Genomic DNA, 72,089 nt, shown 5'->3' with positions numbered 1-72,089 from the left:
AAATCAGAAATGAAAAGGGAGACATAACTACAGATTCAGAGGAAATTCAAAAGATCATCATATCTTACTATAAAAGCCTATATTCAACAAAACTTGAAATTCTGCAGGAAATGGACAATTTCCTAGACAGTTACCAGGTACCGAAGTTAAATTAGGAACAGATAAACCAGTTAAACAACCCCATAACTCCTATGGAAATAGAAGCAGTCATTAAAAGTTTCCCAACCAAAAAGAGTCCAGGTCCTGACAGGTTTAGTGCAGAATTCTATCAGACCTCATAGAAGACCTCATACCAATACTATCCAAACTATTCCACAAAATTGAAACAGATGGAGCACTACTGAATTCCTTTTATGAAGCCACAATTACTCTTATACCTAAACCACACAAACACCCAACAAAGAACGAGAACTTCAGACCAATTTCCCTTATGTATATTGATGCAAAAATACTCAATAAAATTATGGCCAACCGAATCCAAGAGCACATCAAAACAATCATCCATCATGATCAAGTAGGCTTCATCCCAGGCATGCAGGGATGGTTTAATATACGGAAAACCATCAACGTGATCCATTATATAAACAAACTGAAAGAACAAAACCACATGATCATTTCATTAGTTGCTGAGAAAGCATTTGACAATATTCAACACCCCTTCATGATAAAAGTCCTGGAAAGAATAGGAATTCAAGGCCCATACCTAAACATAGTAAAAGCCATATACAGCAAACCAGTTGCTAACATTAAACTAAATGGAGAGAAACTTGAAGCAATCCCAGTAAAATCAGGGACTAGCCAAAGCTGCCCACTCTCTCCCTACTTATTCAATATAGTCCTTGAAGTTCTAGCCAGAGCAATCAGACAACAAAAGGAGGTCAAGTGGATACAGATCGGAAAAGAAGAAGTCAAAATATCAATATTTGCAGATGATACGATAGTATATTTAAGTGATCCCAAAAGTTCCACCAGAGAACTACTGAAGGTGATAAACACCTTCAGCAAAGTGGCTGGGTATAAAATTAACTCAAATAAATCAGTAGCCTTCCTCTACACAAAAGAGAAACAAGCCGAGAAAGAATTTAGGGAAACGACACCCTTCATAATAGACCCAAATAATATAAAGTACCTCGGTGTGACTTTAACCAAGCAAGTAAAAGATTTGTACAATAGGAACTTCAAGACTCTGAAGAAAGAAATTGAAGATGACCTCAGAAGATGGAAAGATCTCCCATGCTCATGGATTGCCTGGATTAATATAGTAAAAATGGCCATTTTACCAAAAGCGATCTACAGATTCAATGCAATCCCCATCAAAATACCAATCCAATTCTTCAAAGAGTTAGACAGAAAAATTTGCAAATTCATCTGGAATAACAAAAAACCCAGGATAGCTAAAAGTATTCTCAACAATAAAAGGACTTCAGGGGGAATCACTATCCCTGAACTCAGCAGTATTACAGAGCAATAGTGAGAAAAAATTGCATGGTATTGGTAAAGAGACAGACAGATAGACCAATGGAACAGAATTGAAGACCCAGAAATGAACCCACACACCTATGGGCACTTGATTTTTGACAAAGGAGCCAAACCCATCAAATGGAAAAAAGATAGCATTTTCAGCAAATGGTGCTGGTTCAACTGGAGGTCAACGTGTAGAAGAACGCAGATCGATCCATGCTTATCACCCTGTACAAAGCTTAAGTCCAAGTGGATCAAGGACCTCCACATCAAACCAGATACACTCAAACTAAAGAAGAAAAATTAGGGAAGCATCTCGAACACATGGGCACTGGAAAAAGTTCCTGAACAAAACACCAATGGCTTATGCTCTAAGATCAAGAATCGACAAATGGGATCTCATAAAACTGCAAAGCTTCTGTAAGGCAAAGGACACTGTGGTTAGGATAAAACGGCAACCAACAGATTGGGAAAAGATCTTTCCCAATCCTACAACAGATAAAGGCCTTATATGCAAAATATACAAAGAACTCAAGAAGTTAGACCGTAGGGAAACAAATAACCCTATTAAAAAATGGGGTTCAGAGCTAAACAAAGAATTCACAGCTAAGGAATGCCGAATGGCTGAGAAACACCTAAAGAATTGTTCAATATCTTTAGTCATAAGGGAAATGCAAATCAAAACAACCCTGAGATATCACCTCACACCAGTGAGAATGGCTAAGATCAAAAACTCAGGTGACAGCAGATGCTGGCGAGGATGTCGAGAAAGAGGAACACTCCTCCATTGTTGGTGGGATTGCAGACTGGTACAACCATTCTGGAATGCAGTCTGGAGGTTCCTCAGAAAATTGGACATTGAACTGCCTGAGGATCCAGCTATACCTTCTTGGGCATATACCCAAAAATGCCCCAACATATAAAAAAGACACGTGCTCCACTATGTTCATCGCAGCCTTATTTATAATAACCAGAAGCTGAAAAGAACCCAGATGTCCTTCAACAGAGGAATAGATACAGAAATTGTGGTACATCTACACAATGGAATATTACTCAGCTATCAAAAACAATGACTTTATGAAATTCATAGACTAATGGTTGGAACTGGAAAATATCATCCTGAGGGAGGTAACCCAATCACAGAAAAACACACATGGTATGCACTCATTGATAAGTGGCTATTAGCCCAAATGCTTGAATTACCCTAGATGCCTAGAACAAATGAAACTCAAGACAGATGATCAAAATGTGAATGCTTCACTCCTTCTTTAAAAGGGGAATAAGAATACCCTTGGCAGGGAATAGAGAGGCAAAGATTAAAACAGAGACAGAAGGAACACCCATTCCGAGCCTGCTCCACATGTGGCCCATACATATACAGCCACCCAATTAGACAAGATGGATGAAGGAATGAAGTGCAGGCCATCAGGAGTCGGAAATAGATCGCTCCTGAGAGACACAGCCAGAATACAGCAAACACAGAGGCGAATGCCAGCCGGAAACCACTGAACTGAGAATAGGACCCCCGTTGAAAGAATCAGAGAAAGAGCTGGAAGAGCTTGAAGGGGCTTGAGACCCCTTATGTACAACAATGCCAAGCAACCAGAGCTTCCAGGGACTAAGCCACTACCTAAAGACTATACATGGACTGACCCTGGACTCTGACCTCATAGGTAGCAGTGAATATCCTAGTAAGAGCACCAGTGGAAGGGGAAACCCTGGGTCCTGCTAAGACTGAACCCCCAGTGAACTAGATTGTTGGGGCGGGGCTGCAATGGGGGGAGGGTGGGGAGGGGAACACCCATAAAGAAGGGGAGGGGGGAGGGATCAGGGGGATGTTTGCCCGGAAGCCGGGAAAGGGAACAACACTCGAAATGTATATAAGAAATACTCAAGTTAATAAAAAAAATATAAAATAAAATAAAAGAGAGAGAGAGAGAGATTGTGTATCAGGAGTTGATAAAGGGAGAGAATACTATAAAAAGCATTTGTGACAATGGTAATATGTACACATAGTATATGCTATCATTGCCTGTATAATAATATATGGTAATATATAATGTTATATAACAGCTTGAAGCCTGAGTTCAAAGTCCTATTACCCATATCTAAAGCTTGCCATGTAGTCATACACCTGTAATACCAGCAGTGGGAGAGACACAGGCAAATTCCGGAACACACTGGGTAGTGCAGCCTTTTGAGGAGGTCCCTGATAAATGAGAGATCTCTTACTGAAAACTACAGCGTTAACGTGTTTGAGGCAGACACCCAGTACTGACCTCTGACCTCAATGTGTATGCATAGTTCACAGACCCAATAAAGAATCAACATTGTCATGGAGTAGATTTAACTAAGGTATAGATGTGATTTCTTGTAAACTTATTATGTTTTACCATGTCTTCTCCTTCCAGTGTGTTCAAACACATGATCATTTTATTTATTTATTTTGTTATATTTAATTAAAATGTGTAATAAAAGTTAAAAACACGCAAAAAAATAAGACTGCTATGAACATAGTGGAGCACGTTCTATGTTGGGTCATCTTTTGGGTATATGCCCATCTTTTGGGTATAGCTGGGCCCTCAGGTAGTTCAATGTCCAATTTTCTGAGGAAACTCCAGACTGCATTCCAGAATGGTTGTACCAGTCTGCAATCCCACCAACAATGGAGGAGTTTTCCTCTTTCTCCACATCCTTGCCAGCATCTGCTGTCACCTGAGTTTTTGGTCTTAGCCATTCTCACTGGTGTGAGGTGAAATCTCAGGGTTGTTTTGATTTGCATTTCCCTTTTATGACTAAAGATGTTGAACATTTCTTTAGGTGTTTCTCAGCCATTTGGCATTCCTTAGCTGTGAATTTTTTGTTTAGCTCTGAACCTCATTTTTTAATAGGGTTATTTGTCTCCCTGCAGTCTAACTTCTTGAATTCTTTGTATATTTTGGATATAAGCCCTCTATCAGTTGTAGGATTGGTAAAGGTCTTTTCCCATTCTGTTGGTTGCCATTTTATCCCAACAACAGTGCCCTTTGACTTACAGAAGCTTTGCAGTTTTATGAGACCCCATTTGTTGACTCTTGATCTTAGAGCATAAGCCATTGGTGTTTTGTTCAGGAAATTTTCTCCAGTGTCCATGTGTGGAGATGCTTCCCCACTTTTTCTTCTATTAGTTTGAGTGTATCTGGTTAGACCTTGAGGTCCTTGATCCACTTTGACTTAAGCTTTGTACAGGGTGATAAGCATGGATCGATCTGCATTCTTCTACATGCCGACTTCCAGTTGAACAAGCACCATTTCCTGAGAATGCTATCTTTTCTCCATTGGATGGTTTTGGTTCCTTTATCAAAAATCAAGTGACCATAGGTGTGTGTGTTCATTTCTTGGTCTTCAATTCTATTCCACTGGTCTATCTGTCTGTCTCTGTACCAATATCATGCAGTTTTTATCACTATTGCTGTAATACTGTTTGAGTTGAGGGATACTGATTCTCCCAGAAGTCCTTTTATTGTTGAGAATAGTTTTAGCTGTCCTGGGTCTTTTCTTATTCAGGTTGAATTTACAAATTGTTCTGTCTAACTCTCTGAAGAATTGGATCGGTATTTTGATGGGGATTGCATTGAATCTGGAGATCGCTTTTGGTAAAATGGCCATTTTTACTATATTAATCCTGCCAATCCATTAGCTTGAGAGATCTTTCCATCTTCTGAGGTCTTCTTCAATTTCTTTCTTCAGAGGCTCGAAGTTCTAATCATACAGATCTTTTACTTGCTTGGTTAAAGTCACACCGAGGTATTTTATATTATTTGGGACTATTATGAAGGGTGTCATTTCCCTAATTTCTTTCTTGGCTTGTTTCTCTTTTGTGTAGAAGAAGGCTACAGATTTATTTGAGTTAATTTTATACCCAGCCACTTTGCTGAAGGTGTTTATCAGCTTCAGTAGTTCTCTGGTGGAAGTTTTGGGATGGCTTAAATAAAATACCATATCATCTGCAAAAAGTGATGTTTTGACTTTTTCTTTTCCAATCTGTATCCCCTTGATCTCCTTTTGTTTCTGATTGCTGTGGCTGGAACTTCAAGAAGTATATTGAAAAAGTAGGGAGAGAGTGGGCAGCCTTGTTTAGTCCCTGATTTTAGTGGGATTGCTTCAAGTTTCTCTCCATTTAGTTTAATGTTAGCAACTAGTTTGCTGTATATGGCTTTTACTATGTTTAGGTATGGGCCTTGAATTCCTGTTCTTTCCAGGACTTTTATCATGAAGGGGTGTTGAATTTTGTCAAATGCTTTCTCAGCATCTAATGAAATGATCATGTGGTTTTGTTCTCTCAGTTTGTTTATATAATGGATTACCTTGATGGTTTTTTGTATATTAAACCATCCCTGAATGCCTGGGATGAAGCCTACTTGATCATGGTTGATGATTGTTTTGATGTGACCCTGGATTCGGTTTTCCAGAATTTTATTGAGTATTTTTGCGTCAATATTCATAAGGGAAATTGGTCTGAAGTTCTCTTTCTTTGTTGGGTGTTTGTGTGGTTTAGGTATAAGAGTAATTGTGGCTTTATAGAAGGACTTTGCTAGCTCTCCATCTGTTTCAATTTTGTGGAATTGTTTGGATACTATTGGTATGAGGTCTTCTATGAAGGTCTGATAGAATTCTGCACTGAACCCATCTGGACCTGGACTCTTTTTGGTTGGGAGACCTTTAATGACTGCTTCTATTTCGTTAGGAGTTATGGGGTTGTTTAAATCGTTTATCTGTTCCTGATTTATCTTCTCTACCTGGTTTCTGTCTAGGAAATTGTCCATTTCCTCCAGATTTTCAAGTTCTGTTGAATATAGGCTTTTGTAATAGGATCTGATGATTTTTTGAATTTCCTCTGATTGTGTAGTTATGTCCCCATTTTCATTCTGATTTTGTTAATTTGTACAGACTCTCTGTGTCCCCTCGTTAGTCTGACTAAGTGTTTATCTATCTTGTTGATTTTCTCAAAGAACCAACTTTTAGTTCTGTTTGTTCTTTGTATCATCCTTTTTGTTTCTACTTGGTTGATTTCAGCTCTGAGTTTGATTATTTCCTGACTTCTAATATTCCTGGGAGTATTTGCTTCTTTTTGTTCTAGAGCTTTTAGGTGTGCTGTCGAGCTGCTGATATATGCTCTCTCCTGATTCTTTATGCAGGCACCCAGATCTATGAGTTTTCCTCTTAGGACAGCTTTCATTGTGTCCCATAAGTTTGGGTACGTTGTACCTTCCTTTTTATTAAATTCTAAGAAGTCTTTAATTTCTTTCTTTATTTTTTCCTTGACCAGGTTATCATTGAGTAGAGCATTATTCAACTTCCATTTATATGTGGGCATTCTTCCCTTATTGTTATTGAAGACCAGCTTTAGCCCATGGTGGTCTGACAGGATCCATGGGATTATCTCTATCTTTCTGTATCTGTTGAGGCCTGTTTTATGACCAATTATATGGTCAATTTTGGAGAAAGTACCATGAGGAGCTGAGAAGAAGGTATATCCTTTTGTTTTAGCATAGAAAGTTCTATAAATATTCATTCAGTTCTATAAGTCTATTCAGTTCATGACTTCTCTTAGTCTGTCTATGTCTCTGTTTAATTTCTGTTTCCATGATCTGTCCATTGATGAGAGTGGGGTGTTGAAATCTTCTACTATTATTGTGTGAGGTGCAATGTGTGCTTTGAGCTTTAGTAAGGTTTCTTTTATGTATGTAGGTGCCCTTGTACTTGGAGCATAGATATTTAGGATTTAGAGTTCATCTTGGTGGATTTTTCCTTTGATGAATATGAAATGTTCTTCCTCATCTTTTTTGATGACTTTTGGTTGAAAATCGATTTTATTCGATATTAGAATGGGTACTACAGCTTGCTTCTTCCGACTATTTCCCCTGGAATGTTGTTTTCCAGCCTTTCACTCTGAGGTAGTGTCTGTCTTTTTCTCTGAGGTGTGTTTCCTATAGGCAGCAGGAGGCAGGGTCTTCATTGTGTATCCAGTTTGTTAATCTATGTCTTTTTATTGAGGAGTTGAGACCATTGATGTTGATAGATATTAAGGAATAGTGATTTTTGCTCCATGTTATATTCATATTTGGATATGAGATTATGTTTGTGTGCTTTTCTTTTCTTTGTTTTGTTGCCAGGATGATTAGTTTCTTGCTTTTTCTAGGGTGTAGCTTGCCTCCTTATTTTGGGCTTTTTTTCGGTAATTATTAAAGTGAGTATTTATGCTGCTGAAGACCAGACAGCCTGTGCCACCTTGCAACATCAGGCAATATTAGGACTTTAAGACCATTTTGTGGACACATTTGTAAACAAAGAAGTAAAATTCATTTTATCCAATCTGCATAAAGCTGAGCATTAACTCAGTCCTAGAAATTGTGATCAGGAAAATTGCTAGCCAGAAATATGATTTGGGGTAAGTTTTTTCTTCATATTCTCTCTTTCTGCTGCTGCTTAACTTTTTCTGTCCCTTTTTATAATTATTACTATTGCCATTACTATTATTATTGCACATGCATGCAATGGCACTAGAGTAGAAGTCAAAGGACAATTGTGTGAAGTTTATTTTCCTTCTATCTTATCATGAGTTCTAAGGATCAAACTCAGGTCAACAGGCTTATGCATCAAGCTCTTCACTCCCTGAACCATTGTGCTCGTATTGTTTTCTTTTTAGATAGATGCTTACTGTGTTCTCAAATTTGGTCTTGAGTTCTCAAGCTTTCTGCTTTTTGATTACAAGCATAAACTACTACCACACCAAGGTTTGCAATTTCTTTTTTTTTAAATAGTGACTTAATAAAAATTTAAAATGATGGGCAAAACTAGTGGTCAAAAAAGACCCTTTAGTTATAGGGAATCAGGTCTTAGTTGTGCTCTGCCTCTGAGAAGATACTTTAAGAAGATAAAACCCAATGTTTTGTACACTCTGTTGCATCAACTTTGGGAAAAATTTTCATTTCTGTCTTCTTACAGTTTACTAGTGTGACACTCTGAAATGAAATGAGATGCCTTCTGTAGGAACATAACTAACTATTAGCAGCCATTTGACTTTGGTGATCTCAAATAGTAGATACCATATCAAAAGCTTCCCCATTGTACTATTTATTTACTATTGCTGTAATAAACATGATGACCACAGGCAATCTGGGGAAGAAGGAATTTATGTCTACACAGCTTATGGTCCTCTATGAAGGGAGTTCAGGGCAGTAACTTAAACTGGGAACTTGCAAGAAAAACTGAGGTAATAACTTTGGAGGAATGCTGTTAACCTGCTTGTCCCACAGGACTTGCTCAGCATGCTTTCTTATAAAGCCAGGAACACCTATGCAGGCACTGTTAGCATTTCTGTAGGCTCTGCTCCACAGTAACCTGGCAGTAGCCAGGTATGCCTGACTCAGTATAAAAGGGGTGGTTCCTTACTCTCCTGCTCCCTTGTTCTCTTACTCTCTTCTCTCTCTGTCCCTCTTCTCCCCATTCCTCTCCAAGTGTTCATGGCTGGCATCTACTTCTTTCTCTCTCTGTTTCTCTCTGTCTTTCTCTGCCTCTACTAATCCCCTCAACTCCCCTCCCCATGCTCTAAATAAACTCTTTTCCATACTATATCTGTTGTATGGCTGGTACTTCAGAGGGAAGGGATGCTTCAGCATGGGGCTACAAACTACCTCCCGCACAGACCATACCTCAAACTACTGAACATATTCCTTTTTTCCTTTCTTCCTTTCTTCCTTTCTTCCTTTCTTTCTTTCTTTCTTTCTTTCTTTCTTTCTTTCTTTCTTTCTTTCTTTCTTTCTTCTTATAAAGCACAATAGGCACCCCTCTATGTCAGTCATTAATGAAGAAAATATCCTACAGACTTGCCTTCAGGAAATCTCATGGATACATGCTCTCAATTAAAATTTCTCTTCCTAGATAACTCTGTGTCAAACTGACAAAAATCAGCCCCTATAGCTATGTACTTCAATGCCTAATAGCTATACTGCCCCTGTTTATACTGAGAACATTCATAGAATTTTCTCTGGGGATTATTTAATTGTTACCAGAAAAGGGATTTCTATGTGAGTCCTTATACTAGAGCACCTCATGTCACTCCATAGTTGGAATTCTGGAAACAGACATATTCTCTTAGTTTAAGATTTACCAGAACACCAAAGTATGTACAATTGTAACAACAGACTATTTCCATAGATTTGTCTGTTCCATGTTGAAGTATAGCCACAATCCCATCCCCTGACTCGAAAGGAAACAAGAGTACATGGAAGACTGGATGGTAAAACACAAAGAGCAAGATGGGACAGCAGAAGAAACAGACTCTAGTGCAGTAGCTCTCACTACACTCTGATTCTCATTGATACCATTCCCTTATGAACCTTAAGTGCCCTGCCTGAGTGGACATTCTCTAAGGGTCAAGTTTCTACTGCAAAATATCCAAACTCACAAATTTGGTCTGGAAGGCCTTCCTTCTTATGCAAGTAAAACTTCTACTATTTTAAAAATTATTTATTTTTTATATTATAATGCAATTACTTCATTTCTCCCCTCCCCTTTCCTCCCTCCAAACCCCCCCAGAGACCCCTCTGGCTCTTTCAAATTCATGGCCTTTTTTTTTCATTAATTTTTAAAGATTATCAGTTGTTACAGGAGGTGATTTTTCTGGAGCTTTCTCTCTGCTGTTGCTCAGCTGAGTACTTGTAGAATAGAGCTGAGGAAAAAAGTATATGATGGGGCTGACTGTAGAGGATAGGCACAAACTTGTAAGGAAAGGATATCTAACCCTGCTTCCTATTCCTCCCAAGGCTGGAGTCTGAACTATAAACTTCTTCCTTGTACACAGAAACATTTTTACATGGGAGTGTTGTCCAGCGTTGGGTAAGCTATTGTCTCTAGCCGCGGCCTGGAGCACTTGGTCAGTTTTCTCACGGGATGAGTCTGGAGGAATTTACTTTTATTTTCCCCTCCCACTCTTTTGCCAGATATGAAGAAAATGGCATCAATCTCACATCAGGTGCAGTGATGCCTGCCCACTTCTTTTCCATTTCCTTTTGGAGGGAGCTCAATGAGAAGGGTAAAGCCAGGAGTCAGGGTTCACTGGGAGAATTTTCTTTGCAGGGTTCCAGAATTTTTGCTAAATGTCAGGAGTCTGGATGCTAGTTTCACATCCTGCAAAAGCTCTCTAAAAAATTGTGTCAGCAGAATGGGTATTTCATGTCTAGACAAAGAACTGCCTTTAATATCACCAGCCAACATCCGATCTGTTAACTCTTGTGTAAGCATTTGCTTTCTGAGCCTCAGGCAACTGGGTGTGTGTGGGTTGTAGGGTTAAATAAAAGCTTTAGCTCTAAGATTTAGACTAAGGCCCTCCAGGAGATTCTTTGAAGAGAAGTTACTTTACTATAAGATTAGAAATTGTACTGATAGACATGAAAGTCTCCTGTCATTTTTAAAAATCAGTTAAACGATGGTATCTCTATATTTTATTATATATCCAAGAACATTTTGTAAAGCACTTGTTGGAAGCCAGTGCAAGGCTTCCTGCTGGGCTCTGCTGATACATCTGTGAATCTAATAGCCATGGTCCCTGCCTCAAGGGATTTACACCTTAATAAGGGTGACTGACCACAAACAAGAGTAACAGGATCTTAGTCTCAGTTTCGGCTCTGAGGCACCAAGGAACAAAGCAGTAGGTGTCAAGTTCCTTGGCTTTCGAAATTGATGTGCCAACTGACTAACTCTGCAGACAGGATACCTTAAAACCTGTTTTACCAGTCATAAGCTATTATCTTACCCCAGGGTATTGAAGAGAAGGCTCAGTGTTTGAAGTTTCAAGTTCAGCTAGGAAGGCTTGCTTGAGAAAAGTTGTCATAGTGCTGTGTGGTCCCCACCACTGCATGGAGGGTCTACATGCCTTCTCATTTAATAGAATGTGAAGAGGGCTTTGCATACATTCTGAGAATGTATTGTCCTTTGTTTCATAGAATCTGCATCCAGAGTAGAGGTAAGGATTGGAGAGCTGCTGCACTAGAGCACTGAAAGTGTGTGCTGCTTTCCAAGTGGAATGGGTGATGCTTGACTTTGATGAAAGAACTGACTAGGTCAGCTTGAAAACATACCTCCAGGGAGAAATGTGTGGAAGAGTGAGGTGAATCTGATAAAGAGGTGTGCCTTCAGAATCAGCAGGGATACAGGAAACTTTCCTAGGCTGAGAAGAAGGATCATGGCCCAGAAAAGTAGTTCTAGAAAGATACTTGCTGTAATGGGAGGGGTGTTTCTAAAACTCTAGGAAGACTAGGCCAAGGAGGCTTGGCTGCTATTCAGGTGCAAAGGTACAGACTCCAGATCACAGCCTTATCTTATGAGTAGGACTTATCTTTCTTCTGTGCCTCCCAACACACTCCTACCTCCAAATCCACAGTGGAATGAGAGAAAACTGATAAAGCTGTCTTCCCATTAAGCTCCTAGGCATGAATAAGACCTGAGCACGGAGGGAGAGAAATTGTAGGTTAGCTAGATTTGGAGTATAGATATTAAAACCACCTGAACAAGAAAAATAATTCTTTATAACTTGGAAGTGCCTGGATCAACTGAGGAGGTAGCTCGTGGGGGGCTTAACTAGTGACAGAAGCTACATAGGAAGGCAGCAGAATCAACTTGGTAGAGACAGGAGGAGATAAATTGCTTTCTGTCTGAATCACACTGACCCCTGTTTCTTACTAGGCAGGCATGAACAGAATTCAACAGTAATGCTCTTAAAGGACAGGGAAGCCTCCTTAGACATGCTAACAGCATTAACCTCTCAAGAAATACCATTCAATGAATTAGTAAGAGCCAGCTGTGCTGAGTACTTTCTGAAAGTTGTTTCCCTTCCAGGCAGAAGGAACAGCATTATAAAGCTTATGAGGAGATATATGAATAGCAGTCAATACATATTCAATTGCCGCCTTAGCCAAGGATATCTTCTCTGCCCACGGCATTGGATTAAATACTATGTTTTCTAAACAAATTGTATTTAACTGATAATGTTAGAGGGGGAAAAGATGCTTTGATAAAAGGTAAAATCTAAAGACCACAAAGAACAGACGAGCTCCTGTCCTATGCACTCGGCTACTGTTGGTCCCAGGTAACATTCTGGCTCTGCCATGAATTGGCAGCCTAGCCTAGCATGCTTGACTGCAGTAAAGAACCATCTGAGGTCCATGAGTTTTCTACCTCATGTCTGTGTGTGCATATCTGTTGTCATTGTTCAGATCTTGTTTAGACATCTCATTAGGCCATGGTGATGAGACTTCATGGGTATAGCTTCTCTGATATTGCTATGAGACAATCTCACAGCAACCTCCCTGTTCTTCTGGCTCTTACTGCCTTTCCCTGAACCTTTGTTATAGGAATTGTGTTTATTGTAGATGTATTAATTGGAGTTGGGTACCACAAAGTCACTGGTTACTTGTTCTTTGCAGTTTGATCACTCATGGTTTTTTATAATGGTCTCTGTTCAAAAAATGATAAGCAACTAAAGAGTGCTAATAGTGGGAGAAATAGTCTTTCCCAGAGAAGAACAGCCCAGTTGGTTATGTAATACCAAGTAGTAAACCCTGAAATCATATACCTACAAATAACATTATATGAGCTGAACAGGTTTTATCTATATATTTATGAATATATGTATATTATACACAAATATATAGTTCGCAACCATTAATAAAATAGAGGGCATGAATTTTAGAGATAGCAAGGATATTCATGGAAAAGGTTGGAGGCAGAAAGGAAAAGGGGACAATGGTGTAATTATATTAAAAACAAACTAAACAAGCAACATAGTTTCCCTGCTCCAGGAGTCAGGGCAGGACTTCACTTATTCTAGGACTCTGTTAATGTGTAAAATTTGGAAAAGACTGATTGTTGTGACATCCAAAATCATAGAGGGAAGATGTGAATCACAGCGAGTGGAAGCAACTGCCACTCCTTGTGGAAAAGCAGACTTGCCTTGGCTGCCAAATGCTTGCTGACTCAGGAAATAGCAAAGCCCTACTGTAGGCTTGCGGAGGGTTCAGAAGGAATGTAGACTCATCCAATTAAAGCCTGTATCTTGAGGGACCTCCTCTAATGCTGGTTGGTATTGGTTGAACTTCCCTAGACTTCCCAGTATTTGCAGCTGGTACCTGGTCAACACCAGTGGTGAAACATCTCAGGACAGGCACATAATGTCTGTGGAGGATCCTAGGAAAGGAGAACTGACTGACAGCCCTTGATTTCAAGGAACAATATCTGACATTGTTAGTTCATTAGGCATAGGTAATCCAAGGAGTTGACTTCATATCTAAAATGTAACTCCTGTGACTATCAGGAAAATATATCACTTAAATTACTAGATATTTCAGCTTTCTAGGTTTTAATTTTATGTTTCCCTCTGAAAGGAAAATTATACAGATTTAAGGTTTAAAAATATAAAATTAAAAGAATAAGTTTCAAAATTCACAGACTCAGGGCTAAACACTGTGAAAAGCAAGTCCAGGCAGCCCCGCCCGGACTAAGAGACCATAAAGATAAAGAAAAGGAATGCAGGAACCAGCCCGAGTTATCAGGACTGACTCATAAACCATCTGGCAGAAGGGCCCCTCCCCCAGCTTACTCAGAGTCACACCTTAACCAGATGTCCTTCAAACCCTGATAAGCCCCTAACTTCTAAAATCCCGAACGCCCCAGTCAGCACGTACTCTTCTGCTGTGTTGTGATCTCACTGCTATGTTTAAATGAGCCAATCACTTACAGCCTCGCCAGAAATTAGCCGCCACTGTTTGAAACAGCCAATTATGTGTAACCTCGCCAAACCCCCTAGCTTTCCCCATAAACCCCTGACTTTTGAGTTTCGGGGTCAACACCTCTGTCTCCTGCGCGGGATACGTGTCGGCCTGGAGATCTCTGTAACAGATCTCCGTAATAAACCTCACCTTTGCTTATTACATCCAAAATGGTCTCTCTGTGTCTGGGGTCCACGATTTCCCAAGACTTGAGTAAGGGTCTCTCTTCAGGGATCTTTCATTTGGGGGCTTGTCTGGGATCGGTGTTTCCTGGGGCGCGCCGTCCTGAGACTCGAGCTAGGATCTTTCACCTTCTCCGGTAACACACAATCAATAGAGAAACTGGCAAGTATGGTGTAGAAAGAAACACAACACTTATCTTATTTTTAAATAATGCTTTGTATATAGGGAAGTAGCTTTTGCATGTCAGAGGGAAGAGGTTTGTGCTGTCTTTATTCTTGCTTTCTCTCTGGTGAAGAGCAACAATCTGTCCCTACACACTTAGTACCCTCCAAAAAGTTACCAATCTCTAAATAAGTGACAGAAAATTCTGATATACTTAAAATCAAGTTAAAGGGCTTAGGATTTAAGAATTTCATACTTACAAGGATATTGATTCAGAGTGCTTTGTAATTAGTTGGGCTTGCTGGCATCTCATGCAAATCATTAGACCTTAATCTGTATTTTTCAATGTTTCTTGATTTACAGATAAAAGTAATGTGTCACAAATTCTGCAAGTAATGGTCCAGGTTGATATTGTAGTCAGAGTCCATTTTATCTTTAGCAGAACATCAGGACAGAAGTGAATAATTGGGTCAGGCAAATAAATTTGTGTTAGAAGCCCAGCCTTGGGGGCCAGGAAGTTTCATTAGTTAAGAGCACTGAGAACTCTTCCAGAGGACCTGGGTTCAACTCCCCAGTACCCACATGGAGAACCTCAGACTTATAAGCCTTAGACCTGAGCTTGGGACCCAGGTTAGAGAATCCCGCTTTGGAAGGTCCTTGTGATCTTCTCTGATTGGTATAGTCCTCTCTGCATAAAGATAGATGTTCAAGGGGCTGAGAATAATACTCACCTCACCTCTCATTTCTGTGTTCCCATGTCGCGCCCACCTTGTCCGGCAAGGAAGACGCAACACTGTCAGATCCTTTTCAACAGCCTTTATTGCAGGACACTTTCATTGCTGATACGGGGACCACGAGCGGCAAAGTCGCTTGCCTTATATACACAACAGTATGCTAATAATCTCTCAGAGATTGGTGGGGCATGGGTCACCCCACTATCACCCCACTGTCATCCCACTATCACCCCACTACTTGTCCTCTAGGGATTGACGGAGAACGAATCACCTCACCAGCATGGTACCGCCCCCTCATTAACATATTACCGGCCAACTGACAACCAAGTGCAAAACCCGAGCATGCGCAGTACTATTGTTCACCACAGGAGGGCGCCGGATCATACAGCTGCCCTGACGAGGGGACAAGCCTGCGCATGCGCGGTAAGTTGTTTACATTCAGACGGGGCTGACTGTCGGCGCCATCTTTGTTTTGCCGCGCAGCTCCCTACATTCCCAGACTGTAGTCCTTTCTCAAGTAGTTCCTAGACTTGTGCTTCCACCGGCCTAGGCAGGGAACAGCTTACTTTCTCTATACAAACTTATATAATTTACCTTTTGTAGTAAATAGTAAATACTAGTATCAATCTTGGTTAGACTTGGTAGATAAACTGGAAATGTCTGTTAAAGTTACTAGAAGATTAAAATGCCATCTTGATTATTACTAGTATTGTTTATCCGAAACATTTAAGGCCAAGTATTTTTAGAATTTAGTACTCCTCATAGATTCAATTATTTCTAGATATATCTATCTGTAAGATGTGTATTGGATGTGAATATGCATTAAATATAAATAGCTTTATGGCAATTCTGTATTTTTTTATTGAATATTTTAAAATTTACATTTCAAATGTTATTCCCTTTCCCAGTTTCCCATCAATAAGCCCCTTATTCCATCCCCCCCTTGTTCTATGAGGGTGTTCCCCCTCCCCAAACATCCCCCTTCCCCTCTCCTTGCCCTGACATTCCCCTACACTGGGAGGGGTTCAGCCTTGGCAGGAGCAAGGGTTTCTCCCACACTGGGGCCCAACAAGGCCATCCTTTGCTACATATGCAGCTGGAGCCATGATCTGTATATGTGTACTCTATAGGTAGTGATTTAGTCACTGGGAGTTATGGTTGGTTGGTATTGTTATTCTTAGGGTGGTGCAAGCCCCTTCAGCTCCTTCAAGCCTTTCTCTAACTCCTCCAATGGAGATCCCGTTCTCAGTTCAATGGTTTGCTGCTAGCATTCCCCTCTGTATTTGTCATGCTCTGACTGAGCCTCTCCGGAGAAACCAATATAAGGCTCTTGTCAGCAAACACTTTTTGGCTTCATCAGTATTGTCTAGTTTTGGTGGCTGTGTGTATTTGGGCTGGATCCCCAGGTAGAACAGGCTCAGGTTGGCCATTTCTTCAGTCTCTGCTCCAAAATTTGTCTCCATATCTCTTCCTAGGGATATTTTTGTTCCCCCTTTTAAGAAAAACAGAAGCATCCATACTGTCGTAGTCCTTGTTCTTGAGCTTCATGGGGTCTGTGAATTGTATCTTGGGTAATTCGAGTTTTGTGCTAATATCCACTTATCAGTGAGTGCAAACCATGAGCGGTTTTTTTTGGGGGGGGGATTTGGTTACCTCATGCAGGATAATATTTTCTAGTTCCATCCATTTGCCTATAAATTTCGTGAAGTCATTGTTTTTGATAGCTGGGTAGTACTCCATTGTGTAAATGTACCACATTTTCTGTATCCATTCTTTTGTTGAAGGACATCTGGGCTCTTTGCACTTCTGGCTATTATACATAATGCTGCTAATAACATAATGGACCACGTGTCCTGCTTATATGTTGGAGCATTGTTTGGGTATATGCCCAGGAATGGTATATTTGAGTCCTCAGGTAGTACTATATCTAATTTTCTGAGGAACCTCCAGATTCATTTCCAGAGTGGTTGTACCAGCTTGCGATCCACCAACAATGGAGTAGTGTTCTTCTTTCTCCACATACTTAATTGCCAGCATGTGTCACCTGCGTTTTTGATCTTAGCCATTCTATCGGGTATGAGGTGGGATCTCAGGGTTGTTTTGATTTGCATTTCCCTGATGATGAAGGATGTTGAACATTTCTTTAGGTCTTTTCAGCCATTGGATATTCCTCAGCTGATAATTCTTTGTTTAGATCTGGACCCCATTTTAAAATAAAATTATTTAACTCTCTGGAGTCTAACTTCTTGAATTCTTTGTATATCTTAGATATTAGTGCTCATTCAATATAGGATTGGTAAAGATCTTTTCCAAACCTGTTAGTTGCCATTTTGTTCTAATGACAGTGTCCTCTGCCATACAGAAGCTTTGCAATTTTTATGAAGTTCCATTTGTCATTTCTCCTGTTTGGTTGTTTTTCCCAGTAGTTCTTTAAGGGATTTTTGTGTTCCCTCTTTAAGGGTTTCTAGTTGTTTACTTGTGTCCTGTATTTCCTTAAGGGAATTATTTATGACCTTCTTAAAGTACTCCATCATCATGATAAAATGTGACTTTAAATCTAGATCTTGCTTTTCTGATGTGTTTGGATATCCAGTGTTTGCTTTGGTGGGAGAACTGGGCTCTGATGATGCCAAGTAGTCTTGGTTTCTGTTGCTTACATTCGTGCACTTGCCTCTCGCCATCAGGTTGTCTTGGTGTTGGCTTGTCTTGCTGTTTCTGATGGTGGCTTGACTCTCCTGAGGGCCTAGGTATCAGCACTCCTGGAGACCTATTTTCCTGTTTTCTTTAAGCCAGTTATGGGAACAAAGTACTCTGTTCTCAGGTGTGTAGTTGCTCCTGGCGGCTGGCTTTCAGCTCTCTGTGAGGGCAGCAACCAGAAAGGGTCCTTTCCCTACTTCTCCTAGGTTCCTGTGCACAGGGGGCACAGATGGCACAAAGCATTTTCCTCTTGAGTTGGGAATGTGGGCAGAGAGTAGTCTCTTCTGGTTTCACAGGAGTGTCTGCACCTCTGATGGTCTAGCTCTCCCCCCCAATCCCCTACAGGATTTGGGTCAGGGAGCTGTTTGACTGGTTCAGTTCAGATCAGGGCACAGATCTTGAACTCAGGGCTCCTGCAGCTTGACTGCTTCTATATTCTAGTGTCCAGAGGCACTACGCAGTTTCCTCTTGGGCCAGGGATATGTGCAAAGGTGGGCAGAAGTGGCAGTCTGTCCTGCCTTGCAGTTTCAGGATTGTCCGCACTTCTAGGTGTTCAGCTCTCTCTCCCATGGGATTTGGAAGCAGGGAGCTCTGGGCCAGGATCAGAGACATTCGGGTCACAGCCAGAAACCTGTTTTTGTAGTTATTGAAGACCAACCATAGACTGATAGGATGCATAGGATTATTGCAATTTTCTTGTATCTGTTGAGGCTTGTTTTGTGACTAATTATATGGTCACTTTTGAAGTGCAACCATGAGGTGCAGAGATAAAGGTATATTCTTTTGTTTTGCTCTATTAATGTCTGTTAAATCCATTTTGTTTATACCTTCTATTAATTTCTTTATGTCTGTACTTAGTTTCTGTTTCCATGAGCTGACCATTGATTAGAGGGGGTTGTTGAAATCTCCCAGTATGATTGTTTGAGTGTCATTGTGTGCTTCGAGCTTAAGTAAGGTTTCTTTTGTGTATTTAGGTGTCCTTTCAGTTGGAGCATAGATATTCAGGATTGAAGGTTTATCTTGGTGAATTTTTCTTTTGAAGAATTTGACATGTCCTTTCTTTCTTTTTTTTTTTTTTTTTTGATAACTTTTGGTTGAAAGTCTGTTTATTTGATATTAGAGTGGCTACTCCAGCTTGTTTCTTTGTACAATTTGCTTGAAAAGTTGTTTTCCAACCTTTTACTCTGAGGTAGTGTCTGTCTTTGCCTTGAGATGTGTTTCCTGTATGTAGCAAAATGCTGGGTCCTTCTTGTATATTCAGTCTGTCTATGATGTTTTCTTGAGGAATTGAGTCCATTGATGTTAAGAGATATTAAGGAATAGTGATTGTTGTTTCCTATTATTTTTGTTGTTAGAGGTGGAATTATGTTTGTGTGACTCTTTTTTTGGGTTTGTTGCAAGGAGATTACTTTCTTGATTTTTCTAGGGTGTAGTTTCCCTCCTTGTGTTGGAGTTTTCCATTTATTATCCTTTGTAGGAATAATAGGATTTGTGGAAAGATATAGTGTAACTTTGATTTTATCATGGAATATCTTCATTTTTCCACTATGGTAATTGAAATATTTGCTGGACATAGTCTGGCCTGGCATTTGTGTTCTCTTAGGGTCTATATGACATCTGCTTAGGATCTTCTGGCTTTCACAGTCTCTGGTGTAATTCTGATAGGTTTGCCTTTATATGTTACTTGACCTTCTTCCCTTACTGCCTTTTATATTCCTTCTTCGTTTGTGTCTTTGGTGTTTTGACTATTATGTGAGGGAGGAATTTCTTTTCTAGTCCAATCTATCTGGTGTTCTGTAAGCTTCTTGTATGATTATAGTCATCTTTTTTTTTTTTTTTAGGTTAGGGAAGTTTTCTTCTATAATTTTGTTGAAGATATTTACTGGTCCCTTAAGTTGGGAGTCTTAACTTTCTTCTCTACCAATTTCCTTAGGTTTGATCTTCTCATTGTGTCATGGAGTTCCTGGATGTTTTGGGTTAGGAGCTTTTTGCATTTTACATTATCTTTGATGGTTGTGCCAATGCTTTCTATGGTGTCTTCTGCCCCTGAGATTCTCTTTTCTGCCTCTTGTGTTCTGTTGGTGATGCTTCTTGGGTCTATGACTCCTGATCTCTTTAAGTTTGCAACCTCCAGGATTGTCTCCCTTTGTGATTTCTTTATTGTTTCTATTTCCATTTTTAAATTGTAGATGGTTTTGTTCAATTCCTTCACCTGTTTGGTTGTATTTTCCTGTAATTCTTTAAAGGATTTTTGTGTTTCCTCATTAAGGGCTTCTACTTAATGTTTACCTGTGTTGTCCTGTATTTCTTTAAGGGAGTTGCTCATGTTCTTCTTAAAGTCATGTATCATCATCATGAAATGTGATTTTAAATCCAAATCTTTCTTTTCCCATAGGTTGGGATATCCAGTATTTGCTTTGGTGGAAGACCTGCCCTCTGATGATGGCAAGTAGTCTTGATTTCTGTTGCTTAAGATCCTGTGCTTGCCTCTTGCCATCAGGTTGTCTCTGATATTAGCTTGTCTTGCTGTCTCTGATAGTGGCTTGACCCTCCTTTAAGCCTGTGTGTCAGCACTCCTGTAGAGCTGTTTTCTTTCATTTATGGGACTCATTCAGCTCCGAGTGCAGGCAGAAACAGGAAGAGTTCTGTCCCAGGCTGCTCCTGGGTTTATGTATCCTGAGGCCTCCAGGCTGGTTGCTCTGAGCAGAAGAGTTGGTCTTACCTCTGCGCTCAGGTGTGTCAGCACTCCTGGGGACTGGCCTTCAGCTTTGGGACCAGGCAGAAACCAGAAGGGTTCTGCCTCTGACAACTACTCCTAGGTTCCTGCACCCAGAGGGCACTAGGCAGGTTCCTCTTTGGCCAAGAATGTAAGCAGAAGTAGTTGTGTTCTCTGAGCTCTCAGGATTGTTTGCATTTCTGAGTGTTCAGCTCCCCTCCCATAAGCCCCCACCCCCCACCGTGGGACTTGGGTATAGAAAGCTGTGTGACTAGTTCAGCCCCAGGCACAGGCAGAAAGTGGAAGTCTGGTTGTTTTCAAAGTAAGTTTTTTTCCCCCACATTTATAACTTTATTTACTGAGCTTTTTGCATGCACAATGTTTTACTGATCAAACACTGTGTATTGATCAAAGGTATCTATTTTTCTAACTATAGATATATAGTTGTTTATATGGGTATTACTTACATTACTCTTTCTGTGATGTAACACTATAACCACAACTAATTTATATATTGGAGAGTTTATTTTGAATGACAGAATTTAGAACTATGCAGCAAGAACTGGAAATTAGAATTGGATGCTGAGGCATCTCAACTGCAAACAAAAAGCACAAAGGAAACTGGAAACCCTCAAAGCCATCTTCACTGACATTTTCTCAAATGAGAAAGACCTAAAGACCCCATAAATTCACAAATAGCAGCACCTTTTAGGATTAAGTATTTAAATATTAGAGCATATACTTTACATTTCTCAATTAATCCTCTTCATTTGGGTCATTGTTCTCTATAGACTCATGGTATGCCATGATGCAAAATGCATTTAGTCTAACTTTAAAAGTCCCCATAGACTTTAACAGTCTCTATGCTGTTCAAAAATCCAAATTTTCTTCAAATACCAAAGGTAGGCAAAATATTCACTGCACCTCACTGCAAAGACAAAATGCAGATTTATATACTTCTAGCATATATTGGTAGAGAATATACATTCCAATTCCAAAAGGAAAAGAATGGAGGTATCATAAGGAAATACTGGAAACAAAGGAAAAATGAAACCCATAAGGTCAAATATAAATCTTGTAACTCTGTGGATGAAGTGTGGAAAGCTAGTAACAGGACTTAGAAGGTTCCATCAATTTAGCCTTGTTTCTTGCAGCATAAACTCTCTCAGAGGCTAATTACAATCCTTGTGCCATACAGCTAAAATAAATATATATTAAAAGTTTAGACTAGCTTAAACCTTGTAGGACATTTGCAAAAAATGTGGCATTTTCATGTATGCTGTGTGCAGTTTTTCATATTAGCATTTTACATGTGTATTTGTTAGGGCAGGAGGAAGCTTGGCACCAAGATTGATTTCCTGAGTTCAATTCCTAGGAACCGCATAGTGGAAAGAGATAACCCACATGTTATCCTCTGACCCCCACAGATATGTCATGGCATGAGTGTGACCAAATACATACCAAAAATAGATAAGTCTAATAAAAATAATTTTGTATGTTCCCTTGCTTGTCACAGTCCGTGAATCAGCAAGGATACATTTGCAGAAGTCTATATGATATTAGTATTTAGTTACTGTTTTTTTTATCTCCAGTATGTGTAGTCAGATATACCATGACATTAATTGTCATATCTCTATAGACATGTTGGCTGTCATGCTTTCTTACGTGTTTATTGCCTTAGATGACCTTGGACCTATGACATATATCATTAAGTTGAAATGTCTGGCAATTCTTTCAGGCTTAGCCTAGGGATATTTAGTTTTATTGAAGAGCTATGGGATTACAACAGAAGTACCATTTTCAGAACTCATTAAGAAAAGTTTTCATAGCTACGACTGCCTGCTTAAAGAAACAGGAGAGCAGCTTGACAGCACTCCTAAAAGCTCTAGAACAAAAAGAAGCAAATACACTCAGGAGGAGTAGAAGGAAGGAAATAATCAAACTCAGAGCTGAAATCAACCAAGTAGAAACAAAAAGGACTATACAAAGAAAAAAACAGAACCAAAAGTTGGTTCTTTGAAAAAATCAACAAGATAGATAAACCCTTAACCAGACTAAGGAGAGGACACAGAGAGCATGTCCAAATTTACAAAATCAAAAATGAAAAGGGAGACAGAATCAGAGGAAATTCAAAAAATCATCAGATCCTACTACAAAAGCCTATATTCAACAAAACTTGAAAATCTGGAGGAAATGGACAATTTTGTAGACAGATACCAGGTAGAGAAGTTAAATCAGGAACAGAGAAACCATTTAAACAACCCCATAACTCCTAATGAAATAGAAGCAGTCATTAAAGGTCTCTCAACCAAAAAGAGCCCAGGTCTAGATGGGTTCACTGCAGAATTCTATCAGACCTTCATAGAAGACCTCATACCAACACTATACAAACTGTTCCACAAAATTGAAACAGATGGAGCGCTACCAAATTCCTTCTATGAAGCCACAATTACTCTTATACCTAAACCACACAAAGACCCAACAAAGAAAGAGAACTTCAGACCAATTTCCCTTATGAATATCGACACAAAAGTACTCAAAAAAATTCTAGTAAACCGAATCCAAGAGCACATCAAAACATTCATCCACCATGATCAAGTAGGCTTCATCCCAGGCATGCAGGGATGGTTTAATATATGGAAAACCATCAACATAATCCACTATATAAACAAACTGAAAGATAAAAACCACAAGATCATTTCATTAGATGCTGAGAAAGCATTTGACAAAATTCAACACCCCTTCCTGATAAAAGTCCTGGAAAGAATAGGAACTCAAAGCCCATACATAAACATAGTAAAAGCCATATACAGCAAGCCAGTAGCTAACATTAGACTAAATGGAGAGAAACTTGAAGCAATCCCACTAAAGTCAGGGACTAGACAAGGTTGCGCACTCTCTCCCTACTTATTCAATATAGTTCTTGAAGTTCTAGCCAGAGGAATCAGAAACAAAAGGCGATCAAGGGGATACAGATTGGAAAAGAAGAAGTCAAAATGTCACTCTTTGCAGATGATATGATAGTATATTTAAGTGATCCCAAAAGTTCCACCAGAGAACTACTAAACCTGATAAACACCTTCAGCAAAGTGGCTGGGTATAAAATTAACTCAAATAAATCAGTAACCTTCCTCTACCCAAAAGATAAACAAGCCAAGAAAGAAATTAGGGAAATGACACCTTTCATAACAGTCCCGAATAATATAAAATACCTTTGTGTGACTTTAACCAAGCAAGTGAAAGATCTGTATGATAAGAACTTCAAGCCTCTGAAGAAAGAAATCAGAGGATCTTCTTGAACAAGATCTCAGAAGATGGAAAGATCTCCCATGCTCATGGATTGGCAGGATTAATATAGTAATAATGGCCATTTTACTGAAAGCAATCTACAGATTCAGTGCAATCTCCATCATAATACCAATCCAATTCTTCAGAGAGCTAGACAGAACAATTTGCAAATTCATCTGGAATAACAAAAAACCCGGGATAGCTAAAACTATTCTCAACAATAAAAGGACTTCCGGGAGAATCACTATCTCTAAATCAAGCAGTATTATACAGCAATAGTGATAAAAACTGCATGGTATTGGTACAGAGACAGACAGATAGACCAGTGGAATAGAATTGAAGACCCAGAAATAAGCCCACACACCTATGGTCACTTGATTTTTGACAAAGGAGCCAAAACCATCCAATGGAAAAAAGATAGCATTTTCAGCAAAAGGTGCTGGTTCAACTGGAGGTCAGCATGAAGAAGAATGCAGATTGATCCATGCTTATCACCCTGTACAAAGCTTAAGTCCAAGTGGATCAAGGAGTCCACATCAAATCAGATACAATCAAACTAATAGAAGGAAAAGTGGGGAAGAATCTCTAACACATGGGCACTGGAGAAAATTTCCTGGACAAAACACCAATGGCTTATGCTCTAAGATCAAGAATCGACAAATGGGATCTCATAAAACTGCAAAGCTTCTGTAAGGCAAAGGACATTGTTGTTAGGCCAAAATGGCAACCAACAGATTGGAAAAAGATCTTTACCAACCCTACAACTGATAGAGGGCTTATATCCAAAATATACAAAGAACTCAAGAAGTTAGACTGCAGGGAGACAAATAACCCTATTAAAACATGGGGTTCAGAGCTCAACAAAGAATTCACAGCTGAGGAATGCCACATGGCTGAGAAACACCTAAAGAAATGTTCAACATCTTTAGTAATAAGGGAAATGTAAATCAAAACAACCCTGAGATTTCACCTCACACCAGTGAGAATGGCTAAGATCAAAAACTAAGGTGACAACAAATGCTGGCGAGGATGTGGAGAAAGAGGAACACTCCTCCATTGTTGGTGAGATTGCAGATTGCTACAACCATTCTGGAAATCATTGTGGAGATTCCTCAGAAAATTGGACATTGAAATACCTGAGGACCCAGCTGTACCCAAAAGATGGGCATAAACCCAAAAGATTTCCCAACATATAACAAAGAAACATGCTCCCCCTATGTTCATAGATTTCCCCTGAGAGACACAGCCAGAATACAGCAAATGCCAGCAGCAAACCACTGAACAGAGAACGGGACCCCTGTTGAAGGAATCAGAGAAAGGCCTAGAAGAGATTGAAGGGGCTCAAGCCCCCATATGAACAACAATCCCAACGAACCAGAGCTTCCAGGGACTAAGCCACTACCCAAAGACTATACATGGACTGACCCTGGGCTCCAACCTCATAGGTAGCAATGAATAGCCTAGTAAGAGCACCAGTGGTAGGAGAATCCCTAGGTCCTGCCAAGACTGAACCCCCAGTGAATGTGATTGTTGGGGTGAGTGCGGTAATGGGGGGAGGGTAACACCCATAGAGAAGGGAGGGAGGGGTTAGGGGGATGTTGGCCTGGAAACCGGGATAGGCAATAGTAATCGAAATATAAATAAGAAATACTCAAGTTAATAAAGATTAAAAAAAAAGAAATACCTAAGTTAATAAAGATAAAAAAAAAAAAGAAAAGTTTTCAACATGACATTACTACTGAAAACCTTAGCCCTATGGCTGACGTTGATCACATTCTTACTCTCTCTCCTTTTCACATTCTTCAGTTTGGAGGAAGTCACATTCACTACCCACATTTGAGCAGAAGAGACAATTTTACTCTTAATTTCTAAAAAACAGATACTTCTGTGAACAGTTTGATATTCTACATGGGAGCTTTGTCTCTTCTTTTCATATGTCAGGTTTTACTGCAAAATAGTCTAACAATTTTTTTATGGTTGTTGTTGTTTTAATTTTGCTATCATTCATAGGGGACTATTGACCAGAACCAGCATTATATCTTATATTGAAGATTGTATTGCCTGATTCTACCCATCACTCCTTTCCTATGATGGAAGAGACATTGTGATTATCCCTACACATGAATATCAAGGAATTAGTAATAAAAGATGAATAAAAGTAAGAGCATCCCTGTTCCCAGAGTCCTTGATGGCTGCCGCCCACCACACATGGCCATGGCTCCCACATTTTCCTGAATGAAAACTCTGCTTAGGTGCTGTCTTAGTAACTGTTCTGTTGCTGTGAAGAGACACTATGACCAAGGCAACTAATAAAAAAAAAGTATTTAATTGGGAGCTTGCTTACAGTTCCAGAGAATGAGTCCATGATCATTATAACAGGCAGGCATGATATGGCTCTGGAGCAATAGCTGAGAGCTGAGATAGATAGATAGATAGATAGATAGATAGATAGATAGATAGATAGATAGATAGATAGATAGATAGTGTGTCTAGGCCTTGCATGGGATCTTGAAACCTTAAAACCTACCACACCGTGATATACCTCCTCCAACAAGGCTATAATCCTTCTAACAAGGCCATACTTCTTAATCCTTCCTAAACATTCAAATATGTGAGTTCATTGTGGAAGTTGGTGGTAGTGGTGGTAAGGCATTCTCATACAGACTACTAAAAGTGCTTCCCTACCTTCTTCATAAATTTAGTCTGAAGGGAAATAACTAGAAATGTGGTGATAAATGGACAAATTAAGAGTGTAAGCTAAAAGTGAAAAATATACCTTTCATGAATTTATTAGGCTTTTGAACACATACTTTTTAGAGAAATTCTAGAAATGCCATCATTTAATACCAGTGGCATTATACATAGAAATTTGCATGGTTCTTGTCTACTACTCACATAGTCTCTTTCCACCTTGATTCTCACATCCTTCCGTTGTACCCTATACCTGTTACTAGGCAAATGTATTTGCCTTTCTTCCCTTTTAGGTTCAATTTCTTCTCCTGTCCTCTCTTTGTTTCTTTTCCTTCCTTTATCCCTCTCTCTTAGGTATAAGATACTCAGAATTTTATTTTTTAATTCAATTCTTTTGCAGTTTCTATAAACCATATATAACTTTCTTCTATTCAGGGCAGTATCCTATGTATTACATTGTAGTCTTTGTTAAACTTTTGCCAGGGGCCTCAGTGAAGGTGTGTGCTAAGGGACCTGAAACAATGGAAGAGATCAGTTAGCCTGGAGAGATGTATTTGGATAGATGACTATATCTGTAAAACAAAGGACTTTCAATTTTTAAAGTTATCAGATTGGTCATTAGAATGTTTCAGAATTAAATCTTGTCTTTCTCAGTAATTATTGGCTTTTGTATACATGTTTCAGGGTTAAATTTCAGCTTGTGACGTGCCTTGCTGAAGCCTCAAGAAGGCATTCATTTACTAGAATAATCCATTGTTAAACTTGGTGCTGAAGTTTAACAGTTTATATTATTGTGAACTGAGACTAATTCACAATGTTGTCAAACTGTGAACAGCATCAGAATTGTGAAGAGTTGCCTGTTGAGAAAAATGGTGTCACTGTTTACTAGGACTTGTTATTGTATGTATGTATGTATGTCTCCGTAATTTTGATCAGGCAACTGCAGAACCTAGAAAAATCTGTTGTTGCTATTGATGTGTAACAAACTGCTGTCACTGATACTTTTACAAACATATGCGTACACACACACATATAATTTGAACTTTTGGGAATTAATTTTGCTTACCAAATTTGTAAAAAAGCATCTTGGTTTTCTATGTTAAGCTGACATTATATAAAATTTAACAACTGTGTTGATCTAGAAAGATTATATTTCCCCATTTATACTTTGCTAATGTACTTTAAAAGTAAATAAGGTATTATCTGCATGGGTTTGATTATAGAAACTAATAAAGTATTCTCTAAATAATTGGGAAAAATTAGGTGATAGATGAGAGTGTGCTTCCAGTACAGTTTTTCTTCAGTTATTAAAGGAGACCAGTTTCCCCCCTGTGTTCTTTTTTTCTAGTTTATTAGATCACTGCCTATGATTGTCAGTATCCTTTTGGTATCAGATGGGTAGCCTTATCTTTTTAAACCTAATTTAGAGGAATATGTAGATATTTAGAAATGGTACAATGTTCTGAGAAAGAAAAACATTATATGTAATTTGGAAGGTGAATAATCTTCAAACAGCTTCTTGAATATGAGCCTCAACTTAGGAGAAGTAATTAAGCATACTGGCATTGAAGAAATAAAATATTTCACATTACTTTGATCTTGGTCATGTCTCCTTTTCAAAGTTCCAAAATTAGACATAATGTTGGACTATATAAATAAATTTAATATTTACCCTCTGATTATGTTACTTGCTGAACTGATGGAAATTTCTGGAATCCTTTTACAAAAATTCCCCTGAGGCAAAAAATTCTTCTAAACCTAATTTCTGGGGAGCCTTTGAACTTCCTGCATAGTTCTCTAAACTCAAAAAGATTTATTTCATTCTTTGAGTATGAATGCTATTCCTACATGTATATATGCACACATATGCATCAGAAGATGCAATGATTCTCTGTAACTGAAGTCACTGATGATTCTGAGCTACCTGTAGGTGGTGGTCATCAAACTGCTGGAAGAATAGCCAGTGCTCTTAACTGCTGAGTCCTCCCAGTGGTCTAAGCTTCTTAAAGTGAATCTTTTCTATGGATAAAAATTATACAGTTACTTATAATGTGTACATACAGATATGAAGGGGATTTCTAATAAGTGATTACAAGCTATGGTCCAACTAGTTTAACAATGGCTGCCTATGAACAGAAGATCCAAGATTTTTTGGTTCAGTCCATGAGTCTGGACAGTTAGTCTTCACTATACCCAGGCATCCTGAAATAGCTGACTCTAGTGCCAGTGAAGGAATGGAGTTGCTAGTGAGGGGAGAATAAGCAGGCAGAGAGAAAGAGCTCCCTTCTTCCGCATCCTTACATAGGCTTTCAAAAGAAGATGTGACCCAGATTACAGTTGGAGTTTCTCAGCTCACAAGATCTATATTACATGTGTATCTTACAGCCTCAAGATCTGAATTAAAGGTATTTCTTCCTACCTCACAGATTCAAATAAGAAATAGATCTTTCCCCTTTAAATTAATCAAAAACCGCTCACAGATGTGCCTCTCCATTTTTGGGTTTTAGTTAATTCTAGATAATCAAGTTGACAAGCAAGAATAGCCTTCACATAATGCATTGCATTTTAAACTAATTGTACACGTTTTACATTAAAATACCATGTATTCTATCTCTGAAGAAAGAAATTGAAGAAGATCTCAAAAGATGTAAAGATTTCCCATGCTCATGGATTGGCAGATTAATATAGTAAAAATGGTCATCTTGGCAAAAAACAATCTACAGATTCATTGCAATCCCCATCAAAATTCCAATTCAATTCTTCATAGAGTTAGAAAAAACAATTTGCAAATTCATTTGGAATAAAAATCCCAGGATAACAAAAACTATTCTTAACAATAAAAAAACTTCTGGGTGAATCACCATCCCTGACCTCAAGCTGTATTACAGAGCAGTAGTGATAAAATCTGTATGGTATTGGTTCAAAGACACTAGGTAGATCAACAGAATAGAATTGAAGACCGAGAAATGAACCCATACACCTACAGTCCCTTGGTCTTTGACAAATGTGCTAAAACCATCCAGTGGAAAAAAGATAGCATTTTCAACAAATGGTGCTGGTTCAACTGGAGGTCAGCATGTAGAAGAATTCAAATCTATCTATTCTTCTATAAAGCTCAAGTCCAAGTGAATCAGGGACCTCTACATCAAACCAGATACATTCAGACTAATAGAAGAAATGGAGGGGAAGAGCCTTGAACACATGAGCACTGGAGAAAATTTCCTGAACAGAACACCAATGGCTTATACTCTAAGATCAAGAATCGACAAATGGGACCTCATAAAATTACAAAGCTTCTGTTAGTCAAAGGACACTGTCATTAGGACAAAATGGCAACCAGCAGATTAGGAATAGATCTTTACCAATCTTACATCTGATAGAGGGCTAATATCTAATATATACAAAGAACTTAAGAAATTAAACTCCAGGGGATCAAATAACCCCACTAAAAATGGGCTATGGAGCTAAAAAAGAATTCTGAACTGAGGAATATCCAATGGCTGAGAAGCACCTAAACAAATGTTCAACATCCTTAGTCATCAAGGAAATGCAAATCAAAACAACCCTGAAATTCCACTCCACATCAGTCAGAATGATAAAAAGATAAAATGATATAAGATAAAAAACTTCACGTGACAACAGATGCTGGCAAGGATGTGGAGAAGAAGGAACACTCTTCCATTGTTGGTGGGATTGTAAACTGGTACAAGCACTCTGGAAATCAGTCTGGAGGTTCCTCAGAAAATTGCACATTGTACTACCTGAAAACCCATCACCAAATGATACTCCATCATCTATCAAGGACACGTGCTCCATTATGTTCATAGCAGCCTTATTTATAATAGTCAGAAGTTGGTAAGAACCCAGCTGTCCTTCAACATAGGAAAGGATATAGAAAATGTGGTACATTTACACAATGGAGTACTACTCAGCTATTTAAAATAATGATTTCATAAAATTAATAGGCAAATGGATCTGACTATAAAATATCATTCTGAATGAGGTAAGCTAATCATAAAATATCATACATGGTATGTACTCTCTGATAAGTGCTTATTAACTCAAAAGTTCTGATTACCCAAAATACAATCCACAGACCACATGAAGCTCAAGAAAAAGGACTACCAAAGTCCTTAAAATGAGGAACAAAAATATTCATAGGAGGAGATATGGAGACAAAGTTTGTAGCACAGACTGAAGGAATGGCTATCAGAACCTGCCCCACCTTGGGATCCAGCCCATAAACTTACAGTCACCAAACCCAGACAATATTGCTGATGACAAAAAGTGCATGCTGACAGGAGCTTGATATAGTTGTCTTCTGAGAGGCTCTACCACAGCATGACAAATACATAGGCAAATGCTCACACTCAATCAATGAATTGAGAATATAGTCCCCATTTGGGGAGTTAGAGAAAGGTGTGAAGGAGCTTAAGGTGTTTGCAAACTATAAGAACAACAATACCCACCAATCAGAGCTCCCAGTGACTAAACCACCATACAAAGAGTATACATGAACTGGATTATCTTAATGTAGTATTTGCCAGTTCTATCCACTTTACTAAAAATTTCACTTTTCTTTGTTGCTGAATAAAATTGCCTTGTGCACATATTTTTAGTTCTTGTCTGAATGGCATTGTTGGAATTATAAAGGAACATTACTCTCACTAATTCTTTCCTATCTGTCCACTGTGTTCAAAGTCCAAAAAGGCATCTTACAAACATCCTTAGCATTAAAATTGGGGCCACTATCACTTCTGATACATTATTAGTATGTTTTCCTTATTTTTAGTATAATCTTAGATAAGTTACTTACCAGTCTGGACTCCTACTTTTTTCCTCTGGCAGATAACCTCTAACTGTACCATGTTAGCTTCAGATAAAATTCGAGCAGCAACATTATTGTGAGGACTTATGTTGAAGCCAACTTTTAAAAGATATAATATTTTTAGTGATTCTTCATATATTTTATACAGGCATATAATATATTTTGAACATACACTGCCCTCTCCTCAGGTCTCTCCCTAACTATTCCCAGCCTACCTACCTCTTCACTCCATTTCAACTCTCTGTACTATTTATCCATAACTCATCGAGTCCAATTTTGCTCCCACATGCCCATGGGTGTGAGGTATTCAGTGGAGAATAGCCACCATATTGGAGGCTACACCCTTAAAGAAAACTGATTCTCCTCCTAAAAAACATCAGTTTCTCACAGCTCCTCAGCTAGTAGTAAGGGCTCATGAGTTCCTCCCCAGTCCATGTCAGAACATTGACTGGCTAGATCTTCTGCAGACAAACACAGCTACTATGAGTTCATGAAAGTAGTCATCTTGCCTTGTCCAAAAAATATTGTATTCTTGTCTCTCCAACTTCTGCTCCTTCTTTTTAGGCTCCCTCTTCTGAAATGACTTTGACTCTGTGGGGACAAAGACTATGATATTGACATCTTACATTGGCTGAACTCTCCACAAATAGTTATTCCTATAGTTATTCAGCAGTAGTTATTCTGGTTTAACTACTGTTAACTGCAAATAGAAATTTCTCTGACACAGTCTGAAAACTGCACTTGTCTAGGCATGAATTTAGAATTTGATGTTATGTCCATTTATCAAAAAAAAAAAAAAAAAAAAAAAACCCAGAGTAGTAGGATTAACTGAAGCACATGAACTCCCAATCACATTCTTGGCCAGATTTATAAGGATATGTTTCCTCCAGGAGAGGAGGGCTTAACTCCAACCAAAAAGTGGGTAACTATGCTTATAACATTCATACCACTATTGAACCCTCGAGCACATTTTGGTATTTCAGTTATGTAGTAGTGAGTTTTTGCTATACTGCTTTGGCTCCTGGTAGATCACATACCCAGGAGCTACTTTTGGATCTGTGAATGAAAGGCACACATGTTAGCTAATTTTTAAAATGCCTTGGCTACCTCAAAGTCTGGGCACTCCTAAATCTTTCCCTGCTATCCCAGGCTCAATCAAGTGCCTGAGGCTATTTACCTGAAATCTCACATGGCTGGTTGGCTTTATCTCCTGGTTCTACTGTGTCACATCCATCTTCCCCAAGTTATGGCAATTCTGTTCATTCTTCTCTGAATACTATCTGCACAACTGTAAGTGTTCTGCCCCATATGCAACCATTGTCTGTTGGCATCTTTATTGATCAATAAAAACTAACTGGGGATAAGGACCTTCAGTGTCTGGACACAAAGATTTTCATTTGAATCAAAGCATTTGAACCAATCTCCAACACAAGGCTTACAGTTAGGTAAAACTAGTGATTAATTTTTCCTCTCCCAGCAACTTATATAGTATCATCTGGTATTAATATCAACGCAAAACAGCAAGAAGGCAGATTCCTGATCATACCAATTTGATTTCTCTTTATCCTGTGACTAAAGTATGTGGTGTTTTCACCAGTGGGATATTATCATCAAGTTCTTGTGTGTAACCAAGAGCAATAGTGTCTTAGTTAGGGCTTTATTCTTTTGAATAGACATCATAACCAAGGCAACTCTTATAAAGAACAACATTTAATTGGGGCTGGCTTACAGGTTCAGAGGTTCAGTTCATTATCATCAAGGTATGAACATGATAGCATCCATGCAGGGGTCATGCAGGAGTTTATTATCTTCATCAGAAGACCACTAGGAGAAGACTGAATCAGACAGCAGAATGGCCATTTTTACTATATTATTCCTGCCAGTCATGAGCATGGGAGATCTTTCCACCTTCTGAGATCTTCTTAGATTTCTTCCTGAAGAGACTTGAAGTTCTTGTCATACAGAGTCTTCACTTGCTTGGTGAGAGTCACTCGGAGGTATTTTATATTATTTGTGACTAATGTGAAGAGTGCTGTTTCCCTAATTTCTTTCTCAGCCTGTTTATTCTTTGAGTAGAGGAAGGCTATTGATTTGTTTGAGTTCACTTTATATCCAGTCACTGTTGTGAAGTTGTTTTTCAGGCTCAGTAGTTCAATGGTGGAACTTTTGTGGTCACTTAGGTATACTATCATATCATCTGCCAATAGTGATATTTTGACTTCTTTTTTTCCAATCTGTATCCCCTTGATCTCCTTTTGTTGTCTGATTTCTCTGGCTAGAACTTTAAGAACTATATTGAATAAGTAGGGAGAGAGTGGGCAGCCTTGTGTAGTCCCTAATTATAGTGGGATTGTTTCAAGTTTCTCTCCATTTAGTTTGATGTTGGCTACTGGTTTGCTGTATATTGCTTTTGTTATGTTTAGGTATGGGCCTTGAATTCCTGATCTTTCCAAGGTTTTTATCATGAAAGAATGTTGAATTTTGGCAAATGCTTTCTCATCATCTAATGAGTTAATCATGTGGCTTTTTTTTCTTTGAGATTGTTAATATAGTAGATTATGTAGATGGATTTCTGCATATTGACCCATCCCTGTATCCCTGGGATGAAGCCTGTTTATTCATGATGGATGATTGTTTGGATATGTTCTTGGATTCAGTTTGGGAGAATTTTATTGAATATTTTTGTGTTCATGTTCATAAGGGAAATTGTTCTAAAGTTCTCTTTCTTTCTTAGGTCTTTCTGTGGTTTAGTTATAACCATTATTGTGACTTCTTAGAGTGAAGTGGGTAGTGATCCCTCTGTTTCTATTTTGTGAAATACTTGGGACAGTGTTAGTATTAGGTCTTCTATGAAGGTCTGATAAAATTCTTCACTAAACCCATCTGGTCCTGGACTTTTTTTTTTTGGTTGAATCAATTTTACTCTCTGCTTCAGTTTCTTTAACAGTATGGGACTGTTTAGATGGTTTAATCTGATCCCGATTTAACTCTGGTACCTAGTATCTGATTAGAAAATTATGCATTTCATCTAGATTTTCCAGTTTTGTTGAATATAGGCATTTGTAGTAGGATCTGATGATTATTTTTTTAATTTCCTCAGATTCTTTTGATATGTCTTCCTTTTCATTTCAGATTTTATTTATTTGGATACTCTCACTGTGCTCTGTGGATATTCTGGCTAAGGGTTTATCTATCTTGTTGATTTACTGAAAGAACCAGCTCCTGGTTTTGTTGATTCTTTGTATGTCCTTTTTGTTTCTACTTGGTTGATTTCAGCCCTCAATTTGATTATTTTCTGCAGTCTACTCCTCTTGAGTGTATTTGCTTCTTTTTGTTCTCAAGCTTTTAGATGTACTGTCAAGTTGCTAATGTATGCTCTCTCCAGTTTCTTTCTGAATGCACTCAGAGCTATGAGTTCTCCTCTTAGCACTGCTTTCATTGTGTCCCATTAGTTTGGGTATGTTGTACCTTTATTTTCATTAAATTCTAAGAAGTCTTTAATTTCTTTCTTTATTTCTTTCTTGACCAAGTTGTCATTGTTCAATTTCCATGTGTATATGGCCTTTCTATAATTTTTCTTGTTATTGAAGGCCAGTCTTTTTCTTGTTTATCTAATGGGATTATTTCAATCTTCTTGTATATGTTCAGGCCTGTTTTGTGACTGATGATATGGTCAATTCTGGAGAAGGTACCATGAGGTGCTCAGAAGAAGGTATATTCTTTTGTTTTAGGATGAAACATCCTATAGATGTCTGTCAAATTCATTTGTATCATAACTTCTATTAGTTTCTCTGAATAGTTTCTGTTTCCATAATCTGTGCATTGCTGAGAGTGGGGTGTTAAAGTCTTCCACTATTATTGTGTGAGAAGCAATGTGTGCTTTGAGTCTTAGTAAGGTTTCTTTTAAGAATGTAGGTGCCCTTGCATTTGGATCACAGATATTCAGGATAGAGAGTTAGTTCGTCTTGGTGGACTTTTCCTTTGATTAAAAGGAAGTGTTCTTCCTTATCTTTTTTAATAACTTTTGGTTGAAAGTTGATTTTATTGGATATTAGAATGGCTACTCCAGCTTGTTTCTTGGGACCATTTGCTTAGAACATTATTTTTCCAGCCTTTAACTCTGATGTCCTATCTGTCTTGGAGGTGCATTTCCTGTATGCAGCAAAATGCTGGGTCCTGTTTATGTATCCAGTCTATTAGTCTATGTCTTTTTATTGGGAAATTGAGTCCATTGATGTTAGGTGATATTAAGCGATTGTTGTTTCCTGTTATTTTTGTTCTTAGAAATGGAATTATGTTTGCAAGTCTCTCTTCTTTTGGTTTCAAAGGATGTAGTTTCCCTCCTTGTGTCAGAATTTTCCATCTATTATCCTTTGTAGGGCTAGATGTGTAGAAAGATATTGTGTAAATTTGGTTTTGTCATAGAATACCTTGATTTCTCCATCTATGTTAACTGAGAGTTTTGCTGGATATAGTAGCTGGGCTGGCATTTGTGTTCTCTTAATGTTCATATGACATCTGCCCAGGATCTTCTGGCTTTCATCATCTCTGTTGAGAAGTCTGATAGGTCTGCCTTTATATTTTACTTGACCTATTTCCCTTACTGAATTTAATATTCTTTCTTTGTTTTGTGCATTTGGTGTTTTGACTATTATGTGACAGGAGGAGTTCTTTTTCTGGTCCAATGTATTTGGAGTTCTGTAGGCTTCTTATATGTTTATGGTCATCTCTTTCTTTAGTTTAGGGAAGTTTTCTTATATAATTTTGTTGAAGATAATCATTGGCTTTTCATTTGGTGATCTTCCCTCTCTTCTATACCTATTATGCTTAGTTTTGATATCTCATTATGTCCTGGATTTCCTGGATGTTTTGGGTTAGGACCTTTTTGTGTTTTGCATTTTCTTTGACATTCGTGTTAATTTTTTTTATGGTATCTTCTGCCCCTGAGTTATTCTCTTCTATCTCTTGTATTCTGTTGGTAGGACTTGGATCTATGAGTCCTGATCTCTTTCCTAAGTTTTCTATCTGCAGGGTTATCTCCCCTTGTGATTTCTGTTTCCATTTTTACATCCTGGATGGTTTTGTTCAATTCCTTCACCTGTTTGGTTGTGTTTTCCTGTAATTCTTTAAGGGATATTTTTGTTTCCTCATTAATTGCTTTTACTTGTTTACCTGTGTTGTCCTGTGTTTCTTTAAGGGAGTTATTTATGTCCTTCTTAAAGTCCTCTATCTTCATCATGAGATGTCATCTTGTATCCAAATCTTGCTTTTCCAATGTGTTTGATATCCAGTATTTGCTGTGGTGGGAGAATTGGGCTCTGATGATGCTAAGTAGTCATGTTTTCTTTTGCTTAGGTTCCTGCAGTTGCTTCTTGCCATCAAGATTTCTCTGATGTTAGTTGGTCTTGTTGTTTCTAACAGTGGCTTGACCTCCCCTGTAGCTTGTGTGTCAGCACTCCTGGAGACCAGTTTTCTCCCAGTGGGATCTGGGTACAGAGAGCTGTGTCAAAAGGTCAGCACAGGCAGAAACCATCAGGATCTTGGCCTAGATTGCTCCTCAGTTTCTGTGTCCAGAGGGCTTCAGGTGGTTTCCTCTTAGGCCAGGAGTGTGAGCAGAAGTGATGGTTTCCCCTGAGCTCTCAGAATTTTTTGCACTTCTGAAAGTACCAGTCTCTTTCTCAAAGGATCTGGGTACAAAGAACTGTGGGACTGTGTCAGCTTTAGCAGTAGGCAGAAACCCAAAGTTTAAATCTTAATTTTTAAAGATAAACTATATAATATTCTTTATTATATATTCCTTATTTTTAGTGCAGCCTCCAGACAGCTTCTATTGTTTTTTTTGTCAAACTGTTCCTTGTGTGGTTGCTGAGGAGATCAGGTTACCTGAACATGACATATTTTATTTATGTTAAAAACTAAAAGTAAGTGAAGATATATGTTAGAACTCTACCATTTATCAATGATGAAATTGATTTCAGTGCCGAATCAGATAATTGTTTTGATGCTAGACTATGTCCTATATGTAGTTTCTTTTTCTTAATTTGTTCTTCCTGTAAGAGTCATAAGGAAGATATACTTCTAAGCTTAATTTGTATTATTAGTATTTTTTGCCATATAGGTCAATTATTAACATTCCAATACCTTGGTAATTCCAGAGAATTAATAAATTGATAAATAAAATTCTGATTGCAAACTTTTATCAGTATTGTGATATAAATTCTCCTCTATGGTGTCATTGACCACCATTTGTAATGCAAAGGCAGCAGCAACCATTTCATAGCATTTTGTCCACTGAGATAAGAGAGTCTTATTACCCCAGCAACATAGTATAAGATGAATATAGGATGTTTATATTAGGTAGATAATTATAAACAACATAGTATAAATAACAGGAAGTAATTTATACTTGTGGGTTTTTAAAAATATTTTGAGAATTATTAATTTATTAATGAATATCAGCATATATAATTTAACCAGTAGAAATTGTGATGTTTACCAAAGGTGACCTGAAAATTTTGTACTTGGCTATTATGGACTAGAGTGACCTTCTTCAGCATACAATGCATCTGCCCATCCCTGTAGTAGTTTGTTTTCATAGGTGAGTTTCTTCCTCATCAAGTAGCTCACTGAGCTTCCAAACATCATTAAAGAAATAGATTTAAGGTCCAGCCAGAGATGACGTGCAATCCTTCCAGTTTGCAACTGTGCTGAGAGCAGAGCCTCTGCTCTGGATCCCAACAAAGTCAGTTTACACCCCAATTGCAGCTTGACTCCCCAGGTATTCTGATATATCCAGGATCTAAGGAGCGACCCCAGCCCTACCCCAATAGCCAGCTTAACTGGGACTCCTGTATCCCTGGACAAAGATACCCCACTCAGCCAGAGACCTGCTCTCTTTCTGGCTGGCACCTGTGCCCAGAGCCTAGTCTCCGCTTTGAATTCCAACTAGTCAGCCCACACCCCAGTCAATCCCACAGGTCAATTCCCCAGGGATTCTGACACATCCAGGATCACAAAATCACAGGATCATAGGAAGGAAAAGCTCCAGTCAGGGACGGGGAGCAGTGTTAATACCAGAAATAACCAGATGGTGAGAGGCAAGATCAAGAACAAAAGCATAGAAACCAGTACTACTTGGCAACATCAGAACCAAGTTTAACACCACAGCAAGCCCTGGATACTCCAACACACCTATAGAGCAATATTCAGATTTAAATTTTCATCTGATGATGATGAAAGAGGACTTTAAGAAGGGCATAAATAACCCCCTTCAAGAAATACAGGAAAACACAATCAAGCAGGTGAAGGAATTGAACAAAACTGTCCAGGAACTAAAAATAGAAATAGACACATTAAAGAAAACACAAAGGGAGACAACTTTGGAGAGGTAAAACTTAAGAAAGAAAGCAGGAGTCACAGATTCAAGCATCACTAACAGAATAAAAAAGATAGAAGAGAGAATCTCAGGTGTAGAGGATAACAGAAATCGACACAGTAGTAAAGGAAAATGCAAAAAGCAAAAAGCTTCTAACTCAAATCATTCAAGAAATCTAGGACGCACAAAAAAAGACAGAACCTGAGAATAATAGGTATTGAAGAGAGTGAAGATTTCAAACTCCAAGGACCAGCAAACATCTTCAACAAAATTACAGAAGCAAACTTCCCTAACCTAAAAAAAGAGATGCCCATAAATATACAAGAAGCCTACAGAACATCAAACAGATGGGACCAGAAAAAAAACTCCTCCTATCACATTATAATTAAAACACCAAATGCACAGAACAAAGATGATTGAAGGCAGTAAAGGAGAAAGTATCATATGAAGGCAGAATTATCAGATTTACAGCAGATTTCTCAACAGAGACTCTAAGCCATAATATCTTGGGCAGATGTCATATAGACCCTATGGGAACAAAAATGTCAGCCCAGTCTACAATACTCAGCAAAACTCTCAATTGCTATAGACAAACCAAGGCATTACAAGACAAAAACACATTTAAGCACTATCTTTCCACTAACCAGCCCTATAAAGAATAATAGAAGGACACCTCCAACACAACGAGGGATACTATACCCAAGAAAATGCAAGAAATTAATCCTTTCACAACAAACCCAAAGAAGACAAAGACACAAACATAATTGCACCTCTATCAACAAAAAAATGACAGGAAGCACCAATCATTGGTCCCTAATAACTCTCAACATAAATGGAATCTATTAACCAATAAAAAGACCTAGGCTAACACTGGGTAGGTAAGCAGGACCCAGCATTTTGATGCATACAAAGATCAAAGTGCCAAAGATAAATACTGCCTCAAAGTAAAAGACTGGAAAAAAATTTTTCCAAGCAAATGGTCCCAAGAAACAAGCTGGAGTAGCCATTCTAATATCAAATAAGTTTGACTTTCAAATGAAAGTTATCAAAAAAGATGGGGAAGTACTATATATATTCATTAAAGAAAAAAAACCACCAAAATAAACTCTCAATTCTGAACATTTATGCTTAAAATGCAAGGGTACCCACATTTGTAAAAGAAACATCACTGAAGCTCAAAGCACACATTGAAACTCACACAATAATAGCTGGAGATTTCAACACTCCATTCTCACCAATGGATATATGATGGAAACAGAGACTAAACAAAGACAGAGTGAAACTAAAAGAAGTTATGAACCAAATGGTTCATTTATAGGACATTTCATCCTAAAACAGAAGGCTATAACTTTTAAAAACCTCATGGTACCTTCTCAAAAATCAAGCATATAATTGGATTCAAAACAAACCTTAGCAGATATAGGAACATTCAATTAATCCCATGTGTTGTATCAGACCACCACAGACTAACACTGGTCTTCAATAACAACAAAATCAACAGAAAGCCCATATACACGTGGAAGCTGAACAACTATCTACTCAATGATAACTTTGTCAGGGAAGAAATTAAAAGAAAGCAATCAAAAACTTTTTAGAATTTAATGAAAATGAAGGGACAACATATCCAAAGTGTATGGGAAACAATAAAAGAAAGGCTAAGAGGAAAACTCATAACCCAGAGTGCCTCCATAAAGAAATTAGAGAGATCATATACTAGACAGCTCATCTGAAAGTTCTAGAACAAAAAGAAGTAAATACATCTAAGAGGAATAGAAGTCAGGAAATAATCAAACTCTGGACTGAAATCAACCAAGTAGAAACAAAGAGAACTATACAAAGAATGAACAAAACTAGGAGGTGGTTCTTTGAGAAAATGAACAAGATAGATAAACCCTTAGCCAGACTAAATAGAAGGCACTAAATAGAAGGAGACCATGTTCAAATTAACAAATTCAGGAGTGAAAAGAGAGACAGAGCAACAGAAACTTAGGAAATTAAAATAATAATTAGATTCTGCTACAAAAGTCTATACTCAACAAAACTTGAAAATCTAGATGAAATGGATTATTTTGTAGGCAGATACCAAGTTCCAAAGATAAGTTAGGATCAGGCAATCACCTAAAGAGTCCCACAACCCCAAAGTAAAAAGAAGCAGTCATTTGAAATCTGTTCACCTCAAGTGGCAGGTCCCCTGTGGTCCAGATACCACCTGGACCTGAAGGGACCCTGTCAACAGTTCTCTGCACCCAAATCCCGTGGGAGGGAGAGCTAAACCTTCAGAGGGGCAGACATGCCTGGGAGCCAGAAGAGACTACACTCTGCCCACTTTTCTGACTCCAGAGGAAAACACCTAATGCCATCTGGGACACCGAAGCACGGGGGGGCCCCAGGAAAAGGCAGCACAGGCCCTCCTGGTTGCCGCCCTCACAGAGAGCTCAAAGGACTTGAGCCACGGGACCACAGGTAAGACCAACTTTTCTGCTCCAAGCGACCTGCCTGGTGGACACAGGACACAGGCCCACAGGAACGGGTGAAGACCAGTAGACAGGAAAGACTACATGCCTGAAAGCAGAACACTCTATTCAAATAACTGGCTGAAAGAAAACAGGAAAACAGGTCTACAGCACTCCTGACATACAGGCCTATAGGATGGTCTAGCCACCGTAAGAAATAGCAAAACAAGGTAACAGCAGACAACCTGATGGCTAGAGGCAAGCGCAGGAACCCAAACAACAGAAACCAAGACTACATGGCATCATCGGAGACCAATTCTCCCACCAAAGCAAACACGGAATATCCAAACACACCAGAAAAGCAAGATCTTGATTTTAAATCATATTTGATCATGATGATGGAGGACTGCAGGAAAGACATAAAGAACTCCCTTAGAGAAACACAGGAAAACATAAATAAACAAGTAGAAGCCTATTGAGAGGAATCACAAAAATTCCTGAAAGAATTCCAGGAAAACACAATCAAACACGTGAAGCAATAAAAAATGGAAATAGAAGCAACCCTGGATATAGAAAACCAAAGGAAGGGGTTGGGGATTTATCTCAGTGGTAGAGTGCTTGCCTAGGAAGCACAAGGCCCTGGGTTCGGTCCCCAGCTCCGAAAAAAAAGAACCAAAAAAAAAAAAAAAGAAAGAAAGAAAGAAAACCAAAGGAAGAGACAAGGAGCCATAGATACAGGCATCACCAACAGAATGCAAGAGATAGAAAGGAGAATCTCAGGAGCAGAAGATTCCATAGAAATCATCGACACAATGGTTAAAGATAATGTAAAATGGAAAAAGCTACTGGTCCAAAACATACAGTAAATCCAGGACACAATGAGAATATCAAACCTAAGGATAATAGGTATAGAAGAGAGTGAAGACTCCCAACTCAAAGGACCAGTAAATATCTTCAACAAAATCATAGAAGAAAACTTCCCAAACCTAAAGAAAGAGATGCCGATAAACATACAAGAAGCCTACAGAGGGAAGTCCCACACCCGAGGATCCCGGCCCGCAGCAGCTCTCTGCTCCCAGACCCGGTGAGAGAGAGACCCAACCGCCTGGTCAGGTGGGCACTCCTGAGGCTGCAGAGCAGAAGAGACCACCAACACTGCTCACCCCTGCCCACATCCCTGGCCCAAGAGGAAACTGTATAAGGCCTCTGGGCTCCCGTGGGGGAGGGCCCAGGAGTGGCAGGACCCCTGCCAGAGGCACCGCCGGACCCTGAAGGAAACAGACCGGATAAACAGTTCTCTGCACCCAAATCCCGTGGGAGGGAGAGCTAAACCTTCAGAGAGGCAGACAAGCCTGGGAAACCAGAAGAGACTGCTCCCTGCACACACATCTTGGACGCCAGAGGAAAAAGCCAAAGACCATCTGGAACCCTGGTGGACTGAAGCTCCCGGAAGGGGCGGCACAGGTCTTCCTGGTTGCTGCCGCTGCAGAGAGCCCCTGGGCAGCACCCCACAAGCGAACCTGAGCCTCGGGACCACAGGTAAGACCAAATTTTCTGCTGCAAGAAAGCTGCCTGGTGAGCTTGGGACACACGGAAGCAGAATTTCTCTAGGAGCGGGCACGTTCTGTGTTTACCGGAAGTCCCACACCCGCGGATCCCGGCCCGCAGCAGCTCTCTACTCCCAGACCCGGTAAGAGAGAGACCCAACCACCTGGTCAGGCGGGCACTCCTGAGGCTGCAGAGCGGAAGAGACCACCAACACTGCTCACCCCTGCCCACATCCCTGGCCCAAGAGGAAACTGTATAAGGCCTCTGGGCTCCCGTGGGGGAGGGCCCAGGAGCGGCAGGACCCCTGCCAGAGACACCGCCGGACCCTGAAGGAAACAGACCGGATAAACAGTTCTCTGCACCCAAATCCCATGGGAGGGAGAGCTAAACCTTCAGAGAGGCAGACAAGCCTGGGAAACCAGAAGAGACTGCTCCCTGCACACACATCTCGGACGCCAGAGGAAAAAGCCAAAGACCATCTGGAACCCTGGTGCACTGAAGCTCCCGGAAGGGGCGGCACAGGTCTTCCTGGTTGCTGCCGCTGCAGAGAGCCCGTGGGCAGCACCCCACGAGCAAACCTGAGCCTCGGGACCACAGGTAAGACCAAATTTTCTGCTGCAAGAAAGCTGCCTGGTGAACTCAAGACACAGGCCCACAGGAACAGCTGAAGACCTGTAGAGAGGAAAAACTACACGCCCGAAAGCAGAACACTCTGTCCCCATAACTGACTGAAAGAGAGGAAAACAGGTCTACAGCACTCCTGACACACAGGCTTATAGGACAGTCTAGCCGCTGTCAGAAATAGCAGAACAAAGTAACACTAGAGATAATCTGATGGCGAGAGGCAAGCACAGGAACAAAAGCAACGGAAACCAAGACTACATGCCATCATCGGAGTCCAATTCTCCCACCAAAACAAACATGGAATATCCAAACACACCGGAAAGCAAGATCTAGTTTCAAAATCATATTTGATCATGATGCTGGAGGACTTCAAGAAAGACATGAACACACTTAGGGAAGCACAGGAAAACATTAATAAACAAGTAAAAGCCTACAGAGAGGAATCGCAAAAATCCCTGAAAGAATTCCAGGAAAACACAATCAAACAGTTGAAGGAATTAAGAATGGAAATAGAAGCAATCAAGAAAGAACACATGGAAACAACCCTGGATATAGAAAACCAAAAGAAGAGACAAGGAGCTGTAGATACAAGCTTCACCAACAGAATACAAGAGATGGAAGAGAGAATCTCAGGAGCAGAAGATTCCATAGAAATCATTGACTCAACTGTCAAAGATAATGTAAAGCAGAAAAAGCTACTGGTCCAAAACATACAGGAAATCCAGGACTCAATGAGAAGATCAAACCTAAGGATAATAGGTATAGAAGAGAGTGAAGACTCCCAGCTCAAAGGACCAGTAAATATCTTCAACAAAATCATAGAAGAAAACTTCCCTAACCTAAAAAAAGAGATACCCATAGACATACAAGAAGCCTACAGAACTCCAAATAGATTGGACCAGAAAAGAAACACCTCCCGTCACATAATTGTCAAAACACCAGACGCACAAAATAAAGAAAGAATATTAAAAGCAGTAAGGGAAAAAGGTCAAGTAACATATAAAGGCAGACCTATCAGAATCACACCAGACTTCTCGCCAGAAACTATGAAGGCCAGAAGATCCTGGACTGATGTTATACAGACCCTAAGAGAACACAAATGCCAGCCCAGGTTACTGTATCCAGCAAAACTCTCAATTAACATTGATGGAGAAACCAAGATATTCCATGACAAAACCAAATTTACACAATATCTTTCTACAAATCCAGCACTACAAAGGATAATAAATGGTAAAGCCCAACATAAGGAGGCAAGCTATACCCTAGAAGAAGCAAGAAACTAATCGTCTTGGCAACAAAACAAAGAGAATGAAAGCACACAAACATAACCTCACATCCAAATATGAATATAACAGGAAGCAATAATCACTATTCCTTAATATCTCTCAATATCAATGGCCTCAACTCCCCAATAAAAAGACATAGATTAACAAACTGGATACGCAACGAGGACCCTGCATTCTGCTGCCTACAGGAAACACACCTCAGACACAAAGACAGACACTACCTCAGAGTGAAAGGCTGGAAAACAACTTTCCAAGCAAATGGTCAGAAGAAGCAAGCTGGAGTAGCCATTCTAATATCAAATAAAATCAATTTCCAACTAAAAGTCATCAAAAAAGATAAGGAAGGACACTTCATATTCATCAAAGGAAAAATCAACCAAGATGAACTCTCAATCCTAAATATCTATGCCCCAAATACAAGGGCACCTACATACGTAAAAGAAACCTTACTAAAGCTCAAAACACACATTGCACCTCACACAATAATAGTGGGAGATTTCAACACCCCACTCTCATCAATGGACAGATCATGGAAACAGAAATTAAACAGTGATGTAGACAGACTAAGAGAAGTCATGAGCCAAATGGACTTAACGGATATTTATAGAACATTCTATCCTAAAGCAAAAGGATATACCTTCTTCTCAGCTCCTCATGGTACTTTCTCCAAAATTGACCATATAATTGGTCAAAAAACGGGCCTCAACAGGTACAGAAAGATAGAAATAATCCCATGCGTGCTATCGGACCACCACGCCCTAAAACTGGTCTTCAATAACAATAAGGGAAGAATGCCAACATATACGTGGAAATTGAACAATGCTCTACTCAATGATAACCTGGTCAAGGAAGAAATAAAGAAAGAAATTAAAAACTTTTTAGAATTTAATGAAAATGAAGATACAACATACTCAAACTTATGGGACACAATGAAAGCTGTGCTAAGAGGAAAACTCATAGCGCTGAGTGCCTGCAGAAAGAAACAGGAAAGAGCATATGTCAGCAGCTTGACAGCACACCTAAAAGCTCTAGAACAAAAAGAAGCAAATACACCCAGGAGGAGTAGAAGGCAGGAAATAATCAAACTCAGAGCTGAAATCAACCAAGTAGAAACAAAAAGGACCATAGAAAGAATCAACAGAACCAAAAGTTGGTTCTTTGAGAAAATCAACAAGATAGATAAACCCTTAGCCAGACTAACGAGAGGACACAGAGAGTGTGTCCAAATTAACAAAATCAGAAATGAAAAGGGAGACATAACTACAGATTCGGAGGAAATTAAAAAAATCATCAGATCTTACTATAAAAACCTATATTCAACAAAATTTGAAAATCTTCAGGAAATGGACAATTTCCTAGACAGATACCAGGTATCGAAGTTAAATCAGGAACAGATAAACCAGTTAAACAACCCCATAACTCCTAAGGAAATAGAAGCAGTCATTAAAGGTCTCCCAACCAAAAAGAGCCCAGGTCCAGACGGGTTTAGTGCAGAATTCTATCAAACCTTCATAGAAGACCTCATACCAATATTATCCAAACTATTCCACAAAATTGAAACACATGGAGCACTCCCGAATTCCTTCTACGAAGCCACAATTACTCTTATACCTAAACCACACAAAGACACAACAAAGAAAGAGAACTTCAGACCAATTTCCCTTATGAATATCGACGCAAAAATACTCAATAAAATTCTGGCAAACCGAATTCAAGAGCACATCAAAACAATCATCCACCATGATCAAGTAGGCTTCATCCCAGGCATTCAGGGATGGTTTAATATACGGAAAACCATCAACGTGATCCATTATATAAACAAACTGAAAGAACAGAACCACATGATCATTTCATTAGATGCTGAGAAAGCATTTGACAAAATTCAACACCCCTTCATGATAAAAGTCCTGGAAAGAATAGGAATTCAAGGCCCATACCTAAACATAGTAAAAGCCATATACAGCAAACCAGTTGCAAACATTAAACTAAATGGAGAGCAACTTGAAGCAATCCCACTAAAATCAGGGACTAGACAAGGCTGCCCACTCTCTCCCTACTTATTCAATATAGTTCTTGAAGTTCTAGCCAGAGCAATCAGACAACAAAAGGAGATCAAAGGGATACAGATCGGAAAAGAAGAGGTCAAATTATCACTATTTGCAGATGACATAATAGTATATTTAAGTGATCCCAAAAGTTCCACCAGAGAACTACTAAAGCTGATAAACAACTTCAGCAAAGTGGCTGGGTATAAAATTAACTCAAATAAATCAGTTGCCTTCCTCTATACAAAAGAGAAACAAGCCGAAATAGAAATTAGGGAAACCACACCCTTCATAATAGACCCAAATAATATAAAGTACCTCGGTGTGACTTTAACCAAGCAAGTAAAAGATCTGTACAATAAGAACTTCAAGATACTGAGGAAAGAAATTGAAGAAGACCTCAGAAGATGGAAAGATCTCCCATGCTCATGGATTGGCAGGATTAATATAGTAAAAATGGCCATTTTACCAAAAGCAATCTACAGATTCAATGCAATCCCCATCAAAATACCAATCCAATTCTTCAAAGAGTTAGACAGAACAATTTGCAAATTCATCTGGAATAACAAAAAACCCAGGATAGCTAAAGCTATCCTCAACAATAAAAGGACTTCAGGGGGAATCACTATCCCTGAACTCAAGCAGTATTACAGAGCAATAGTGATAAAAACTGCATGGTATTGGTACAGAGACAGACAGATAGACCAATGGAATAGAATTGAAGACCCAGAAATGAACCCACACACCTATGGTCACTTGATTTTTGACAAAGGAGCCAAAACTATCCAATGGAAAAAAGATAGCATTTTCAGCAAATGGTGCTGGTTCAACTGGAGGGCAACATGTAGAAGAATGCAGATCGATCCATGCTTATCACCCTGTACAAAGCTTAAGTCCAAGTGGATCAAGGACCTCCACATCAAACCAGACACACTCAAACAAATAGAAGAAAAACTAGGGAAGCATCTGGAACACATGGGCACTGGAAAAAAATTCCTGAACAAAACACCAATCGCTTATGCTCTAAGATCAAGAATCGACAAATGGGATCTCATAAAACTGCAAAGCTTCTGTAAGGCAAAGGACACTGTGGTTAGGACAAAACGGCAACAAACAGATTGGGAAAAGATCTTTACCAATCCTACAACAGATAGAGGCCTTATATCCAAAATATACAAAGAACTCAAGAAGTTAGACCGCAGGGAAACAAATAACCCTATTAAAAAATGGGGTTCAGAGCTAAACAAAGAATTCACAGCTGAGGAATGCCGAATGGCTGAGAAACACCTAAAGAAATGTTCAACATCTTTAGTCATAAGGGAAATGCAAATCAAAACAACCCTGAGATTTCACCTCACACCAGTGCGATTGGCTAAGATCAAAAACTCAGGTGACAGCAGATGCTGGCGAGGATGTGGAGAAAGAGGAACACTCCTCCATTGTTGGTGGGATTGCAGACTTGTAAAACCATTCTGGAAATCAGTCTGGAGGTTCCTCTGAAAATTGGACATTGAACTGCCTGAGGATCCAGCTATACCTCTCTTGGGCATATACCCAAAAGATGCCTCAACATATAAAAAAGACACGTGCTCCACTATGTTCATCGCAGCCTTATTTATAATAGCCAGAAGCTGAAAAGAACCCAGATGCCCTTCAACGGAGGAATGGATACAGAAAATGTGGTACATCTACACAATGGAATATTACTCAGCTATCAAAAACAACGAGTTTATGAAATTCGTAGGCAAATGGTTGGAACTGGAAAATATCATCCTGAGTGAGCTAACCCAATCACAGAAAGACATACATGGTATGCACTCATTGATAAGTGGCTATTAGCCCAAATGCTTGAATTACCTTAGATCCCTAGAACAAACGAAACTCAAGACGGATGATCAAAATGTGAATGTTTCACTCCTTCTTTAAATGAGGAAAAAGAATACCCTTGGCAGGGAAGGGAGAGGCAAAGATTAAAACAGAGACTGAAGGAACACCCATTCAGAGCCTGCCCCACATGTGGCCCATACATATACAGCCACCCAATTAGACAAGATGGATAAAGCAAAGAAGTGCAGACCGACAGGAGCCGGATGTAGATCGCTCCTGAGAGACACAGCCAGAATACAGCAAATATAGAGGCGAATGCCAGCAGCAAACCACTGAACTGAGAATAGGTCCCCTATTGAAGGAATCAGTGAAAGAACTGGAAGAGCTTGAAGGGGCTCGAGACCCCAAAAGTACAACAATGCCAAGCAACCAGAGCTTCCAGGGACTAAGCCACTACCTAAAGACTATACATGGACTGACCCTGGACTCTGACCCCATAGGTAGCAATGAATATCCTAGTAAGAGCACCAGTGGAAGGGGAAGCCCTGGGTCCTGCATGACTGAACCCCCAGTGAACTAGTCTATGGGGGGAGGGCGGCAATGGGGGGAGGATTGGGAGGGGAACACCCATAAGGAAGGGGAGGGGGGAGGGGGATGTTTGCCCGGAAACCGGGAAAGGGAATAACACTCGAAATGTATATAAGAAATACTCAAGTTAATAAAAAAAAAATAAAAAAAATAAAAAAAAGAAGCCTACAGATATCCAAATAGACTGGACCAGAAAAGAAAGTCCTCTAGTCACATAATAGTCAAAACACCAAATGTTCAAAACAAATAAAGAATATTAAAAGCAGTAAGGGAAAAAGGTCAAGTAACATATGAAGGCAGACCTATCGGAATTCACATCAGATTTCTCACCAGAGACTAAGAAAGCCAGAAGATCCTGGACAGATGTCATACAGACCCTAAGAGAACAGAAATGCCAGCCCAGGTTACTGTATCCTGCAAAACTCTCATTTAACATAGATGGAGAAACCAAGATATTCCATGACAGAATCAAATTTACACAATATCTTTCTACAAATCCAGCGCTACAAAGGATAATAAATAGTAAAGCCCAACATAAGGAGGCAAGCTACACCCTAGAAAAGGCAAGAAACTAATCATCTTGGCAAGAGAGAGAGAGAGAGAGAGAGAGAGAGAGAGAGAGAGAGAGAGAGAAGAAAAGCACACAAACATGGATATAACAGGAAGCAGTGATCACTATTCCTTAATATCTCTCAATATCAATGGTCTCAACTCCCCAATAAAAAGACACAAATTAACAAACTGGATACACAATGAGGACCCTGCATTCTGCTGCCTACAGGAAACACACATCAGAGACAAAGACAGATACTACCTCAGAGTGAAAGGCAGGAAAACAACTTTCCAAGCAAATGGTCACAAGAAGCAAGCTGGAGTAGCCATTCTAATATCGAATAAAATAGATTTTTAACTAAAGTCATCGAAAGAGATAAGGAAGGACACTTCATATTCATCAAAGGAAAAATCTACCAAGATGAACTCTAAATCCTAAATATTATGCTCCAAATACAAGGGCACCTACATACATAAAAGGAACCTTACTAAAGCTCAAAGTACACATTGCACCTCACACAATAATAGTAGGAGATTTCAACACCCCACTCTCATCAATGGACAGATCATGGAAACAGAAATTAAACAGAGACATAGACAGACTAAGAGAAGTCATGAATCAAATGGCCTTAACAGATATTTATAGAACATTCTATCCTAAAACAAAAGGATATACCATCTTCTCACCACCTCATGGTACTTTCTCCAAATGACATAAAACAGGACTCAATAGATACAGAAAGATAGAAATAATCCCATGCCTCCTATCAAACCAACATGGGCTAAAGCTGGTCTTCAAAAACAATAAGGGAAGAACGCCCACATATACATGGAAGGTCAAGAATGCTCTACTCAATAATAACCTGGTCAAGGAAGAAAGAAAGAAAGAAAGAAAGAAAGAAAGAAAGAAAGAAAGAAAGAAAGAAAGAAAGAAAGAGAGAGAGAGAAAGAAAGGAAGGAAGAGAGGGAAAAAGAAAGAAAGAAAGAGAGAGAGAAAGAAAGGAAGGAAGGAAGAGAGGGAAAAAGAAAGAAAGAAAGGAAGGAAGGAAGGAAGGAAGGAAGAAAAGAACTCTTTGAATTTAATGAAAATGAAGGTACAACATACTCAAACTTATGGGACACAATGAAAGCTGTGCTAAGAGGAAAACTCATAGCTCTGAGTGCCTGCAGAAAGAAACAGGAAAGACCATATATATCAGCAGCTTGACAGCACACCTAAAAGCGCTAGAACAAAAAGAAGCAAATACACTCAGGAGGAGTAGAAGGAAGGAAATAATCAAACTCAGAGCTGAAATCAACCAAGTAGAAACAAAAAGGACCATACAAAGAATCAACAGAACCAGTAGTTGGTTCTTTGAGAACAACAAGACAGATAAACCCTTAGTCAGACTAATGAGAGGACACAGAGAGAGTGTCCAAATTAACAAAATCAGAAATGAAAAGGGAGACATAAGTACAGAATCAGAGGAAATTCGAAAAATCATCAGAACCTACTACAAAAGCCTATATTCAACAAAACTTGAAAATCTTGAGGAAATGGACAATTTCCTCCACAAATACCAGGTACCAAAGTTAAATCAGGAAGAGATAAACGATTTAAACAACCCCATAACTCCTAACGAAATAGAAGCAGTCATTAAAGGTCTCCCAACCAAAAAGAGCCCAGGTCCAGATGGGTTCACTGCAGAATTCTATCAGACCTTCATAGAAGACCTCATACCAATACTATCCAAACTATTCCACAAAATTGAAACAGATGGAATGCTACCAAATTTCTTCTATGAAGCTACAATTACTCTTATACCTAAACCACACAAAGACCCCCCAACAAAGAAAGAGAATATCAGACTAATTTCCCTTATGAATATCGACACAAAAGTACCCAATAAAATTCTAGCAAAGCAAATCCAAGAGCACATCAAAACAATCATCCACCATGATCAAGTAGGCTTCATCCCAGGCATGCAGGGATGTTTTAATGTATGGAAACCCATCAACGTAATCCTCTATATAAGCATACTGAAAGATAAAAACCACAAGATCATTTCATTAGACGCTGAGAAAGCATTTGACAAAGTTCAACAGCCCTTCATGATAAAAGTCCTGGAAAGAATAGGAACTCAAGGCCCATACCTAAACATAGTAAAAGCCATGCTAACCAGTAGCTAACATTAGACTAAATGGAGAGAAACTTGAAGCAATCCCACTAAAATCAGGCACTAGACAAGGCTGCCCACTCTCTCCCTACTTATTCAATATAGTTCTTGAAGTTCTAGCCAGAGCAATCAGACAACAAATGGAGATCAAGTGGATACAGACTGGAAAAGAAGAAATCAAGATATCACTATTTGCAGATTATGTGATAGCATATTTAAGTGATCCCAAAAGTTCCACCAGAGAACTATTAAACCTGATAAACACCTTTAGCAAAATGGCTGGGTATAAAATTAACTCAAATAAATCAGTTGCCTTCCTCTACACAAAAGAGAATCAAGCCGAGAAAGAAATTAGGGAAATGAACCCTTTATAATAGTCCCAAACAATATAAAGTACCTTGGTGTGACTTCAACCGAGCAAGTGAAAGATCTGTATGATAAGAACTTCAAGCCTCTGAAGAAAGAAATTGAAGATCTCAGAAGATAGAAAGATCTCCCATGCTCATGGATTGGCAGGATTAATATAATAAAAATGGCCATTTTACCAAAAGCAATTTACAGATTCAATGCAATCCCCATCAAAATACCAATCCAATTCTTCCGAGAGTTAGACAGAACAATTTGCAAATTCATCTGGAATAACAAAAAACCCAGGATAGCTAAAACTATCCTCAATAATAAAAGGATGTCCGGGGGAATCCCTGTTCTTGAACTCAAACAATATTACAGAGCAATAGTGATAAAAACTGCATGGTATTGGTACAGAGACAGACAGACAGACCAGTGGAATAGAATTGAAGACCCAGAAATGAGCCCACACACCTATGGTCACTTGATTTTTGACAAAGGAGCCAAAACCATCCAATGGAAAAAAAATAGCATTTTCAGCAAAAGGTGCTGGTTCAACTGGAGGTCAGCATGTAGAAGAATGCAGATTGATCCATGCTTATCACCCTGTACAAAGCTTAAGTCCAAGTGGATCAAGGAGTCCACATCAAATCAGATACAATCAAACTAATAGAATAAAAAGTGGGGAAGCATCTCTAACACATGGGCACTGGAGAAAATTTCCTGAACAAAACACCAATGGCTTATGCTCTAAGATCAAGAATGGTCAAATGGGATCTCATAAAACTGCAAAGATTCTGCAAGGCAAAGGACACTGTTGTTAGGACAAAATGACAACCAACAGATTGGAAAAAGATCTTTACCAATCCTACAACTGATAGAGGGCTTATATCCAAAATATACAAAGAACTCAAGAAGTTAGACTGCAGGGAGACAAATAAACCTATTAAAAATGGGGTTCAGAGCAAAACAAAGAACCCACAGCTGAGGATGCCGAATGGCTGAGAAACAACTAAGGAAATGTTCCATATCTCTAGTCATAAGGGAAATGCAAATCAAAACAACCCTGAGATTTCACCTCACACCAGTGAGAATGGCTAAGATCAAAAACTCAGGTGACAGCAAATGCTGGCAAGCATGTGGAGAAAGAGGAACACTCTTCCATTGTTGGTTGGGATTGCAGACTGGTACAACCATTCTGGAAATCAGTCTGGAAGTTCCTCAGAAAATTGGACATTGAACTGCCTGAGAACCCAGCTATACCTAAAAGATGGGCATATACTCAAAATATGCCCCAACGCACAACAAAGACACATGCTCTACTATGTTCATAGCAGCCTTATTTATAATAGCCAGAAGCTGGAAAGAACCCAGATGCCCTTCAAAACAGAAATGGATACAGAAAATGTGGTACATCTACACAATGGAATATTACTGAGCTATCAAAAACAGTTACTTTATGAAATTCATAGGCAAATGGATGGAACTGGAAAATGTCGTCCTCAGTGACGTAACCAAATCACAGAAAAACACACATGGTATGCACTCATTGATAAGTGCTTATTAGCCCAAATGCTTGAATTACCCTAGATGCACAGAACACATGAACCTCAAGAAGAATGACCAAAATGTGAATGCCTCACTCCTTCTTTACAAGGGGAACAAGAATACCCTTGACAGGAATGGGGAGGCAAAGTTATAACAGAGGCAGAAGAAACACCCATTCAGAGCCTGCCCTCATGTGGCCCATACATATACAGCCACCAAAGTAGATAAGATGGATGAAGCAAAGAAGTGCAGGATGACAGGGACCGGATGTAGATTTCTCCTGAGAAACACAGCCAGAATACAGCAAATACATAGGCAAATGCCATCAGTAAACCACTGAACTGAGAACGGACTCCATTGAAGGAATCAGAGAAAGGACTGAAAGAGTTTAAAGGGGCTTGAGACCCCATATGAACAACAATGCCAACCAACCAGAGCTTCCAGGGACTAAGCCACTACCTAAAGACTGTACATGGACTGATCCTGGGCTCCAACCTCATAGGTAGCAATGAATATCCTAGTAAGAGCACCAGTGTAAGTGGAACCCCTTGTTCCTGCCAAGACTGAACCCCCAGTGAACGTGATTATTGGGGGGAGGGCGGTAATGGGGGGAAGATGGGGAGGAGAACACCCATAGAGAAGGGGAGGTAGAGGAGTTGGGGGGATTCTGGAAGGGGAATAACAATATAAATGTAAATAAGAAATACTCAAGTTAATAAAGATGAACAAAAACAAAACAAAACAGAAATCTGTCAACCAAAGGAAGCCCAAAGCCAGAAGATTTTAGTTCTGAATTTTGTCAGATCTTCATAGAAGTCCTACTACCAATACTATTCCTCAAAATAGAAACAGAAGGAACACTACCCAATTATTTCTATGAAGCCACAGGTACACTGATACCTAAACCACAAAAAAACCCAACAAATAAATTGTACTTCAGACCGATTTCCTTTATGAATATTGATGCAATAATACTTGATAATATTCTTGCAAACTGAACACAAAAGCACTTCAAAATGATAATTCACCATGATTAAGTAGGCTTCAACCCAGGAATGCAGGGATGGTTCAATATACAGAAACCCATCAATGTAACCCTCTACATAAAGAAACACAAAGAATAAACCCACATGATCATCTCATTAGGTGCTGAGAAAGCATTTGCCAAAATACAACACAAATTCATGTTAAAAGTATTGGAGAGATCAGAAATTCACTGTTCATAGCCAAATATAATAAAAGTAACATACATTGAACAATAGCCAACATAAATTAAATAGAGAGAAGCCCAAATAATCTCATTAAAATCAGGGACTAGGCAAGGCTGCCCACTCTCACCCTATCAATTAGGTATAGTACTCGAAGTTCGAGTTAGAGAATTCGACAACAAAAAGAGATCAAAGGGGTACAAATTTGAAAGGAGGAAGTCAAAACCTCACCATTTGCAAATAATATGATAATATACATAAACTCCTCCCAAATTCTACCAGAGAGCTCCTATAGCTGAGAAACATCCTTAGCAAAGGGGCTGGATATAAAATTAACTCTACCAAATCAGTAGCCTTCCTCTACTCAGAGGATAAATGGGCTGAGAAAGAAATTAGGGAAATGACACCCTCACATTAGTTACAAATAATATAAAATATCTTGGCGTGACTCTGACCAAGCAAGTGAAAGATTTGTAGGATAAGAACTTTAATTCCCCAAAGAAAGAAAATCGAAGATTTCAGAAGATAGAAAGATCTCCCATGCTCATGGATTGGCAGGACTAATATGGTAAAAATGGCCATCTTGCCAAAAGCAATCTATAGATTCAATGCAATCCCCATCAAAATTCCAACGCAATTGTTCAAGAGCTAGAAAGAACAACCTGTAAATTCATTTGGAATAAAAAATAACCCAGGACAGTGAGAACTGTACTTAGCAATAAAAGAACTTTCTTTTATTTTAAGAACAGGGAATCACTGTCCCTGACCTCAAGCTGTATTACAGAGTAATCATGATAAAAACTGTATGGTATTGGCACAGAGATAGGCAGGTAGATTAATGGAATAGAATTGAAGACCCAGAAATGAACCCACACACCTATGGGCACTTGAGTTTTGACAAAGGAGATTAAAACCATCTAGTGGAAAAAAGAGCATTTTAAATAATTGGTGCTGGTTCAACTGGTTGTCTGCATGTAGAAGCATTCAAAGTGATCCATTCTTATTGTCTTGTACAAAGTTTAAGTCCAAGTCGAAGAAAAACCTCAACATAAAACAAAATACACTGAAACTAATAAAAAGAGCTTTGAACACATGGGCATAGGAGAAAATTTCCTGAACAGAACACCAGTGACTTATGTTCTAAGATCAAGAATCATCAAATGGAACCTCATAAAATTGCAAAGCTTCAGTAAGGCAAAAGACACTGTCAATAAGACAAAATGGCAACCTACATATTGTGAAAATATCTCCACCAATCTTACACCTGATAGTGGGCTAATATCTAATATATACAAAGAAGTCTAGAAGTTAGACTTCAGAGAACTGAATAACCTTACTAAAATCTGGAATACAGAGCTATACAGAGAATTCTCAACTGAAGAATCTTTAATAGCTGAGAAACACTTAAAGAAATAGTCAACATTCTTAATCAATAAGGAAATGTAAATCAAAACAACCCTGAGTTTCCACCTCACATCAATCAAAATGGCTAAGTTCAAAAATGCAGGTGACAGCCAATGCTGGCAAGGATTTGGAAAAAAAAAAAGAAAAAAAAACACTCCTCCATTGCTCGTGGGATTGAATGCTGGTAAAAACCACTTTGCAAACCAATCTGGTGGTTCTTCAGAAAATTGCAAATAGACCCAGCTATACTACTACTGGGTATATATACCCAAATGATACTCTAACCTGTAACAAGGTCACATGCTGCACTATGGTTATAGCAGCCTTATATATAATAGCCAGAAACTGGAAACAACCTATATGTACCTCAACAGAAGAATGGATACAGAAAGTATGGTATTTATTCACTCATAAGTGGCTATTAGCCCCAAAGCTCACAATGCCCATGTTACAACCCACAGTCCATATGGAACTTAGAAGGAAGAAAGACCAGCGTGTGAATGCTTTAGTCCTATGTTGAGGGGGGTTACAGGATGTTTGCAGGAGGTGGAGGGATGGGGAGACATGGGAGGGAGAGATGAGGTAGAGCAAATAAGGGGAGGCATATCAGATACTGAAGGGGACAAGAGAGAGGAAGAAGAGGGTCAAGAAATCGAATAAAAATGTAGGAGGGGGTGAGCAATTGGGCATAGCCACTGGAGCATAGCTGTCTTAATCAGGGTTTCTATTCCTGCACAAACATCATGACCAAGAAGAAAGTTGGGTTTATTCAGCTTACTGTACTGTGCCTGTACCCCACTGCTGCTGCTGCTCTTGGTGGTCATCTGATGATACTGATATTGGCATCTCCAAAACTCTGCTGTCCTCCACTGAAACTAGGCTTCACCAATAGCCTCTCATAGGCTCTCTTCAAGGTGTAAAGCCTCAACTCATTCGCATAACCCCTTCAGTCATAGGTCATCATTTGCAACTGAGGTTGTACCTTCACCAATGTCCTTTCATGTCCTCTCACAGTGACCAGCCTCAGCTGCTCTTCTTGACCCCTTCCTGCCTTCAAAACCAGTACCATCTGGGTGACTCTTATACACTACCATGTTTAGCCACAGCATGAGTTAGAACCTTGGCTATCTCTGGAACACAGCTCTTAAAAGGTACTTCCCAGAAGATTTTACCTCAGTGATGCTGGTCTCTTCTTAATCACCACTAATTTTTTTTAGCTCCAGCTGATCAATATTCCCAGTAATTCACAGTTTTCACTTTAGCAGTTCTGTTATCTTGTTAGTTACAGCTGATCCTTCAGCACTATCTTACCAAAACCACAAAATCTTCACAATCCAAACATCAACAGCCCTGAAAAGAGTCTTTAATCTTTCCTCTGAAATTTCACAAGCCAGGCCTCCTTCTTCTGCACTCTTTGCAGCATTATCTTCCAAGTTTCTACAGAGCATCCCCCAGAGCTCTTAACATATCAATGGCTTTTCTAGTTCTAAGCTCCAAAGTCCTTCTACAGTCCTCCCCAATACATGGTCAGGTTGCCACAGGAATGCCCCACTCCTGGAACCAATTTGTCTTAGTCAGGGTTTCTATTCCTGCATAAACATCATGACCAAGAAGCAAGTTGGAGAGGAAAAGGTTTATTCAGCTTACATAATCACTTTGCTGTTCATCACCAAAGGAAGTCAAGACTGGAACTCACACAGGGCAGGAAGCAGGAACTGATGCAGGGGTCATGGAGAGATGTTGCTTACTGGCTTGCTTCCCCTAGCTTGCTCAGCTGGTATGCTCTTATAGAACTTAGGACTACCAGCCCAAGCTTGGCACCACCCAATAATGAGCTGGTTCCTCCCTCCTTGATCATTAGTTTAGAAAATGTCTTACAGCTAGCTGGGTGTCATGGAAGCATTTCCTCAAGGGAGGCTCCTTTTTCTCTGATAACTCCAGCTGGTTTCAAATTGACACACAAAACCAGCTAGTACAATACCAGATGCCAGGCATAGGAGAGGCTCCCAGGAGCCAATGGGGGTGACTTTAGAAGAGAAGGGGAGATAAAACCTTTAGAGACCACCATCAGTAGATAGGCAGAACCCCAGTCAAGGGATCAGGCCAAATGCCCATCTCAAATATTTTAACCCAGAACTGTGCCTGTCCAAAGCTTCCTTTGGAACAGTGACAAAAAATGGAGCAGAGACTAAAAGAAGGGCCATTCAGGGACTGCCCAACTGGGAATCCATCCTGTCAGGAGACACTAAACCCAACACTTTTGTTGTTGCCAAGAGGCACTTGCTGACAGGAAACCAATGCAAATGTGGATGCCTGGAGTCAACCAACAGACTGAGCTTAGATACCCTGGTTGAGGAATTGGTGGAAGGACTGGAAGAATGGTAGGGGATTGCAACCCCACAGTAAGCTGGCAAGACCACCCAGTGTTCCCAGGGACTGCACCACCGATCAAGAAGTGTACAATGAGGAATCCATGACTCCAGATTTTTATTAGAGTTCTACACCTACTGAACTACACTAAATATGTCTTGAACTCAAGTTTCTTACATTTATAAAGAATTGTTCCAGAGCTCCTAGAGGGCTCCCTACCAACAGTAACACGGAAAAGGCTATGGAGAACATTCTGAAAATGTTCGCTTTCCCTATTTCATTTTCTCTCAGTGTCTGGTCATATTCCATTAAGGATTCTGATTTTGAGTCTTCTGGGAAGACTTCAAGTTGCTGATTGACTGCTAGAGTGGATATAATCCTATTTGTAAAGTCAGCCAATCAAACAATCAATCAGTAAGAAGTCACTGACTCATGAACTCATCAATGCTGATGCTGCAATTAACCATCCACCCTCCCTTAGGCTCCTGACAGCTTGATTTTCTGTTAGCTTTTGGAAGGCATCTAAAAACGTCAAGTTAGGATCCTCCTCCTGTGGCAGATCTACTTACTACCTCATAATCTAGTAGATTGAAAAGCTTGATATTCAATTATAATTTTAGTTTTTAAGGTTTTCTCCTCTAGATGGACTTAGTATTTAAAATTAGGAAACTTTTGGAGGTATAGTTTATTTTGTTAAAGAGTTTTAGAAGTAAAATAATTATATTCTTTATATAGCTCTCATTTCTCATGATTTGTAATATTGATAACCTTTTTCTTATAATTAAATTAATAAAGGCATATGTCCATCATAGGGTTGCCATAGAATCAATAGATCTGACCTTTTATATTTCTCATGGTTTCTTCCACTAATCAGTGTATATAAAACATTAATCAAAATTTTCTTTATTTGAATTTTTATCAATCCAAAAGACTTTTCTCTTAATCTATATTCTATTCCTTTCATATTTTTCTAGGTAAACTACTAGCAATGGTTTTTGATTAAATAATCCATTCTGGCTAGATATTACTATATATGTAAATATTTTTAAAGTTCTGTTTTTATTTATTAAACTTTGACAATTTCAGACATGTACTATACATATCAAAACAGAAGAAAACAACATATTTTAATATTGAAGATATCTCTTTCTGACTAACTAAAACCCTAATAGCGATACTCAGGAAAGTATAGTACAAAGGAATGATAAAATAGGATATATGATGGAGCATAGACAATGCAATATGTAACAATTTGTTATTGGACAGGACTTTTGAGTTGATGAAGAACTTATTAGTATATGTAAACTTTGGGTGGGGTCATAAAGTTTTGTACATAATTCCAGAGTATAATATGATACTGATCAGATATCATTATGGATTAACATATGTTCATTTTCCAGTGTTCAAATCAGGTTAAGCATATCAAGAAGACATGTGCTAGGATTGCAGCATTCACTATCACAACCAACATCTGTGTGTGTTGGTGATACAAACACAGGTCTTCTTTTTTGCTATGTAAGCACTTTACTGACTGAAGCATCTCCCCAGTTTCTAGACATGTATTTTAGATGATAACATAGGCAGTGGAATGGAAATTAACTGGGGTAACTGCACACGGGTTTGACCAGTGGTTTAAGTGTGAGGAGGTAGTAACTATGTAGGCAACTGTCAGTATTGCATAGGGATACCATGCTTGCCTTTACTGTGAGCATGGAGTGCTCTGTCTGTTCACTGACATAGTGTGAAGTTTAGACACATGCTAGTTTTCTCACAATGTTGTGGTTCTTCTTCAATGCTTTCTGCTCATCATTCTTAAATATTTTTATGCCAATATGAACCTAATTTCTAAATAATGTCCCATTTGAAGCCCAGCTCCTGCTGTATACTTTCAATTATCTTGTGTTCCTAGTAAAATACATATATTTACTTTGCAGCAATGATTGTCAAGGAGGGTAAATATTGCCTTAGTGGAAAGCATGGGGTGCTCAAAGACTGCCTAAGTCTGTTTTGGAGATCGGGTAAGACTTCCTAAAACCAGAGACTGCTAAACTGGTGTCTGAAGTACAGAGTATTTTTCTAGTCATGAAGACAACAGGGCAAAAAAAGACAACTCTCCCACCCAGAGTACCTGTGTAAAGAGATCATGGAGAACTGTATGGAACAGGTGTAGATTTTGGAGACTCCAAATCATGACCAGTGTGAACAGTGGTAAGGTTGTGCCCTAGAAGAAGGGGAAGTGATTTACAGAAGACATAGGAAACCTTGCAAAAGACTTTAGGTTGATAAAATGGATACTGTTCATTTGCTCATTCATTTGTCATATTTTTTTTAAAAATGTCTTATATATCATGCTATTTTAGATGTGTGGAAGACATCGATGCGCAAACACAAGCACCTATTTGTACTGTTTACATTGTAGTGGGGAAGGTAGAAGATAAATATAAGAAAGTTGCCCTGTCCCCCTTTCATAAAAAAAAGGTAATAAATATTACTGCTGTCATAAAAAAAAAGAAAGAAAGTTTAGTCAAATGAGATATTGGGAGTTTGAAGTTTAATACAGAGAAATCTTTCCAGAATCAGATGCTAACAGCAAAGAATGTGCTCTCTTTTTCTCAGACGATTTCATTTGAATTTTTATTTTTTTTATTTTTGAAATTATAATTAAATCATTACCCGCCTCTCTTTTCTTCCTTCAAAACCTTCCATATTCTACTGCTTGCTCTCTTTCAAATTCATGACCTTTTTTTCATTAATTGTTGTTATTTGCTTATATGTATATCCATATCCATATTTATTTCTAAATGAAACCTGCTCAGTTTTATAGTGTTACATGTATGTATGTTTTCATGGCTGATCATTTGGTATAAAATAAACAATTGTACTCTTTTTTTAGGAAAGACTATTTTTTCCTGCTTGCAACATACATTAGTTGCCTATAGTTATTAGGCAGTTACTAGTTATCTCTTAATTTTTTGTGCAAGGTTGAGACATGATGATCTTTCCCTTGTTTCTTTAGCAGTCTGTTGGTGTCATCCTTGTTCAGTTCCATAATCTCTAACTACATTCTAAGGTTTTTTTCCCTTACATTGACAGATCAGTGTAGTCCCCATAACTCATCAAGGAAACATCTCTGCCATGGACAGAGATCATTATAGAGACCACAACCAATCAAAACTCAGAGTTGTAGAGTCCATTGTCAATGGACACATCTACAAAATAACGTCGACAGTAATCCTAGAGGAAGATTTCTTAAAGAAGGGATAAACAAAACAAAAACAACAATAACAACAACAACAACAACAACAACAACAACAACAACAACAAAAACCCATAAGAATCAGAGGATTGGGGAGTTTGCTATGAAATTGTGTCTCCTAGTAAAGTTTCTTCCTTCCTTCCTTCTTTCATTCCTTTCTTCCTTTCTTTCTTTCTTTTTGGTATTTCTGTATGTTTCTGTATGGGTATGCATGTTTATGCATGTGTATGTCTGATGTATATGTACATTTATGTATAAGTATGTGGAGGCCAGATGTCAACCTTGGATATTGTTTCTCAGGCACCATCCACCTTGCTATTTTTTCTTTATTAGTTTATTTACTTATTCACTTTACATCCTATCACAGCTCTCCCTCCTCTTCTCTCCATCCCATCCTCATGAATCCCCCATGCACTTCCCCCTCCCCTTCTCCTCAGAGAAGGGCAAGCCCCCAGTGCATACCAGACTAGCCTGGTACATCAAGTGACAGCAAGACTAAGCTCATCCTCTACCACTGAGGCCAGACAAGACCACCCAGCTAAGGAAAGGGGATCCAAAGGCAGACAACAGAGTCAGGGACAGTCCTAGCTCCAATTGTTAGGGGACCCAGATAAAGACCAAGATGCATATATGCTACAAACATGTAGGCATGTATCTCCTGCCACTGCATGCCCTTTGGTTAATGGTTTAGTATCTGTGAGCCCCCATGGACCCAGATTAATTGACTGTAGATTTTCTAATGGTGTCTTTGACACCTTTGGCTTGCTCAATTCTATTCCCTACTCTTTCCCAGGACTCCCAGAGCTCTGCCTGATGTTTGACTCTCTGCCTCTCTTTCTGTCAGCTGCTGTATGAGGCCTCTCAGGAGACACTTATGCTAGACTTCTTTCTGGAAACATAGTAGAGTTTCATTAATAGTGTCAGGGGTTGGCACTCTTCTATGGTATGGATTCTTTTTCCCTTTAAAATACTTTATTTTTTTTATTATTAACTTGAGTATTTCTTATTCACATTTCAAATGTTATTCCCTTTGCTGGTTTCCCGGCAAATATCCCCATAATCCCTCCCCATCCCCTTCTTTATGAGTGTTCCCCTCTCCATCCTCCTCCCATTGCCGCCCTCCCCCCAACAATCACGTTCACTGGGGGTTCAGTCTTAGCAGGACCAAGGGCTTCCCCTTCCACTGGTGCTATTACTAGGATATTCATTGCTACCTATGAGTTCAGAATCCAGGCTCAGTCCATGTATAGTCTTTAGGTAGTGGCTTAGTCCCTGGAAGCTCTGGTTGCTTGGCATTGTTGTTCATAATGGGTCTGGAGCCCCTTCAAGCTCTTCCAGTTCTTTCTCTGATTCCTTCAACGGGGGTCCTATTCTCAGTTCAGTGGTTTGCTGCTGGCATTCGCCTCTGTGTTTGCTGTATTCTGGCTGTGTCTCTCAGGAGAGATCTAATCCGGCTCCTGTCCGCCTGCACTTCTTTGCTTCATCCATCTTGTCTAATTGGTGACTGTATATGTATGGGCCACATGTGGGGCAGGCTCTGAATGGGTGTTCCTTCTGTGTCTGTTTTAATCTTTGCCTCTCTATTCCCTGCCAAGGGTATTCTTGTTCTCCTTTTAAAGAAGGAGTGAAGCATTCACATTTTGATCATCCGTCTTGAGTTTCATGTGTTCTATGTATCTAGGATAATTCAAGCGTTTGGGCTAATAGCCACTTATCAATGAGTACATACCATGTGTGTTTCTCTGTGATTGGGTTACCTCACTCAGGATGATATTTTCCAGTTCCAACCATTAGTCTATGAATTTCATAAAGTCATTGTTTTTGATAGCTGAGTAATATTCCATTGTGTAGATGTACCACATTTTCTGTATCCATTCCTCCGTTGAAGGGCATCTGGGTTCTTTTCAGCTTCTGGCTATTATAAATAAGGCTGCCATGAACATAGTGGAGCATGTGTCTTTTTTATATGTTGGGGCATCTTGTGGGTATATGCCCAAGAGAGGTATAGCTGGATCCTCAGGCAGTTCAATGTCCAATTTTCTGAGGAACTTCCACAATGATTTCCAGAATGGTTGTACCAGTCTGCAATACCACCAACAATGGAGGAGTGTTCCTCTTTCTCCACATCCTTGCCAGCATTTGTTATCACCTGAGTTTTTGATCTTAGCCATTCTCACTGGTGTGAGGTGAGATCTCAGGGTTGTTTTGATTTGCATTTCCCTTATGACTAAAGATGTTGAACATTTCTTTAGGTGTTTCTCAGCCATGTGGCATTCCTCAGCTGTGAATTCTTTGTTTAGTTCTGAACCCCATTTTTTAATAGGTTTATGTGTCTCCCTGCGGTCTAACTTCTTGAGTTCTTTGTATATTTTGGATATAAGCCCTCTGTCTGTTGTAGGATTGGTAAAGATCCTTTCCCAATCTGTTGGTTGCCGTTTGTCCTAACCACAGTGTCCTTTGCCTTACAGAAGCTTTGCAGTTTTATGAGATCCCATTTGTCGATTCCTGATCTTAGAGCATAAGCCATTGGTGTTTTGTTCAGGAAATTTTTTCCAGTGCCCATGTGTTCGAGATGCTGCCCTAGTTTTTCTTCTATTGGTTTGAGTGTATCTGGTTTGTACAGGGTGATAAGCATGGATCGATCTGCATTCTTCTACATGCTGACCTCCAGTTGAACCAGCACCATTTGCTGAAAATGCTATCTTTTTTCCATTGGATGGTTTTGGCTACTGTATCAAAAATCAAGTGCCCATAGGTGTGTGGGTTCATTTCTGGGTCTTCAATTCTGTTCCATTGGTCTATCTGTCTGTCTCTGTACCAATACCATGCAGTTTTTATCACTATTGCTCTGTAATACTGCTTGTGTTCAGCGATAGTGATTCCACCTGAAGTCCTTTTATTGTTGAGAATAGTTTTAGCTATACTGGGTTTTTTGTTATTCCAGATGAATTTGCAAATTTTCTGTCTAACTCTTTGAAGAATTGGATTGGTATTTTGATGGGGATTGCATTGAATCTGTAGATCGCTTTTGGTAAAATGGCCATTTTTATTATATTAATCCTGCCAATCCATGAGCATGGGAGATCTTTCCATCTTCTGAGGTCTTCTTCAATTTCTTTCTTCAGAGTCTTGAAGTTCTTATTGTACAGATCTTTTACTTGCTTGGTTTATGGTATGGATTTTAATTTGGTTCAGTCATTGGTTGTTCATTCCCTCGATCTCTGCTCCATCTTTATCCCTGTGCAATTTAAGATAGTCTCATATTGGCTTGGAATTCTCCAAGTAGGCTAGGCTGACTGACCAGCAAGCCCCAGGGATTTCCATCTCTCTATCTCCCCAGTGCTGGCTTAGAAACATGTGCCATCACTCTTGGCTCTTTTACATAGGTTTTGAATTTAATTTTACATAGGGGTTGAATTCAAGGTTCTCATGTTTGTGTAGAAAGTATTTTACCAAGTGAGTTATCTCTCATATTTATGAGTTTATTATTTATTCACTTTCTTTTGTAAAAATAACTGCAAATCTTAGACACGATGCTTGTCATGTGCTCTGTCCCATGCTCTTCTGGTAGAGTGCTCTATATTCCTATATTCCATGAGTTCTCGGTAGTAATGTTAATTAAACAAAAAGAACAATACCAATAGTACTAGCGATCTTTTCAACTATTTGGAGTTCAATAGAACAATATTGTTTTGCAGAAATTGTTTAATAATGCCCTTTAAGTTTAGGGCTATAGTATCTGAACTTCTTTCTTACAGGGTCACAGTTTACAGACAAGGAATTTTTAACTTCCAAATGTATTTGTTATACAGTCATTAAAAATGGTCACATATGGTCAAATGAGTTTTGTAACCGAGATATTTTAATTGTTACTATTGTAGTGATGGTATAATTACAACTAAGAAAAAAACCACTACTCTGCGATACACGCATAGGTTAACTTTTATTGAAGCACCAATAGATTGTCCTAAAGTTCAGCTTGTCAGTTACTCTCTATTTGGAGAGAGAAGCAAGCAGTTCAGTTTTGAAGGCTCTGTCTCTTTAAAACAAAGTGTGAGCTGGTGAACTATGTGGCTCTTTTGATTACATGTTGAAACCATACCAAGTCTCTGAAATCCAAGAGAATATTACAGTCTGATCCTTTGTGCTGAATGCTCACATGAATGCCTCCAAGAACCAATCTAGAAGCAAATCGCTGCTGATAGTAACTGACAGCATGAATCACTGCCCTCTGAGAGGCTCTGCCATCATCCACTTAAATGAGCTCAGTTTGCTCAGATGGTAAGCAGAATTTGTGCATAAGCCACAGCCAGACTCCCAAGCTCCCAAGCAAGAGCCCTCAGCAGTTGTTTGAAAATAGCTGCAACTTTGAAATGAGTCATCTCATCATCACATTCATAAAACCAGTTTTGTCTTTGATGACTTTTTGATCCAAGTCAGCTGTTTATTAGCCATAGAAGCAAGAAAGGCCATGAATACTTACACATTTCCTCAAAACCTTCTGTTGAGGGCAATTGCTATATTGATGCCTAACAGCTTAAGGAAACTTCCTTTAATTTCAAATAATTAAAAACTTTGAAAAAAGTTAGATAGGAGAGGGCAATAAGGATGGTACGATCATACATCCATGAAATTGTCAAAAATAAATTAATTAAAATATTTTAAAGATATCTGAAATATGTTTGGCAGAAAGTACTCTAAAAATAAGTATATATTCTTATATACCAATGCAACCAAGATGATGAAAATATACTTTAAATATGAGAAAAATACTTACCCCAAATATATGTATACTGTGTGGTGTGCAGGGGGAAGCAGGCACTGGAAAGATCTGTCCAATGGGTGAAATCATAAGTCCAATATCCACAATTCAAAGGTCAGGCAAGTTTTCTTCCACCATTTAATCTAGCTTTAAAACATCTAAAAGCACCAACATTGTAAATGAAACCTCATCTGACTTAATGTCTTTACCTATCCCTATCAATATGATCCATTGTTTTTGGTTCTTGGCAGGTAAAAATCCTCCTAAGGTATTTTTAAAGATAAACTGCTTTTTAATTCTTAACTCTCCACACTTTTTTGTTATTGTCAATAATTTGAATTTTAAAAAATGATAACAGTCCTTTAATTTGTAAAATACTTGCTTTTGAAATGGTCCATTAAGGAATGGAACCTATTAAATTAGTGAGGAAATAACTCTATTACTCAGATCTATGTTTACTTTCTCTAGAAAGCTGATTAATTTGAACCCTCACAGGTGGTGTCTTCTGGAATAGGATGCTTCTAATGGTGATCATGGTGACAAGAGGAGACAGGGAGGTTGCTGACAATCTGAAAGGGGAGATGTTAGCACTGAAGATATCCCCTCCTTCCTGTAGGATATCAGAGATAAACATGGGTTATCCCAGTGTGTTAGCCCAGGGTCAATTCCAAATGGCACATAGAAGAATGAACAATCTCAGTTATTCTACCGGCTATCCCAGTCAACTGAACTTCCGTGGTTCCCTCAATATTCTTGCCTTCTAAATAGGAAGGAAAACAGACAAATCTAGGGTTCCCTTATTACCCCTTCACAAGCCCTGCATGACTTGGAAAATCAATAATCAAGTCATTTCAATTTGAACTTAATCTTTCAAATCTTCAAACTCCATTTCTGTTCTTCACTTTCATAGCCAGCCTTCTACCTTCTTCATTTCTTCTTCAGTCTGATCTTTATGCTTTTGGAATTATACATTTGATCCTCTGTTTTTTCTGCTTAAAAGTTTCTCCACTGCTATCATATGTAAAACCTATTTAGTAAATGAAATACTACTCAATTCTAAAGAAAAATGAAGGTAAAAACGTTGCAAGAATATGGATGATCTTAGAATGTGTAACATAAAGTGAGGTTGTACAACCTCAGAAATAAATAAACTGCATGCTCTCTCTCATCTTTGGAACCCGATTAGAGGAAGGCTACTGATTTGTTTGAGTTAATTTTTATATTCAACCACTTTTCTGAAGTTGTTTTTCAGCTGTAGGAGTTCTTTGATGGAATTTTGGGGATCAGTTAAGTATACTATCATATCATCTGCAAATAGTGATATTTTGACTTTTTCCTATTCAATTTGTATCCCCTTGGCTTCCTTTTCTTGTCTAATTGTTCTTCCTAGAACTTCAAGTACTATGCTGAATAAGTAGGGAGAGAGTGGGAAGCCTTACCTAGTCTCACTAAAATGTGGGATTGCAAGTTTCTCTTCATTTAGTTTGATGTTGGCTACTGACGTGCTATATATATTGTTCTTACTATATTTAGATATGGGCCTTGAAATCCTAATCTTTGTAAGACTTTTATCATTAAGTGGTTTTGAATCTTGTCAAATGCTTTCTCTGGATTTAATGAAATGGTCATATGTTTTTTTTCTTTGAGTTTTTTAATATAGTGGATTATGTTGATGGATTTCTGTATATTGAACTATTCATGCATCCCTGAAATAAAGACTACATGATCATGGTGAATGATTGTTTTGATGTGTTCTTGGATTCAGTTTGCAACAATTTTAATGAGTAGTTTTGCATTCATAAGAGAAATTGACCTGGAATTCACCTTCTTTGTAGAGTCTTTGTGTGGTTTAGATATAAGCTTAATTGTGACTTCAAAGAACAAATTGTGCAGTGTTCTTTCTGTTTCTATTTTGTAGAATAGTTTGAAGAGTATTGTTACTAGGTCTTCTTCGAATGTCTGATAGAATTTTGCACTAATCCCATCTGGTCCTGGGATATTTTGGTTGGGAGACTTTTAATGACTGCTTCTATTTCTTTAGGGGATATGGGACTGTTTAGATGGTTTATCTAATCCTGATTTCACTTTGATACCTGGTACCACTCTAGAAAATTGTCTATTTCCTTCACATATTCTAGTTTTGTTGAGTGTAGGCTTTTATAGTAGGATCTGATGATTTTTTGAATTTTCTCAGTTTCTGTATTTATGCCTCCCTTTTCATTCCTGATTTTCTTAATTTGGATACTGTCTCTCTTTCATCTGGTTAGTCTGGATAAGGATTTATCTATCTTGTTGATTTTTTCAAAGAACCAGCTCCTGGTTTTGTTGATTCTTTATATAGCTCTCTTCGTTTCTACTTGGTTGATTTCAACTCTGAGTTTGATTATTTCCTGCTGTCTACTTTTCTTTGGGTATATTTGCTTCTTTTTGTTCTAGAGCGGTCTGGTGTTCTGTCAAGCTGTTATGATCTCTCAAGTTTCTTTTGGAAGTTACTCAGAGCTATGAGTTGTTCCCTTAGAACTGCTTTCATTGTGTCCTAGATGTTTGGGTATGTTGTGCCTTCCTCTTCATTAAATTCTAAAAAGTCTTTAATGTCTTTTTTTTTTTATTAACTTGAGTATTTCTTATTTACATTTTGATTGTTATTCCCTTTCCCGGTTTCTGGACCAACATCTCCCTAACTCCTCGCCCTCCCCTTCTATATGGGTGTTTCCCTCCCCATCCTCCCCCCATTACCGCCCTCCCCCCAACAATCACGATCACGGGGGGTTCAGTCTTAGCAGGACCAAGGGCTTCCCCTTCCACTGGTGCTCTTACTAGGCTATTCATTGCTACCTATGAGGTTAGAGTCCAGGGTCAGTCCATATATAGTCTTTGTTAATCACTTCCTTGACTATGTTATCATTGAGTAGAGTATTGTTCAGTTTACATGTTTTGTTCAGTTTCCATGTTTACGTGGACTTTCTGTTGTTTTTGTTGTTATTAAATACCAGCCTTAGTCCATGTTGATCTGATAGGGTGCATGGATTATTCAATCTTCTTCTTTTTCTTTTTCTTTCTTTCTGTTTTTTTTTTTGTTGTTGTTGTTTCTCCCACGCGCGACCTCTCACCGGCAAGAAAACACGCGGGGACATAAGAGTCCTTGCTGTAGCAAAAACTTTTATTGAAATCTTAAGGAGAGCCCCGCGCACCCACATGGTGCGGCTTATATACACCCTAGTGTGGCCCATCCACACCTGATTGTTCGCTTACCCATGATCTCATAAGGCACGTCCCGGAGTGGGCAAAGACCTGGCATGAACGCACTCTTGCACATGGGCACACAGTTAAATTCCTGAAAGGAAGTCGGCTGGCGCGGCAGAGGCCAGCGCCATCTTGTAATGGCGGAAGCTATCCTGCCCTTCCACGTGGGGCGCAGTGGAAGCCAGCACCATCTTGTGGTGGCGAATGTTATAGCGGCCCTCTACATCTCCCCCTTATAATTTATATATTATAACTAATCATTTATTTTATAACAAATCATGATCACCTTATCGCATGCAATGAGGAAACCTCAGCGATGTGGAAGGACTGATCAAAGGATCATTGAGTCTCTCTCATCTCAGTGCAGTGGATCCACAGATCCATGGGGTGCAAGAGCAGAGAACTCAGATACCGAGAGAGAGTCTCTCTCATCCCAATGCAATGGATCCACAGATCCATGGGGTGCAAGAGCAGAGAACTCAGATACCGACTAATTCCTGAGCATAGATAACCAAATTCCAGGGGAGGCCCCTTGTTCAATGGCCACAAGTGCTTGAGTGATAAGCCTTGTCACGTTTCTGTTGAGATCTGAGTTTGCAGACAAACCATAGCATGAACACTAATCCACAGCATAGGGCTGCACCAAACAGAGCCACTCCCGATAAGTAGTGGGCACCTCATTTGGTTCTCCTCAGCTGTTACCACCAAGGGCCGTAGTCAAGCCGCTCCTATAATAAAATTTAGAATTCCCAATTGTTAGCAGCTACTCCAGAAAGTTTACCCACTGTGCTTGTCTAATAATAGATTGGGGGAGGATAACTCCAGACACTGCAGACACAATGTCTGCAGCAGTAATGGCTGCTACAATAGCAGCGAAAGTGTCAAGGTCTTTTCCAGGACAGTTCAGGATCTGTGGAACAACCAGCAGGCAATGGAACCATTTCTGAGATCTGTACAACCAGGGCAGAGTTCCCCAGTCCACAGCAGCTTTACGCAAGTGGGATTCCTGTGAAGCTACAGTCTGTAAAACAACCAGTTAAAACAACAGCAAGAGTCACCAGGGAAATGAGGGGGGCAGCAACGGCTGGAGTCCAGTCTTCTCCAGAAAGCAGCAGTGCACAGAGGGTCAGAGAGCGGGCCATAGTGGGACGGGACACATGCAGCAGTAACACTGACTGCAGCAACGGCAAAAATCTCTGTGATGACAAATGAGGAGGGGGAATCTTTCATCTTCCTCTCAGGGCAGAGGAATGACTCCAGGGACCCGAATCAGGAGAGCTGAATCTTTATGCAACCAGGATCAGCAAGTCTCAGCAACCACTCAGGCAGCTGGCACACTCTTGTAGCATCCTGTAGAAAAAACACAAACATTCCCTCTTCCCCATATAAAATATCTGGACAGGATCATGTCAATATGTGGATCTTTCTATTTCACCTAGGCAGAAGTATGCCTAGTTGTAGTGTGCCATAAACTTTGGCATCCAAATTTTAAAATTGAAATAAAAGGAGCATTATTTAGCATACAGGGATAACTCCCCCTTATTATTTATTAAGATATAGTAAAGATATTATTTATTAAGGTAAGTCCTCGAGGATAAAATTGAGGACACTGAGCATTTGTATTTATAAATTGACTTGTATACCAAATTATTGTCTCCAGCATTATTGTTTTGGATATATAAAGAATGAGATTTTTTAACTAATTGTTCCTATGTAAGGCCTATAATCTGTCTGGTATCAATGTCCTCCCTTGTTACAGAGCCCAGGCAATCCAGTTTGAGTTCTTAAATGGTCTATTAAGGAACAGTACTTAGTGCTCTTAACCATTAAGCATTTCTCTAGCACCTCAACAAACCTTATTTACCTAAACATAAGCATTAATTAGAAATGCCAAATCCTGTAAATATTGTCCAATTTCAGTCTTACTAGA

At 39.1% G+C, this 72,089-nt stretch overlaps 1 pseudogene; it reads right to left on the bottom strand.

Moving 5' to 3' along the window:
• Positions 1 to 70,893: 70,893 nt before the first annotated feature.
• LOC147995946 (uncharacterized) overlaps positions 70,894 to 72,089 on the bottom strand; it is a 4,394-nt pseudogene continuing 3,198 nt past the window's right edge.

Source organism: Rattus norvegicus, chromosome 2, assembly GCF_021556685.1.
Source record: "Rattus norvegicus strain SHRSP/BbbUtx chromosome 2, alternate assembly SHRSP_T2T, whole genome shotgun sequence".
NCBI lineage: Eukaryota > Metazoa > Chordata > Mammalia > Rodentia > Muridae > Rattus > Rattus norvegicus.
Note: the sequence above shows the minus strand (reverse complement) of the source record. Positions and strands in the feature narration are given on the sequence as shown.